Raw genomic sequence first — 72,089 nt, forward strand, 5'->3', positions numbered from 1 at the left:
AGGAAAAATTCATGACTAGGTTTTTAGGGGGGTTTGGTGCTTCTAGTGGTGCTATTTCCCGTTGTACCCCCACTTCTCCCTGTCCCTGAGTTGGACTCCCGGGATCTGTGCCCCTAAAAAAGGGGATGGAAACGATGTAGTGGTCAGGTGAGGTATAATGGATGTCTGTGTATTGTGTGATGGTAGTTGTGTCAGGGGTAAGGTTGTGACTGTTGACATATTTTTGGATTGTGCAACTAGTGTACCTCCAGTGAAACAACGTGGAACCGGCACAGCAACGAAACACTCCACAGGGGTAATATGCCAAATTCTTCTTCTTTATTGAATAAAATTCAAACAACATGAGGAGACAACAACGGTTGACGCGTTTCGACGGTTACCCGTCTTAATCTTAACCTGTCTGCTGTATGGAAATACGCTCACCTTTATAGTACTCTGTTGGGTGAGTGAGAGAGGGGAAACGCCCTACTTCCTGTGTGGTTGCTCGGAAACCAGGCCGCGTCTTGCGGTCACATGACCCAGCCACATGACCGAAGAGGTGCCGCCTCCACGGTCACATGACCAGGCCACCCGACCGGAAACGTAGTGGAGGTGAATCCTATTTTTATTTGTGCTTATACATAGCCAGGAGCCGTAGTCTCCCCGTAAATCCTAGACCCTATATCGAAAACCCCTTTTTTACAAGATGTCACAACGAGAGGAGTCAGACATAGAGTCCGGAAGCACTAATATCTCCGAAAATGATAGCAGGAGAAATCGAGCAGCTGCAATTTTTAATATTGGCTCCGCAAACTTTGACTCTATGTCTAATGATTTTGTACTATGGGACAAATTACTGAAACTGTGTGAGAAAGAGGCTCGTATTTGGTGGGATTCTGAAACTTTAAGCTCTTATGTAGAGAAGAACATGATACCCAGAGGGTTGAGAATAAAAAAGATACCCACCACCGAGTACTCAAAAACCTTTCTAGAGAATTGGCATGAAGCCTTAAGTGAATGCTCGATGAAATTGATGCGCTTGATAATAGAACAAGAACAAATGCTGTTAACGGATATTAAAACAGAAATCAATGGCATTAGAGATTCACTACACAAAGAGGTACCTGAGCCAACGTACACGCAACAAATATCTACTGTAGCTGAGAAAGTTAAAGCAATGGAAGATAACATTACCGCAATTAAAAGAAAGAAATTTGAGCGTGATGTCATCGATTACCAGAACGACGAGGTCTATGTCTGGAAACGACGAGAACAAGGTGCATATGCCAGTACGAGTACACCTAAATCCATTTTGAAAAAACGTAACAAAAGGGGCAACAAAAGATACTACAACTCCAGAGTCAGCTTTTCGGACACAGAGGACTCTAGGGATAGTGTCACGTCGAATCAGCTGTCTCTACAAGTGGAAGAAGAACGCATGGGGGCTAAGCGCAAAAATAAAGACTCTATGCATAAACCAAAACCAGGTGAAAACCAGAGACCACCGAATAAACCGTCAAAAAACGGGTTAGACGGGCAGGACGCAAACACAAAAGATCCAGGAGTGAAAACCCGGGCCAAGAAGATTACCTAATGGAACCTGTCATCAATCTCTCCAGTAGAATATTGTCCGATAATCAAATTAGAATATTAACGAAAGGTCTAAAATTTTCTCCTACAGTGGACTTTAATTTGTTTGATACACTTTTGGATGTTAATAAATTAGCTCGTAATATCACGGTGAAAAAACATTTTCATGGTGTAAATTCAGCAGACAGTCTTGTAGCAGAAGAGGGGGAGAGTTCCATGTCCACTTCCAACAGCCATAATGAATATATAGCAGATCTTATGAGAACAGATGTCATTATAGACAAATTTCAAGAACAAAACAGTTTATTAACATTACGGCTATTGGAGTGTGAACAGGGAGAGAGCAATGATTGTGTCAATAATGAATTTTGTACTAAAAATAAGGATTTTTACCCCATTAACTCACAAGTGCCTGTTTTAGATCACTTCCAGGATATAGTTGAGAAAGAATTGGTGGCTTTACATAAAGAATTACAGGATAATCGTTCACATCATACACGTCAGAATTTATCAAAAGGGGAAAGGGAGGCTCTAAAACAATTAAAGGAAGATCCAGACCTAATTATTAGGTCTGCAGACAAAGGGGGGGCTGTAGTAGTGATGGATGCAGCCCTCTATAAGATCCTTAATGAAAATATGTTAAAAGATAACAACACGTATAGAGCTTTAGATTTCAATCCCACTAATAAAGTTCAAAAACAATTACTAAAAATATTGGAGGAAGGAGTAGCACTGGGTGTCATCACACAGAGGGAAAAGGACTATTTATATGTCACAGACCCCATCACTCCGGTCTTTCATTCACTCCCCAAAGTTCACAAGAACTTGTTTCCGCCACCTTTAAGACCCATAGTGGCGGGAATAGGGGGGGTGGGTGAGAGACTGGGTGAATGGCTGGACCATTTCCTCCAGCCTATTACCAGAGTCACCCCCTCTTTTATACGAGACACAAAACATTTGCTAAGAATCATGAAAAGTTTTGAATGGCAGGAGGATTTTAATTGGGCGTCCTGCGATGTAACTGCCTTATATTCTTCTATCCCGCACGAATTAGGTCTTTCCCTTTTGCGGAGGCACTTGGATAGGTATAGTACATACAGTACAACCTTAAAAGAATACTTAATTCTTACCACCGGATTTTTACTCCAAAACAACTTCTTCTTTTTTGATGGTACTTATTATTTGCAAGTGGAGGGGGCCCCAATGGGAGCGAAATTTTCCCCCTCCCTTGCCAATATTTATATGTCGCAATGGGAGGAGACATACATTTTTTCACCCTCCAACCCACACCGGGAGTCTGTGATCTGGTTTGGTCGATATATAGACGACCTGGTGTGGGTGTGGAGGGGTACAGAATCTGTGTTCGCAGAGTTTGTTAATTATATTAATAATAATTCAATGAACCTCAAATTTACATTTATGTTTGGAGGGAACAGAATCCCGTTCCTGGACGTTACCCTAATTGGAGAACAAAATAGGGTCAGAGTTGTGCCCTATAGAAAAGAAATGTCTAGGAACACTACCCTGCTAGCGTCCTCATGCCATCCTCCCCATGTAACACGTAACATACCCTATGGAGAATTAATACGCCTTAGGAGAAATTGCTCCGACGATGTTGATTATGAGAAGGAGATGGAAAGCATCAAAGGCAGACTTAATCAGAGAGGATATTGCAATGTTACAGTAGAAAAAGCCATAAATAGAATACACAATTTGAAACAGGAGGATTTACTAACGGACAAATTGGAACAGAGAGGACTAAATGACAGTAACGTTGTAAGAGATAAAAGGAAAAAAAAGAGAGAGAGTAAGTCCCCTATCATCTTCTCCACAACATATAGCAAGCAATATAGGGACATAACCAGAATAGTTCAGAAATATGTCCCGATTTTATTTCAGGATCCGACTCTCCATGATCTACTGAATGATGGTATCAAATGTGTGGCCAAGAGAGCTCCCACGATAGGCAGTGTTCTTTCACCAAGTCTATTTAAAAGCCAAAAAATCAATACGACATGGTTAAGCACCAAGGGCTGCCATAAATGTGGACACACACTATGTAAGGCCTGTAGATATATAACAAGTGACACCAGCATAACTTCCTGCAGCACGGGTAAGAGCTACCCTATTCGGTCATACCTTAATTGCAATACCAATAATGCCATTTATTCTATCAAATGTAATATGTGTGAGACACAATACATAGGACACACCACGGGTCCTCTAAAAACTAGGATCCTCAGACATCTGTCAGACATCACTAATGACTCAGTTGGTATCTCAGCAGCGTCGAGACATTTTAGAGAAATACATGGCAAATCTACCCGGCACTTTACATGGACGGGTTTTGAAAAGGTTACACTTCCAATTAGGGGTGGCAATATGAAGAGAAAATTATTAAACAGGGAGAGCTATTGGATTTTTGTTTTGGAGAGCAGGATACCACATGGTATGAATAAGAGACAGGACATTATACTAACATACTAAGAGTCATTTGAATGTATTGTGTGAGTAAGAGACAGGACATCATACTGTCATATTAAGAATCATTATAACCCTGTTTTGTATTTTCTACTGCAATATCTGCATGTTTCGCATATTTGATCTTATATTTCCTCTACCCTGTTACTTCGTTGGCAGTTTGTGTACAATTTGTTTACAATTTGAGATTATACGATTTGTTTACAATTTGTTTACAATTTGTTTACAATTTGAGATTATATATGTTAATACAGCTTAACTCGCTTTGGCAATTTAGTGATCATCCTCAGTGTACTGGTGCTTGTAATAGTAGACACAATATCTAGATGTTCAGTAAGAATGTATCTTTCTAGTTCCGTAGTACTTTGAATTTTATGTCTAGCTAACATGTGTATTTCCTGTATTAGACAGTAGCTATTTTTATAGATGTTCCCTTCTTTTAGAATCATTTACTTACCTATGAACCTTGATCCCGGGTAGTGCTCCCGATTGCGCAGACCCATTGATAGTGATTCGCTATTAATTGGAGGCACGGCCCGTTTGTCTGATCTTTACACAATAGTTTGGTTGTCCCGTTGCTAGGCTACGTTTCCGGTCGGGTGGCCTGGTCATGTGACCGTGGAGGCGGCACCTCTTCGGTCATGTGGCTGGGTCATGTGACCGCAAGACGCGGCCTGGTTTCCGAGCAACCACACAGGAAGTAGGGCGTTTCCCCTCTCTCACTCACCCAACAGAGTACTATAAAGGTGAGCGTATTTCCATACAGCAGACAGGTTAAGATTAAGACGGGTAACCGTCGAAACGCGTCAACCGTTGTTGTCTCCTCATGTTGTTTGAATTTTATTCAATAAAGAAGAAGAATTTGGCATATTACCCCAGTGGAGTGTTTCGTTGCTGTGCCGGTTCCGCGTTGTTTCACTTATGCTACATGGCTATGGTTCGCCTTTTCCGAGCACCAGGACATCGCCACAGTGAGAGTACGGCCAAGACGGTCTGAAGGTTGGGTGAGCCGGCTTTATTTTTGTTACCTTTTACTATTTATAGTGGAGGTGAATCCTATTTTTATTAGTGTACTTCCAGGGTACTGTTGATTGGTGAGGGGTGTTGTGGAAGTAGAGGTCGCAGAGTAGGAACCAGAGGACGTGAGACCATTTAATTCCGTGCATGGTGTAGTTACTGTAGTTTGGGGGGTATTACTGTATTTCCCTGCAGTTCTCTTATGCTGGGGTGATTTACGATTTCTGAAATTCTTCCGTTTAGTGCCCCCTTGTGAGGTCGGTTTAAAAGATGTTGAATCTTCTGTGCTAGAAAAATCTGATTCTGAAATGTCAGTATAGAGAGATTTGGGATTGTAATTCCTTTTACGTTGCTGATTGTTTTTACGGAAATAAACTTGTCCCGTCTCAAAATCTTTCCTGTCCCTCAAATATTTCTGATGTTTCTTTTCCTTAATCTCTTTACCGAGAGTGTCGATATGTTTTTGTAGTTTAGTTTCCAATATTGTGAATTCAGGGTGCTGATTAAACAGCTGTATCGCCTGAATGTCTTTTTGGAGTTTGTCTTGTAATCTACGTAAATTATTTCTCTCGTATGTGCAAAGATATTCAATCATACGAAGCGAATTCTCGGTAAGGATATTTTGCCAGCCTTTTATGAACTCAAGGTCTTCCTGGTGTGAGTTAGGAGTGATTTGTATCCTTAGTCCCCTGTACACTAATTTTTGGCTCAGGTACGTTTCAAAACTGACCACTTCCCAGCTGGCTCGTATAAATTGTTTATAGGTCTTGCCTAGATCATTAAAGGCGAGGTGGATATCACTCCGGTCTAAAGGTAAGTCTTCGGTCGAGAAGACTTGTGTGGCCTGTTGTGCGATGCTTTCCAAGTTAATTACTTGTGATAGAAATCCAGCCATATCTGGCTATAGGGGAAGTTGTTGCAGTCAGGCAATAGGGCGATAGTAATATCAGCAAAGGAATGTTTTGCGAGTATATCCAGTGCTCTTGGTAGGCTAAGGAGCAAAGGAAAAATTGGGGACATGTGTCCCAAGGTCCTAATTGGAGAGATTAAACTCCTAAGTTAGCTAAATTTACATAAGAAATGGACCAATTGTCACGGCAGGGAGTTTAACTCAGAAAGAACTTAAACTGCCATTGGCAGCAAAAAATACCCATATCCGGACAAATCAGTAAATGGTGTTCATGTGAATAAAACTTAACATTTATTAATCACAGAGTTAAGAAGGTTGGGTAGTAGCTATGCTACAAGAAATGCTCAAGGGAAAAATGTGTATTAAAAACACAGTAGGTAGGCTCAAGGAGTCAGAAGTATATTGCCCCTATAGGGTGGGCTAAATAGTCATGTACAGTGTTTATGCACTAAATGACCTAAGGGACAAAGAACTATATCGCTATAGAATACATGATAGAATACATTTAGCCATTGTAGTAGGCGGGGAATCAGTCATTCTCGAGGGGCTCAGTAGGGAATGCTGTATTAGCAAATATATATCGATTGACAGTGGGATAATGTCCGATTCCCACTGGCCGTTTAGCATAATCAGCTGACATAGTCAGCTGACGCGCATGGTCACATGACCACAAGGGCCGCTCGTGACGTCGATGTCGAGCCCGGTAATACCTTCCTACATTGGGCGTTCTCCTCTGATATTAGAGCCAATCAGTATCCACCAATGGGAGGCTCACCCACAGTGTCGCCCCCATTGGTTTAAAGAATGGTAAGTGGGAGGGGTTATCCCCTTTATAAGTTCGGCGTTTCCGCACCGCACACACTAATAGCCCTACCCCTGATGAAGCCAGCGTAGCTGGTGAAACATGTCGGGGGGCTAAAAGTGCGATCTCTGTTTTAACTAGCAGTTAGGTCAGGCTCGGCATCAGTGTTATGTTATATTTATGGACAGAGCACATTGATCCCTCAGGGACAGTTCAGAGAGGATAGCTCAGAGAGGACAGCTAACTACTCGGCATTTGATACACCACTGACAGTGGGAATCGGACATTATCCCACTGTCAATCGATATATATTTGCTAATACAGCATTCCCTACTGAGCCCCTCGAGAATGACTGATTCCCCGCCTACTACAATGGCTAAATGTATTCTATCATGTATTCTATAGCGATATAGTTCTTTGTCCCTTAGGTCATTTAGTGCATAAACACTGTACATGACTATTTAGCCCACCCTATAGGGGCAATATACTTCTGACTCCTTGAGCCTACCTACTGTGTTTTTAATACACATTTTTCCCTTGAGCATTTCTTGTAGCATAGCTACTACCCAACCTTCTTAACTCTGTGATTAATAAATGTTAAGTTTTATTCACATGAACACCATTTACTGATTTGTCCGGATATGGGTATTTTTTGCTGCCAATGGCAGTTTAAAAACGAAAAAACACACAAAAAAAAAAAAAACACAAAAAAAAGTTAAAAAAAAAAATTAAAGTTATAACTCTCATTTTCAAAATGTTTAACCCGAGGGCTAGGGGTAGAGGACGAGGGCGGGGATGTGGGCGTCCAACTACTGCAGGGGTCAGAGGCCGTGGTCCTGGGCGGGGTGAGACACCACCTGCTTATGAGGGAGCAGGGGAACGCCGCAGAGCTACACTCCCTAGGTTCATGTCTGAAGTTACAGGGACTCGTGGTAGAGCACTGTTGAGGCCAGAACAGTGCGAACAGGTGATGTCGTGGATTGCCGACAATGCTTCGAGCAATTTGTCCACCAGTCAGTCTTCCACGCAGTCCACCCATGTCACCGAAATCGGCACTCCTCCAGCTCCTGCACCTCAGCCTCCTCCCCCCCAGTCTGCCCCCTCCCAGCAAAATTTGCCATTTGAACCGGCATACTCTGAGGAACTGTTTTCTGGACCCTTCCCACAGTCACAAACCACTTGTCCGGTTGCTGATGAGCAATTTTCCGATGCCCAGGTTTTCCACCAGTCGCAGTCTGTGGGTGATGATGACCTTGTTGACGTACTGGAAGAAGTGTGTAAAGAGGTGTCCGACGATGAGTAGACACGGTTGTCAGACAGTGGGGAAGTTGTTGTCAGGGCAGGAAGTCCGAGGGGGGAGCAGACTGAGGGATCGGAGGATGATGAGGTGACAGACCCAAGCTGGGTTGAGAGGCCGGGTGAACACAGTGCTTCTGAGACGGAGGAGAGTCCTCGACCAGAACAGGTTGGAAGAGGCAGTGGTCGGGCCAGACGGAGAGGCAGGGCCAGAGCTGGTGCATCAGCGCCAAATGTGTCAACTAGTGAAGCTCCCGTGGCGAGGGCTCCTGCGGCGAGGGCTAGATTTTCAGAAGTCTGGAGGTTCTTTAAGGAAACACCGGATGACCGACGGACTGTGTTGTGCCACATTTGCCAAACCAGGATCAGCAGGGGTTCCACCACTACTAGCTTAACTACCACCAGTATGCGCAGGCATATGAATGCTAAACACCCCACTCAGTGGCAACAAGCGCGTTCACCTCCGGCCGTGCACACCACTGCTCCTTCCCCTGTGTCAGCTGATAGTCAGCCCCCTGCCCAGGACCCTGCCACAAAAAACCCCATCGTCGCCTCCACGATCCTCCACAGCATCCACCAGCGTTCAGCTCTCCATACCCCAGACGCTGGAGCGGAAACGCAAATATAGTGCAACCCACCCGCACGCCCAAGCCCTTAATGTGCACATCTCCAGATTGCTAGGCCTGGAGATGCTGCCCTATAGGCTAGTAGAGACCGAGGCCTTTCGCAGCCTCATGGCGGCGGCCGCCCCTCGGTATTCGGTCCCCAGCCGCCACTACTTTTCCCGATGTGCCGTCCCAGCCCTGCACCAGCACGTGTCAGACAACATAATCCGTGCCCTGACCAACGCCGTTTCTGACAAGGTCCACCTGACCACGGACACGTGGACGAGTGCTGCCGGGCAGGGCCACTATATATCGCTGACGGCACATTGGGTTAACTTGGTGGAGGCTGGGACCGAGTCTGACCCTGCGGCTGGTCATATACTGCCGACGCCGAGGATTGCGGGGCCTACCTCGGTCCAGGTGTTTCAGGCCTACTATGCCTCCTCCTCCTCCCACCCTTCCTCCACCTCCTCCTCCGAACGACCATCCGTGGGCATGGCGCCATCAGTTGGTAGCTCTAGGCACAGCAGCAGTGCCGTCGCTAAGCGACAGCAGGCGGTGCTGAAACTGCTGAGCCTAGGCGATAAAAGGCACACCGCCCAAGAACTATTACAGGGCATCACGGCGCAGACTGATCTGTGGCTGGCACCGCTGAACCTGGAGCCAGGCATGGTTGTGTGTGACAACGGCCGTAACCTGGTGGCGGCTCTGCAACTCGGCAGACTGACACATATGCCATGCCTGGCCCATGTGTTAAATCTGATAGTTCAGCGTTTCCTCAAGACATACCCCAATCTGTCTGATTTGCTCACGAAGGTGCGCCGCATCTGTGTGCATTTCAGGAAGTCCAGCACAGATGCTGCCACTCTCAGGGCAGCGCAGCGCCGCCTCCAACTGCCCGCTCACCGACTGTTGTGCAACGTGCCCACGAGGTGGAATTCAACACTGACCATGTTATCCAGAGTTTACCAGCAGCGCAGAGCGATTGTAGACTGCCAGATGTCAACTTCCACCAGAACTGGTAGTCAGGTCAGTCAGCTTCCTCAAGTCTACAATGAGGAGTGGACGTGGATGTCTGATATCTGTCAGGTGCTGAGTAACTTTGAGGAGTCAACGCAGATGGTCAGTGGCGATGCCGCCATCATCAGCCTCACCATCCCGCTGCTTGGCCTGTTGAAAAACTCTCTGGTCAGCATGAAGTCGGAAGCTTTGCGCTCCTCACAAGAGACGGGGGAAGAAGATTCCCTTGTTGATAGCCAAAGCACCCTGAGGTCTGTTTCTCAGCGCATATCGGAGGAGGTGGAGGAGGATGAGGAGGAAGAGGAGGAGAATGTTGGCGAGACACAAGAGGGGACCATTGTTGAGTCCTTCACTGTTCAGCGTGTATGGGCAGAAGAAGAGGAGTTGGAGGAGTTGGAGGAGGAGGAAATGGACAGTCAGGCCAGTGAGGGGAGTGAATTCTTACGCGTTGGTACTCTGGCGCATATGGCAGATTTCATGCTAGGCTGCCTATCCCGTGACCCTCGCGTTCAAAGAATTTATTCCAGCACCGATTACTGGGTGTTCACTCTCCTGGACCCACGGTACAAGCAAAATCTTTCCACTCTCATCCCTGGAGAGGAAAGGAGTGTGAGAATGCATGAATACCAGCAGGCCCTGGTGCACAAGCTGAAACAGTATTTCCCTTCTGACAGCGCTAGCGGCAGAGTGCGTAGTTCTGCGGGACAAGTAGCGAGGGAGAGTAGGTGAGCAGGCAGCTTGTCCAGCACTGGCAAGGGTACGCTTTACAAGGCTTTTGCCAGCTTTATGTCACCCCAGCAAGACACTGTCACCTGTCCCCAGTCTCGGCAGAGTAGGGCTGATCTTTACAGAAAGATGGTGAGGGAGTACGTAGCTGACCATACCATCGTCCTAAATGATCACACAGCTCCCTACAACTACTGGGTTTCAAAGCTGGACATGTGGCACGAACTGGCGCTGTACGCCTTGGAGGTTCTTGCCTGCCCTGCCGCTAGCGTCTTGTCCGAGCGGGTTTTCAGTGCAGCTGGTGGCATCATCACCGATAAGCGTACACGCCTGTCGACTGACAGCGCTGACAGGCTGACGCTTATCAAGATGAATAAAGCCTGGATTTCTCCTAATTTCCAATCTCCACCAGGTGAAGGAAGCTCAACCTGAATAATTTATCCACTCCTCCTCCTCCTCATTTTCCTCCTCTTTGTACAGTAAAGCAGAGGAAACTGGCTATTTTTTGACAGGGCCCACTGGCTCTAGCTATAGTACTTTATGCATTTAATTTTTATGGAGGGCCACCGACCCGGTCCTCTGTTTTAAACAATTTTTGCGACTGCCACATACAGGCACTCAATCTATTCCATTTTTATGGAGGGCCACCTACCTGCTCCTCTGGTTTGAAAACTTTTTTGGACTGTCACATACAGGCACTCAATCTATTCCATTTTCTGGAGGGCCACCTACCTGCTCCTCTGGTTTGAAAACTTTTTTGGACTGCCACATACAGGCACTCAATCTATTCCATTTTTCTGGAGGGCCACCTACCTGCTCCTCTGGTTTGAAAACTTTTTTGGACTGCCACATACAGGCACTCAATCTATTCCATTTTTCTGGAGGGCCACCTACCTCCTCCTCTGGTTTGAAAACTTTTTTGGACTGCCACATACAGGCACTATCCAAATTGAATTGTCTCCATAGCAGCCTCCACACGTTGTCTCCATTGCTACCTCCAAAAGTCGTCCATATAGCTGCCTCCATACATCGTCCCTTTATCAAACGAGGTGTGTCAGGCCGAAATTTGGGTTGTTTTCATGGATTCCACATCAAAGTTGTTAACTTTGTTGCCACCCTGCTGTGTAAGCCACAAAATATACTGGCAAACTTTTTTCATTTACGGATATTATTTCAGCGCTTCTTGCACATCTGTTTACATTCCCCTCACCCGCCATATCCCAAACTTATAAGAACGCTACTACACTTGATCTTATACAAAAGGTTCTTAGAAGTGCTGTTTGGGGAGTAGCCTAGAGACAGGGGCTTGGATTGGCGAAAGCTCGCCTGGCAGCGGAGCGCCAGCTCCATGCCAAGATCCAACTAACATAGTTTTAACTGCATCACCTTTAATCTACTACTAGTTCACTGCCTCCATACATGGTCCCCTTATCAAACAAGCTGTGTCAGGCAGAATTTTGGGTTGTTTTCATGGCTTCCACATCAATCTTGTTAACTTTGTCGCCACCCTGCTGTGTAATCCACAAAATATACTGGCAAACTTTTATCATGTACCGATATTATTTGAGCGCTTCTTGCTCACCTCCTTTGGTTCCTCTCTGCCACCCATTGGTTGGAAGCCTGAGTCCATTTAGGGTATGTCGCCATGCCACTCTCTAGCCTTCCGCTGCTGCCGCTGCCTCTGCATGCCGTCCCCTATAGTGTCAGGGTCAATTATTGGATGTTTTAGATGCTATCTAGCTTCATTCTGTCACTCTGTCATGGCTATGCTGTTGCCCATAATTTTGGCATAATGGTGCGATTAAGCAGCCTCAGAGGCATCCGTGCATGCTGCCCCTGCTGTTTCCTGTCCATTTCCGTGGTGTTTCCATCCTTTTCTGAGGTTCCCAGGTGTTTGGCCAAGCTTCCCTGTGCAGAGCCTTGGTCCCCTTGAAAAATGCTCGAGTCTCCCATTGACTTCAATGGGGCTCGTTACTCGAAACGAGCACTCGAGCATCGGGAAAAGTTTGTCTCGAATAACGAGTACCCGAGCATTTTAGTGCTCGCTCATCTCTAACTGTAATTATTTGTACATATACCGTCTATGTATGTTATGTTTGCGTACATTATGTATATATACTGTATATGTGAATATATGATGTCTATCAACTGCATGTGTGTGTTAATGATGTATATATACTGTGCTTGTATATGATGTATTTTTATGCTTAAGGGCCCATCCTCCCCTATATATGCCACTGCTCTGATTGGTATGGAGCCGCACTAACGATTCTCACTAACTGAATGAAACGGCAGGTCAAGCATGTACTCTACTGTCTATCAATGTAATGGGAGTTCCTGAAATTGATGAGCAAAGCGCTTGGTTATTCCTAGTATTCCGTGTATATAAGAGTGGCGGATATAGCCGAGCCAAAGGTTGGTGAATGGGTATCGTAATAGTGTTTCTTTGTCGCTTTGGGCCCCAATAAAAGATTTTTACTGGCGGGTCCCAGGCCTCCCAGTAGGACACTGTGTAAACAGATTTGTACGAAGACACAACAGATTAATAATATTCAGGGTATGGATCCATTGTGTAACCGATCACAAATGCTAATCAGTACTCCGAGCTATAGATTAAAGTATTTCATTCAGACTAATCCTTCTAATCCAAGCACATCGAGATCCTGGACTGCAAAACAATAAGAATTCTGCAGAAAATATGCTTCAGTGGCAATTTCAAGACTATTTCAAGGGAAATCCATGACATATGAGAGCCCTGCCCAGCACAGATGTTCAGTGTCTTCTTGCGCTCAGCCCTTCACTGCTGTCTCCTATGTACAATTCCTTTGTAAAGGGTGTGAGATCTCTCTAGGACTGAGATCCGGGCCTATTTATACTTCCAGATCTCGGGAAGCTCCTTAGCTCTTTCCTATAACCTCTAGATTTCACACTTCATCACAGAGTGTATTAGACATGCACACTGTGTAATATAAAAGAAGGGGAGGAGGAGGAGTTACTGGAAACCAGGGAAAGGGTTAATCAAGTAGAACACTCGGTGTACAAACAAGCAGAAGAGATTAAAGGTGTTCATTAGCAGGACCAGCGTCACAACCGCATTTACATAATTAACAAAAGAACATGATGTATTGTACTTGCACAGCCCTTATAATTTCTGTAATTTCCAGATGAGGATGTTTGACATTTATTTTTTTGCCGTTTTTCTTGAAAGTTTCGAGTGTGTGCTTACACATGTTTGTGCATTCTACACATACCAGCCATAAAGTTTAAATTAGTCTCATTATGTCCCACAGATATCTTAAAGTGAACTGGTCACCAGAAATTTTTAGCTGGTGACAGGTTCCATTAGCCTATGTTATGCTAATTGTAAAATTGCATTTGTCAGTATTCTAAATCATTTCAGTACTTTATATAAGTTTCATTCACATTACCTATCTTCCAACCACCAGTGTGTGGTGAATCCCAGGGAGGGGGCAGCTGCTGCCTGTTTGTGTCGGTGTCTCAGTCTCCTCATGTATTATTTCTCTCCTCCTCACTATTTGCCTCCCTCTCCTGCCTGCTCAATGCACATGATGTGCCACTCTGGACCAGAGGTAAGAACCTCTGGAAATATAAGATCTTTACTAATTTTACAGTGTCTTACAGTGTAAGACACTGTCATACACGTTTGATGATTCACCAGGCCAGTCGTACATTCATAGCCACCTTGTGTTTGAGAAGGAAAATAAAGAATGTGTCATGGAAACCCAAGCTTCAGCCTTTCTGCTGTGGATTCAGGACAGCTTTTTGGATTGAAAAATCTCTTCTAAAAAGTGTGAACATACCCAAAATATGATAATTGGACTCACATAGAGCCATTTGCATAGATGGCGAGTCAACTTTACAAATAGACTGTGCTACTTTTTAGGCATGAGGAGGAACAATATAGGGATAGTTGTAATGCTGTCTAATAGCAATTTTCACAGATGTGCTTAGTTAGTAAACTTATGTCCTCACAGGCAGCATATAATCACTGCAGCAGCAAGATATCTGACAGATAGTGGGAGTGGGGAGTGCCAGGAAGGCGGGTTACAAGTGTTATAGAAATAAATCATAAAAAACATACCCTAAAATTGTGTTCACTCCACAAGTCACTTACCCTATGCGACACCTAGTTATCCTATTAAAACCAGACAAGATTACATCTGACTAGAGATGAGCCGATCTGATGTTTGGGTTTGTGTCTGGCTGCGTGAGACGAATATATTGCATGATTGGCGGCTGAACAGTCAATCTGGCAAATTGATGGCTTCTACCTATGACTACGATTGTCCAGGGGACATCATAGCTAATACGTGTGGGTTGGTCGGCTGGACCCCAAACCCGTACACATACATAGGGTCTGCTTATCTCTACATCTGACATCTTCGTCAGGTCCAGCTTGGGGAATATTAATTTCCGCATGCCAGAAATATGTAGATATTGGAGCCTCAATTCTCTGTGTGCGGTAAGACAGATGCCTCTTTGTATTTATGTCATGCAGTGCATGGGGCGGTGAGGACTGCTGTTGAATATCCCGGTCTTAAAGGAAACCTACCATTTGATTTGATGCAGTATGAAGCAAACATACCTTGAGAATGCTGTAGCTACACTGATGCAGGATCATATCTAGTTTAATCCCTGTGCTGAATGGTTTTGCTGATTAAACAGATATAACATTATGATAATGAAGCTCTGTCACGTCTATGGCTCCTTCAGCTCTTGGTTCAGGCTTGTCCTAGCTTATGAGTTTTTATCTGCAGGAGATGATGATGCAAACACTCTTCTCCCTGCCAGACAGAATAATCAATTGCTGCACCATACCCCAGCTACTGTGTATGAGTGATCCAGCTCAGGTTGATTAGTCATGTCTTGACTAACCTCCATTTGTAATTAATTAATTGATGGCACGTTGTAATCTGTCTCTGAGATGTCTGAGAGAGTAATTTCTTCTTTTTTAATGGTTCTCAAATTTAAGAGCCTGAGCTGTCACAAATGTAGGAAGGAACCTTACCAATGGTAATGATTGAACCAGGGATGGCCACTTCCATGGGAATATACATTGTTCTTAAATTCTGTTACTGACAAGCTACAAATTTTAGCATTTAAAAACATAAAAATCAGGACACAACCATAGATGATATGATGATGTCATCAGTATTTACCATAATTTCTGCAAGCATGCATTTTGAATTGTTGTTTGAATGGTACATGGGAAGATTCATTAAACGGACTCCAGATTTTATTTCTTTAAACTACCGGCCTCATCAGCTAGAATATGAAATATTCTCTCCAGCATTTCCTCTTTTATGTGAATTCTCACGTGTTTACCTTAAGAAAATCACATCCAAAGTCATAAAAATGAGCAGAGAAGAGTCATTTTTTGCCTGTGATGAGTCACTTTTAGAGGCTGAATGGGGAGTGTCACTTCAGATACCCCTATTTTTGGTTCTACAGCACTTAGTGCAGTAGTGTCATAATAAAGTTAATTGCCCACATTTATCAAAACTATTGCAAACTGCACTATTTAATATTGGCTGTGGAGTGTGCAGAGTGCGTCAGAATGATCAAAACTGGCACGTGGTCTTCATGAATCTGTCGCCCCCTGCTCTGCTTGGGAAGTGTGCACCAGTTTTTTGGCGCACTTTGTTCATGCTGCAGAATTGTGGCAAAGACAGAATTGTGGCACACGTCAAACTGCGAAAAAACTGGCGCAGACACTTTATAAATACATGTGCCAGCAGTTTGTACGTTCTTTTCAGTGCAAAGTCAGATAGAAAACTGGCGCAAATCTCCCCAACAGTTTTTTTTATTTTTTAACTGCCCCTTTCTCTGATTCTGTAGCTCACGGGAGGGGTAGGAAAGGGATGGAGAGAGTAAAGGAAAGAAGTTAAAAAATTAGGATGGAAGGAAAAGAAGGAGAGGCAGGGAGGAAGAAAGGGAGGGATGGAAAAAGGACCAAGAGAGGAAAAAGGAAGGAGAAAGAAATGCTTTGAATTGCAGTAAATTTCTAAGTTCTCAATTGGTGTTCCACAATCCCTCCTGTGAGCATATTCTCTAGTTTACTATTTTACTTAAAAAAATATATAAATCACAAAAAAGAGAAGATAATTTGATGTTTTGAAATGTTATCTGATCCAACACCAGGAAATGCAATCTAAGTCAATGATGAACTATTTCTGCAGATCTCTCTGGCATATCCAGCATAGTGCAGAGAATAATCTTTTTTCCTAGCAGAGGTGATGAATGAGTCTCAGGAGACTGAGTACACACAGGAGCAGTGAGCACAGAACAGGCAAATAGTATCCGGGTGTAAATGTTCCAGCAAAGAATGTTGTTTGGAAATTAGTGAAATAAAAAAAAGCACATTGGAGCGACTATAAAGCCGACCTCTGCCGCACTTAAATCATCTCATGTTTTCTGAATAAACAATTCTTAATAGGAACTTTAGTCTCATTATTACATTCATATAAAAAAAATAACACCTGCAAATAGGATTTTCATGAGACTGGTATTCGAGGGCTTACAGTACTATACAGCCTCATGTAGTTCATGCTCAAAGATGGGATATAAGTAGGAAATCAGATTAAACATACTTTTTTTATAACTTTATTTTTTATTGCTGTTTAAAATATTAAAAAATAAAATAAAATGTCAAATACAACATATGTTCTTGATACAGGCAGTCCCCGGGTTACGTACAAGGTTCTGGAGGTTTGTTCTTAAGTTGAGTTTGTATGCAAGTCGGAACTGTATATTTTATTATTGCAACCCCAGCCAAATTTTTTTTTTCGTCTCTGTGACAATTGGATTTTAAAAATGTTGGATTCTCATAAGGACCAGGATTAACAATAAAGCTTAATTACAGACACCTGTGATAACTGTTATAGCTGTTGATTGTAGCCTAGGGCTAAAGTACAGTAAATTACCAACATCCAGAGGTCCGTTTGTAACTAGGGGTCATCTGTTAGTCAGGTGTTCTTAAGTAGGGGACCTCTTGTATGTTTTTCTATACTGGGTGTGTTGGCAGAGCCATGAGTGGGAGATTCTGCTCTAGAAAGAGCATCTAGGAATGACAAGCTTCCTATATTGGTGGTTGGGAGCTGTAATACAGTCATATGCTTAGGTTAGAACGGCATCTTTGGCCTGTAGGTGTCCTTTGCTGACCCAGTTCCCCACTTCTTCTACCCCTGGTTTCTATTTGATCAACAATCAGAGAGGGAATATTGTACCACTTTCTAACACTTCAAATCTTCGTAACACAGTTGGATTAAGGTCTCTGGCCACTACTGTTCCCATTAGTTTTGACACTGAATAAGTTAAATAAACTTTCAATTGGCAGTAGGTTGGACCTAAGCTGTCAAATCTGGCCAGGAATACCCACCTGAAAGCATAAACTAATGATGCTGATTGCTCAGGATTTACGAAGGCTCAAGAAGAAAATCTTAAGGTGTCAGAATCAGTGAAGCAACAACTTATAAAGGATGCAAAAACAGTACATTAAAAGAAAACAATTAGAACCTAAAGACACCAAAGTCTAATAAACAAACCCTCAGGGGGTAGGTATGAAGCAAAGAAGAGCACGTGATCAATAGGTAACGCTAACAATGTCCACGATGGACGTGTCCGGTCTTCCTTTCTCTGCAAATTATCTATAGCGTTTCCTATTGGGTTTTCTAGGATATGAGGAATATAAGAACCATGAGGTGTATAATACAAAAACAGGGCTGGGTTGAAGAAATTGACACATACATAGTAACCACTACCTCACGACGACAGGTCAATTATTAGAGATATGACATCTTCAGAAAGGAGACTATGATCCTGTGGAGAAACTGCTCACAGAAAAGTAGTACAAGTAACCAAACAAGAGGAGTACAAGGAGAAGGAAGCCAAGAAGGGAAAGAGGCTAGGTCAAGGGTCTGGGACGGGGCGAAGGTCATATCAGCCAAGGATACAGGGCTAAGTACCATCCCCATAAGGTTGTGAATCTTTGTAGGTTGTGAATGTTTGTAGATGTTTCCCCATTAAAAAATGCATTTTCAGTTTTAACCACTTTGTTACGATTGTGTTTACCCCCCTCCTTCCTTATGCAGCTTTTTTTTTCTAGTTTTGGGCCTATCCCCATGAAGACAAGATTCTTATGTATACTCAGGTTAACAAAATTACACATTCTCTAATTCACTGTTACTAACAAAGATACAGCAATTCACAGATATCAGTCCTAGTGTACAATTTCAGTTGCCCTGGGATCCGACCCTAAATCAGAAGTCTAGGGTTGACAAGACATATTGTTCTCCTGTCTGACACTGCACTGGGCTGATCTCTGCACTTCTGACGGCAAACAACATTGTCAGGAGAGTAAAGCTACAAGCTACAGACAGTTAAGGTCTTTATCCAGGGGAAGGGGAGAGAGGCACTGCAGATCTGTATGTTCTGGCTGAAATGTAGCAGAGCTGAGAATGTATTTGCATGTTATATGCATCACATGGGTCTCATTATCTCATCTGATCTGTCCCATCTCTCTTTCTATGTGTCAGACCTAGCAAAATGTACATAAGGTAAATTAAAGTGTAGATAAACCCTGTACCCTGATAATCTAAGCACATTGGGGCTCATTTACTAAGAGTCCGCGGACCGCACAAACGTCAGTTACCATTTTGCATGAAAGCTCCGGCTTTAATGCGACACAAATCAGGGGGGCGGATCGAGACTGAGCTCGGGATTTAACATTTGAATTTGTGTCACAAGCCATGCACTTACATGCACCGGGAAGAAGAAGGTGAACTCCAGGGGACCTGAGCGGGGAAGCGACATATGCTGGATATCGGACGCACAATCTTAGTGAATCATGCCGGAGTGCATGATCATCAGACAACACACAGCGGGGATTGCGTAAGGGTCAGGTAAGTAGATGTGCCCCATTGTCAGCACACAGCATCTCACAGCACTACAGGGATCATAATAGGGCACATTTACTAAAGGTTTTGCACAAGTTTTCTGACGGACTTTACACATTCTTTTAGGTGAAAAAGGCTTGCAGAGGTATTTAAGAAGTGTCTGCACCACTATTGTGTCGCACGCAACCCTTATGTTGCGCAGCTGCGCTAACCTCCATGAAACACAAATTCGTCGGACCAAGCGCCGTATTTAACATGCAAAGTCTGTTGCACGCCCTATGTTAAAGTTGCACCACAAAAAAGTTGGTGAACTCTGTCGGCCAGTGCAGGGAAGCGACAGATTCATGATTTCTGGCGCACATTCTTAATGAATCTGTCGCACCCAGCACAAGACATGAAACAACTGGAACAGATTATGGATTTTGGGCTTCTTTTTCTCTATTGGTCAGCTATCACATGGTTAATTAGCCCAGGGAACGCTTTGATGGTCTTCAGCGTGTGCAGTGCAATCCTAGATCTAGAAGCATTGCCATTGCACTGCAGTTCTGCTCCTTTTGGCCAGAACACTGGACTCAATGTGCCTCCAACTATATACTGACCTTTACAGTTATCAGCATCTCACTGATCAGTATATAGTCGTACTGACTAAATATAAAACAAAATACTTTTGTTTTATGCATTGTATCGTTTTTACAATTTGAAAAGTTATGCATGATAAAAAAAAATAATCCCCTCATATTATACTCCTGTGACTAACTGGGATGTTTGTAGAGTGAAGGATCAGAAAGTTGTGAATCATGTTTAGGTAATAAGTGAAGCCAGAAGAGAGACCGTTAAGTCAAGTAAACAATGTGTCACGAGAGGGCAAAGAATCTGATATTTATGATGTAGTCAAGAAAAATCCCATTTGAGAAGTAGCTGTATTTCTAGCTATTAGCTAGAGGCAGTCCTCGGGTTACATACAAGATAGATTCCGTAGGTTTGTTCTTAAGTTGAATTTGTATGTAAGTCGGAACTGTATATTTTATAATTGTAACCCCAGACAAAGTTTTTTTGGTCTCTGTGACAATTGGATTTTAAAAATGTTGGGTTGTCATAAGAACCAGGATTAACAATAAAACTTCATTGCAGACACCTGTGATAACTGTTACAACTATTTATTGCAGCCTTAGACTAAAGTACAGTAAATTACCAACATCCAGAGGTCCGTTTGTAACTAGGGGTCGTCTGTAAGTCGGGTGTTCTTAAGTAGGGGACCGTGTGTATTTCCAAACTGGAATGCAGGGTAGAAAGCTTTAAAATGCAGAGATGGGGCTCTTTACATGCCTATTTCACCAGAAAACTGGTGGTGAAGGCATATGGAATCTCCCTCATTGTGCCATGAAATAATCCCAAAATTTGATGGATATGATAAGGCGTTCAAAAATTATCACATGTTGGATCACATGTTGAAAAATAGGGTTTGGTCGGCGACGGGTTAAAATACATCCTGCAAAATCTAATCCCTGATATCGATATGTTGCAATAAAATCCAATAAGTTCTAGCTGTTGTAAAGACATGATGGAAACGGCAAAATAATGAATTGGAAAGTTCGATTGAGAATCTGTAAATGTAGAAGGGGATAAAATCCCTGAAATAGCAATTTCTTAGAGCAGTGAGTTACAGCAGTGTAAGATTGTAGCTACTACTTGTCAACTCAGGGTCTTTCTCTGGCCTAGACAGTATTCCCTGATGTCCTGTTCTAGAATATTTAACATCTACAATTATAATCTGACAATTTCCAGTGGGTCAGCAAAGTGCTGGCATATCATGAATCTAAACATCCCATGACTGACTACTGTCTGTGTGGTGTTTACCTTACACAACCCTATGATAGAACTTCCAGATATCCATCACCACACATTTCACATGTATAAAGATCTCGAAATATTCTGCTATTCTTTAATCTAAACACAAGAACATTTTCGAGTGACTGTTTGGCCCTAAGATGTTTTTCCTCCTTGGATTTATGGAGACTTCCTAGAAATGAAACTCTATTTAAAGATAACTAAATAACACAAATAAACATCCGACAGACTTGAAAAATCAGCTTTGATTATGCATGAAAACCTACAATGTCATTGTGTATTCTTGTGTCGTATTCTGATTGCCTGTTTATTTTCATAGGACTGCTGGCGAGCCTATGGAAGAAGAGTCCGCTTTGTAAAGTGCCAAGTTCTCCCTGATATATCCTGTGTGTGACTTCATTGTGTATTCCCCAAAGGCACCCTCATTCATGTCTTGTCTGCTCCCTGGGTGGCACAGATCACATGGAACATAAACAATGGGCATAACACTCTAGGCAGCGGCTCGGCACAGTCACTAGATGAGTGGAAAAAATAACTTTTAGCAGCTCTGTGGAACAGTAGAATCATGGTAAGCAGCGCTGGGAAAAGTGGTGAAGGATACAAAGCTTTAAAGTCTCCACAGAACGCACTGCAGCTGTATAACGAATGGGGTTATGGGAGTAATTGATTAAAAATGTAAATAAAATGTTAAATATTTCTGTAAAAACTTATTTCTATCAGCACTTTAAACTGTATTGTATTCTATTTTAAAAATGTAAACAATTGACCATCTAATCTTGCTGTTGTAAAGCGGTTTTGTACACATCAAGTGATGGAGACATCGGTGGAAACAATCAACCAGCATATGATGAAAACCCAGTCCCTCCGCCATGCTAGAAATATCAGTAGGCTCTGACCTTCTGAGGTGCACGGTGATCAGATGTACTAGCATACAATTCTGCGAGGTGTATTGGATGGCACTCCCCATGGCACTGACAGAGGCCAGATGAAGCACAAGTGAAGTGTGAAGCGGCCGTCGCCTCGATGAGCTACCAGAGTTCCTAGCTCCCTTATGTAAGAGTTTTACACATGTATGTGAGTATTTCATGAAATAAAGTTGAAGATTTTAGGAGAGTGGTGAGTGCCATCCATCATTTATTCTATGATATATATGGACTATATTCTATGATATATATGGACTATCTGTACATGAAGGATAGGGCAGCGCCGATTCAGAAAAATCTCATGTTGTTACCACGCTGAAAATGTCCGGTGGATCCATATACACGAGTGTGAATATATATATTATTATATGTTCTGTGAGGTGCCTTTTAGCCTGCACCCGTTCAGGCCTAGGGCCTGCAACCACGGCCACTTGGAGTGGATATGGCTTAAGATGGGAAATAACCCAAATTCCTGGCCAGATCTTACTCGGTGTACAACTTTTACACATTTTATATGAGATGAGGCACATGTGCAAGTCCAGCAAATCATAAGAGCAGTACTCCTAAAGTTCAGGGGGGGAGGGGGATACCGCGGTTTAAAACACTAACTAAAATAAGCTCCGGCACCAGCTCACCCTGAGCTGGTGCTCGGTATTTTCATCGGAAACCTGCCACTACAAGTGGTAGGTTTCCTTTAAGAAGGCTTTTACCATGTAGGCTCGGAAACACAAAATTCTCAATCACGGTAGGTCTCAATATTTAAGTGGGGTTTCCCAATAAATAAAAAGGGGGCCGATAGTGACATAATAAACCTCCCCATTTCTCGCCTCTGCAGTAACATCACTGAACCACTTTCTGTGAACTAAGGGAGGCTGCTCAGCTAATAATTGACTCAAGCAAGTTACCGTTCCAGTCAAATTCAGGCAATTGGGCCTCATGTAGAATTTCACAAGAAGTGAAGGGCAGCAGGGAGCTGCGAAAGCAATGCTACTGGTGCAGTAGTGGGATGGTAAATAGTATTATTTATATTACTAGCCCCCGACAGATCTCTTAAAGCCAAGCTTCTTCTTCACTGCAAACCATTGATCACACATAATTTCCAATGTCGAAGTATCCTGAGTACACAATGGATGGTTTTGTGTCATAAATGCACCGTACATAAAATTGTTACAAGGTCATTGTCTAGTGTTCTTATAAGGTCGCTTGGGTTGGTTTGCAAATGTGAACTCTATAGTTTTTTTTTTATGAGAGGGAAGTGTATGAAGTAGCTACAATGCTACAGTGACAGGTTGTATTAGTTAGGAACTGACTGTCAATGTTTGGTGCTTATGTGAGTAAAGGTTTGTGAACCCATCTTACTGTGTAAACTACAGCTGCAAGTCATTATCATATATCATGAATCTATTGTGTCATATCTTTGTTAAAGGCAACAATATACACTACTAACATAAGCAATTATGACATAAACCATTTAGGCTTGTAAGAGAAAATTGTAGCTAGCCATTACGGAAAAATGCATTACCTAGAAAAACTGAAGACAGATTGGGGCTCATTTACTTAGGGTCGCAGATTGCACTTTCGTCGGACTTTGCACTTTTTTCCGGGGATTGCACGGCGCGGACAAGTATTTAACAGGTGTCTGCACTGGGATTGTGTCGCACGCGGTAGTGCTGCTCTGGCTTCCATGCATGCCGTTGGACAATCCGACTGATTCGGACTGAGTAAATCAACCCCATTTTTGACTGGCCACTTCCATGGGACAAGAAACACAACTCTTCATACAGAAAGTTAAACTTTGACCTAACTTTTTTGGAAAAAGACAGTTTAACTATAATAACTCTTTGGCAATATATTCACTATTCTCTATAGGGACATGTGGTAACCCGAAAAATGACAGATTCCATTTATATGGAACCATTTCCAATTGTAGGTAGCTGATTCCAGTTAAATGTCTGCTTTAGGCCCTACAAATCCTATGCAATCAATGCCAATTACCCCACCCCCACCCCTCAATATGGCTCCTCCCTGTCCAGTGGGTGGTCCTGAACCAGAACAGAAAGCCAATGATGCAAAGTCGTAAAGGATGAAAAGAGTTGGAGTTAGCAGAGGTGGTTAAATAATTGCATTGAAATGGTGGACTCTAAAATATATCCAACTGCACCAAAATCAGTATAAAGAGAGTTAGAGTTGGAGGCGGTCAATAGTGTTATATACTTTGCTATGCCCTATTATAAGTTGTGCCTAGAATAAAACTCTAGGGCAGGATATGAAGTTGTGAGACTGACTGTTATTTGCATGTAAGAGGCCTTTAATGCCAAAGGTTACATAAGAAAAATGGTACATGTAAAATTTCCACCCAATCTGTAAGCTATGTCAGCCCCTGTTGTATTTAGACTTTTTGTATAGTACCAAAAGTAGTGTTGAGTGGACCTGAACCACATAATTGGGTCTGTACCGAACTTTACAGGTTTGGGCCCCACTTCAGTCACTTCATGTCCAGGTACAGCTCAACATCCCAGCAAAGATCCTCCCCAAAAGTGCCCTGCACTGCTGGCACATTACTTCCGGTAATCATTCATTTTAAATGTCTCCGGTGGCTTTTTTACAGGGAGCATTTAAATAGACGCCAGTGGTACCAGCATCAATTGCTGGTGTTGACTTTAAAAGCCATTTCTAAATTCAGGTAAGGCCGAAATTATTCAGATCCACTCATCACTAACCAAGAGTTGTAAAGTTAAGTGGTCCTGAGTTTGGAGACATCATTAATATGTAAGTTGATTTTTCATAGGATTCTGTCAATGGCCTATTTAAGACCTTGTCTTATGAGTCAATACAGCAAAAATGTGAGCAAGTGTTTACGTAAGAGATAATCCTAACCAAAGGCACGGTTGTCTGCACATTGGTCCATTCCTTCCAGCACTTTTTACAATAATTATGCAAATTTGTGTAGTTCATCATCAAAGAAACATTTACTGGAATTGTGCAGGCCCCGAGCTAAAGTCTACTTCCCTTCTGGTAACCATCATCAGTTCTCTGCACAAAGCGGATCATACTTTGGGTTGTTAACCATATTTTAACGAAAATTACCCAATTTCCATCTACCTATTGAGAAAAAAATCATTGCTCAAGGGAAGTAATACCCTGTATATTTCCTTTTGTCTGTTGTTTCACTAGGCCCCATCCTATTGCCCCATCAATCTATATAATAAGCCACAATCGGGATATATGATGACCTCATTGCTTATGAATTAGCCATGTTATTTACATTACCATGAAAAAGGGTGAAATCTTGGCATTTCCTCTTCGGAACTGCTTGGTATCCTGGCACTGTTACACATGTAATGAGAAAAAGCAGGAATGATGTATTCTCTTGCAATATTCTAGCCACAGCACTTGATAGTGGCTGGACTTCTAAGGCATTATTCTTTCGCTCATATTATTCTAACTGTAAGGAGATATATTAAAGCCATAAGTGAAGATTGTCATGCTTTCGAGTCAGAAATATGAAAGAAACCTTAATTAAAACAAGATTTGGAGGAAACCAATGATATGAAAGATAGGGAACAATATGGTTTCGTTTACTGCAGACTCAAACCTGTAAATCAAAGATGAAAGATTTCACTCAGCTAGGATTATATAATTCCCTTTTGTTGTACTCTTGGACTGTTTGGTGCTTACGTTTTTGGGTTTGTTTAGGATTAGCATTCAATATAAAAAAGACTTTTATTACATACATACAAAGAAGTGCAGATACGTACTTGGAGATTGTCGAAACGCGATAGCTTTATTGTATGCATGCTCTAAGTGAAAAAGATCGAGAATCTGATTAAGGCCGGTGTCATGGGATGGATGGGGAAAATACACAAATACCGAAAACATTGAGAAATCAATGTAAGGAATTGAGATTCGGTCCTGATACAAGTTACGAGATACAACTGTTATGAAATTGGTTCACCTATGGTCATTGGCTTTGGCTGCTATAAAATATAGAACTGTTAAAACTAGGACTAATGTTGAGTGAGACCAAATTTTACTAAAATAAAACAGAGAAAAATCTTAATGTGTTTCACTATTTTGCAAAATAAAAAAATTCCATCTATAAATATATCAATAAAGCATTATTATAGCTGCTTGACATGAATAATTTTGAAATTGTGAGTAAACATGACTACAACCATATTGTAAATCATTAGGTTTGACAAAAAGAAAAACATTTTATGTATTGGCTGATCCTTTTGATGATACCCTATTTTTCTTTTATTGATAATATGTAAGTTTGTTAATCTACATCTCTATAAAAAAAAATATCAGAGTGAAATTATACGTATTATCTGCAGCAAGAATAGTTAATATTAATCATAATAACGTTTTGTCGGGGAGAATTAGGAACCCAATAGATACAATACTTTGTCATTTACATTTTTTGACATTTTTATTCTGACCTTTACACCTGTTGACACTAAAAATTTAATTTTGAAATGATTGTCCTTTTTACTTTTTATTCTATGTTTTCTAATGTATCTATTTTATTTTTTTTCTTCTATTCTTCTATTTAATTTTCCAACTGTCTGTTTTATTGAATAGAATTAGGCTTTTACTTTACTGTTTAACTGTTTCTTTTACAAAAATGTATTTTGGCGTTTCATGTTACTGATTGTAATTTTGCAAATAATTTTACATCTTCAGGCATTTTAATAATTACATATTTGATCTGAAAATTTGATATTTCTCAGGTACTGTTTTCTCCCTCACCTAATAGTTTATTTATCTTGGATGAGGATGTAAATTAGCAAATAAATCACTTTGAAACGTATTAAATTACATGTATAATAAATATCACTAAACCGTATAAGCATAGTCTTATATGACATTTTTATGTTGTTAATCTTATAGGTTGGATTTGATGGACCTGCATCTTTATTCACCATTATCTGCTATCATACTACTATGATAATAATAATAATAATATTTATTTATATAGCACCATTAAATTCCATAGCCTTTTACACTATGATTATATATTGATATAATGAAAACAGTTTTAGCATTTCTATATTTCACCAGCATCAATGATTTTGCAAAATTGTATTTAACACTTTGTGTTGAAAAATCTTCAATAAAAAAAACAAAAAAGAAATTCTGGAATAAGTAAAATGTCTGCTATTGCTAACAAACACTAAAATTCTATTTTAACTTTCCATATACTATTATATTTTTGCTATACCTGTTTCTCCAGTTGCACTGGGTCGCATGGATTTGATAAACTGTGATTCGCTATTATAGTATTACAGGCACTTTATAAAACACAAATATGGTGCTGCCATGATATTTCTTTACATGACAGCAGAGGTTTATCATATACACTATATATTGACTTCTAATTTTCTTTCTAAAAGTCAAATTCTGCAAAATAACGATATGTTTTTATAAGATGTTGATCATCTAATCATTTAATATATTATATTAATATCTGTGTCAATTTTGTGGACACAACATATATATTAGGGCTGTTGCAAAAATTGAAAGAATTTGAATTTTTTTTTTGAGAGTGTTATGAAAATTGTATAAAATGTAGCAAATTATCATGCCTCATCTAAAACATTTAATGCAGCCATTTAAAAATGTATACAGGCAGTCCCCGGGTTACGTACAAGATAGGGTCTGGAGGTTTGTTCTTAAGTTGAATTTGTATGTAAGTCGAAACTGTATATTTTATAATTGTAGATCAAGATAAAAAAAAAATTGGCCCCAGTGACAATTGGAGTTTAAACCTTTTTTGCTGTAATGGGACCAATGATTATCAATAAAGCTTCATTACATACACCTTACAGCTGATTATTGCAGCCTGGGGCTATAGTAACATCCAGAGAGCTTCACCAGAGGTCAGGGGGGTCTGTCTGTAACTATGGGTTGTCTGTAAGTCGGGTGTCCTTAAGTAGGGGACCGCCTGTATATGACTTTTATATTGTATCTATATATTATCTAATATTGTTTGTTCTTAGTTTATATATATCTATCATTCTTAATACAAGGTTTGAATCCCTGACATGCACAATTCATCACTATTTAGTATAAATGTTATACATTTCTACAATACAGAGTGACAACTATTTAGAGGGCTCGTTTGGGATCTATACAGTTGTACAGTGTGAAGAGATTTTTTTGTGCAGTCTTTCCCAAATTGTATCCAAAAACATAGGTGAAGATTTCTTTGCTATGTTTTAGGTTTTAAATTCTAACAAGTGTCTATTAAAAGTGGACATTTTCCATTTAAAACTTGATAGATGTTTTGTTACTGGATAGAAAGAGAATTTGGAAGAGATTTCAGATCTATTTCCATTTTCCCCTAAAAAAGAAGAAGTGCCGGTCCCAATCAGTTCAATGTTTCTCTGTTAGGACTTAAAGGGGTATTCCCACTTTGGTAAATTAATGTTATTGTTTGTATTATGAAAAATAATACAACTTTCCAATATACATTCTGTATCAATTCCTAATGGTTTTCTAGATCTCTGCTTGCTGTCCTTCTATACAAAGCTTCTATGTCTATATCCAGTGGACAGAAATCTGACCATGGTCACACAAGTGCACGGCTCGTTATATCACAGAGAGTAATCAGAGCTGTGTGATATAACGAGCCATGCACCTGTGTGACCATGGTCAGATCTCTGTCCTCTGGAGGAAAGCAATGAAGCTTTCTATAGAATGACAGCAAGCAGAGATGTAGAAAACAGTGAATAATTAAAACAGAAAGTATATTGGAAATTTGTATAACTTTTCATTCTTTAAACAATATCAATTACTTGCTGAAATGGGAACACCTCTTTAATTAAACACATTATATTATTATAAAGGGTTACTTTCAGCAAATAATTGCTATTGTTTGTGTAATAAAAAGTTATACAGTTTCTAATGAACACTCACTGTTTCCTAGATCTCTGCTTTCTGTCTATAGGAAGCTTCACTGTTTACTGTGGATAAAAACCAGTCCATGGTCATGTGATGTCACACAGGTGCACGGCTTATTATATCAAATAGAGTAAGCAGAGCTGTGTGGTATAACGAGCTGAGCACCTGGGTCATTTCTGCAGCAATTGGTCAAGTAAGTATTTTCTGTAACTCAATATTGAAACACCAGTCTTAATAAGGGAAGGGGGAGGGCATGTAAGGCATGTATTAATTTATTTTAACTCAATCAACAAATTAATTAATATCATGACCCTTTAAGGGATTTTTTATGCAAAAAGAAGAATTAAAAATTTGGGGGGGGGGGGGGTTCACTATATGTTGGTCATGAATTTATAATAGGCCATTTTGGTTAACACTCTATTAAATCATTTTTTAAAAAAAAGTGAAAAAAGGGCATATCACAAAGAAAGTATGCCTGGAAATATGAAGTGCCCTACATAATTCTGGTTTTACTTCTGGTAGAGATGGGAGAATCTATTTGTTGATTTTGCAAATTTCGTACAAATCTGGCACAGAATTGAATCCGAATATTTTCTGATTCAGATAAATCTTTCAAAATGTCAGCTAGTTATTACTGTAATTCATCCCAGAGTTTAGGAAAGGGGGGTGGTGGAGTGACAATGAAAAAAATGTGTACAAAATTTTAATGAAGCAAGTGTAGAGGTGGACCTGAACAGCAAAGGGAGCGGCTAAAACACTCCGCCGTGCTGAACCTCATAACATTTGTTAAAGGGGTTGTCCGAGTTTAAAAAAAAAATATATATATATGTGGCCGGGAGCAGGCTGCCTAAAATAATAAAGCTGTACTTACCTTCCAGTGCCCTCCGGTATCCAGCGCTGCTGTCGCTCCGGTCCGGGCGCCATGTAAACAAACATGGGCGCCGGAGCAGCGCTGGACTCAGCTTCCGGCCGGCCGTGGCTGGGTACGCCTATCCGTCCCTATACACAGCATTGTGTATGGGGGCCGGAAGGTTGTCGGGTCCGGCCGGAACTGAGTTGGATACGGGAGGGCACCGGGAGGTAAGTACATCTTTATTGTTTTAGTCAGCTCGCTCCCGGCCAGATATAGTTTTTTTTGAAAACTCGGACAAGCCCTTTAACTGTTTAAATGTGGTGGCACAGTCAACATATAAATTGAACTACACGCTGGCAATGCTGCGTGCCACCATTTTGGAGAGGATTGCCGCTCCCCAGTGACATCATGGGCAGCGCTGATTCTCCCTAAAATAGCACATTAGTTACTGGGGGCACAGTTCTGGTTCAAGTGTGGGTTCGGAAACCAACACAAGCCTGACACATAATTGTGTGGGCCGCTCATCCCTACTAAGGAGATAGTATACCAATTTCAAACACAATTGGATCAAAACCGGTTCAAACATAAAAGATTTAAACGCAAACCAAATCTTTTGAAAAATTTTAAGGAGCTTCTAAGGCTTAAAACATGGACGTTTGACTCATTTCTACCTATGGGAGTTTGTAGACTACATTTCAATTGTACCCCTTTTTAGGGCTAATCCTTTATTTGTCCAAATCTTTTATAATTGTTAATTCCCCTAATGCTACTGCTACTGGGACAGGCAGTAGCTAGAGCTGTGGCTACTCCACGCCGCAGTAGCCTCTTCTGTTCCGCCTACCAATCCAGGTTTAGTGCGCAGCTATGAGGAGCTGTGTGCACTCGTCCACGAAGCCAAGTTCTGCGCATGTGCAGAACCCAGCTTTATGGTCTTGTGCATGCAGCTTCTCGTAGCTGCTTGCTGAAGCTGGAATGGTAGGTGCAATGCAAGAGGCTACTGGGGCGTCGAGTAGCCATACTGTGTAGCCTCAGCTCTGGCTACTCCACACCCAAGTAGCCTTTTTAGTAAATTTGCATATTAAGGGCATTAAACTGATAAAAGATTTGGGCAACTAAAGGATTAGCCCCAAAAAGGGCTATACTACTATAGATTAGCGGAAGCATAGGTAGATCCGTTGTAGTAGGTTTGCTTTAAAATGGATAAAGGCTTGTGTTTTCACTTCTATTGCTGGTTGCATCAGACTGGAAAGCAATAGGGTGTGGAATTTATTTAATGGAAAAGTTCTCCATCTTATGAGAAGTTTCCCATTTAAACCAATACATAGTAAGAAATTCCCTTTAAAATAATCCTAAATGGCTGAAAATGTTTATTTGCTCTTTTATTGTATATTTAAGCTAATGTGTCCCACAAGATTAATTGGCCTTTTCCACTGCAGCTATCCTGAGTTGTCAGCTAGAGGATATCATAGTTTTCCCATAATGTATGTAACGTTCTCTTCCTCTGGGAAAGAAACTATTACCCTTGTGGTATATGCAGTTATCACATAAATTGCTTTTATGTAGGGATGAATTGTCTTTCATTGCTAGTAAATAAAGAAACATGAATCTTTGGGGTTTTCATGGTCGCTGTTATAACCAAAAATACTTGGTAAATGAGACAGTAAACTAAATAAAGAGAGTGGGAATGTATTTGGAGGAAATGCGTTTGTATCCAATATTATTTATGTTCTAATAGACAAGAGAGTGTGGAAGAAAAGGATACATAAACTTGCCATTATAGAAATAAATGTTTTCCACAAAATTTCCATAAATAGAGCAAGTGAACAGTAAAAGATTCATGATACAGTTTATCTAATTCGGGGCTTTTTTTCATACTTTTCTAAATTTTTCTAAATTTCTAAAATTCCACAGAATTCCATCTTGCTATCAATATGGACAGAAACTCACCTAGATGTTATTACATGGGATCTTTTAGCTCAGGGAGAAGTGAAATCACTTACAAAACTTCTAGAATAAGGAAATAATAAGTCATGTAATGAACAGAAATATTGTGACTCCTTACGTTTACAAAATGGACTCCCATTTCTGCAAAAAAAATTGGAAAACGGTTGATCTCTTCTAAAAACGGATTATGGTACGTGCTGTTATTGCAGCTCAGCTGAATAAAAAGAAATTGAGCTGTTTTTGAAAGTAAAAGAACCCAAACCCTTTAAATGGTTTGGTATTTTATCCTTCAGTTTCTTAAAGCTTCTCCTTACTCCACCCAACAAAGAGGTCAAATTCCAAACCAGTGCTGTAAGAAGCAACTTCCTAAAATGGAATAATATTCTGATCATTATGGATTCTGGGTCTTCCAAGTGCCATCAAATCGGGGGAATTGCAGAAACAGCGTGTTGTTGCTGTCCTTTGCTTTTGTTTGGCACACTGTTTCCATTACACTAGAGATGAGCGAACACTAAAATGCTCGGGTACTCGTTATTCGAGACGAACTTTTCCCGATGCTCGAGTGCTCGTCTCGAATAACGAACCCCATTGAAGTCAATGGGAGACTCGAGCATTTTTCAAGGGGACCAAGGCTCTGCACAGGGAAGCTTGGCCAAACACCTGGGAACCTCAGAAAAGGATGGAAACACCACGGAAATGGACAGGAAACAGCAGGGGCAGCATGCATGGATGCCTCTGAGGCTGCATAATCGCACCATTATGCCAAAATTATGGCCAACAGCATGGCCATGACAGAGTGACAGAATGAAGCTAGATAGCATCTAAAACATCCAATAATTGACCCTGACACTATAGGGGACGGCATGCAGAGGCAGCGGCAGCAGCGGCAGGCTAGAGAGTGGCATGGCGACATACCCTAAATGGACTCAGGCTTCAAACCAATGGGTGGCAGAGAGGAACCAAAGGAGGTGAGCAAGAAGCGCTCAAATAATATCGGTACATGATAAAAGTTTGCCAGTATATTTTGTGGATTACACAGCAGGGTGGCGACAAAGTTAACATGGAAGCCATGAAAACAACCCAAAATTCTGCCTGACACAGCTCGTTTGATAAGGGGACCATGTATGGAGGCAGTGAACTAGTAGTAGATTAAAGGTGCTGCAGTTAAAACTATGTTAGTTGGATCTTGGCATGGAGCTGGCGCTCCGCTGCCAGGCGAGCTTTCGCCAATCCAAGCCCCTGTCTATAGGCTACTCCCCAAACAGCACTTCTAAGAACCTTTTGTATAAGATCAAGTGTAGTAGCGTTCTTATAAGTTTAGGATATGGCGGGTGAGGGGAATGTAAACAGATGCGCAAGAAGCGCTGAAATAATATCCCTAAATGGTAAAAGTTTGCAAGTATATTTTGGGGATTACACAGCAGGGTGGCGACAAAGTTAACAACTTTGATGTGGAATGCCCTGTAATAGCTCTTGGGCGGTGTGCCTTTTATCGCCTAGGCTCAGCAGTTTCAGCACCGCCTGCTGTCGCTTAGCGACGGCACTGCTGCTGTGCCTAGAGCTACCGACTGATGGCGCCATGCCCACGGATGGTAATTCGGAGGAGGAGGAGGTGGAGGAGGGGTGGGAGGAGGTATAGTAGGCCTTTGAGACCTGGACCGAGGTAGGCCCCGCAATTCTCTGCGTCGGCAGTATATGACCAGCCCCAGGGTCAGACTCGGTCCCAGCCTGCACCAAGTTAAGTGTAGTAGCGTTCTTATAAGTTTGGGATATGGCGGGTGAGGGGAATGTAAACAGATGCGCAAGAAGCGCATGATGCGCATGGAGCTGGCGTTCCGCTGCCAGGCGAGCTTTCGCCAATCCAAGCCCCTGTCTCTAGGCTACTCCCCAAACAGCACTTCTAAGAACCTTTTGTATAAGATCAAGTGTAGTAGCGTTCTTATAAGTTTAGGATATGCCGGGTGAGGGGAATGTAATCAGATGCGCAAGAAGCGCTGAAATAATATCCCTAAATGGTAAAAGTTTGCCAGTATATTTTGTGGATAACACAGCAGGGTGGCGACAAAGTTAACAACTTTGATGTGGAATCCATGAAAACAACCCAAATTTCTGCCTGACACACCTCGTTTGATAAAGGGACGATGTATGGAGGCAGCTATATGGACGACTTTTGGAGGTAGCAATGGAGACAACGTGTGGAGGCTGCTATGGAGACAATTTAATTTGAATAGTGCCTGTATGTGGCAGTCCCAAACATTTTTCAAACCAGAGGAGCAGGTAGGTGGCCCTCCAGTAAAATGGGATAGATTGAGTGCCTGTATGTGGCAGTCCCAAAAATGTTTCAAACCAGAGGAGCAGGTAGGTGGCCCTCCAGTAAAATGGAATAGATTGAGTGCCTGTATGTGGCAGTCCCAAAAATTGTTCAAACCAGAGGAGCAGGTAGGTGGCCCTGCAGTAAAATGGAATAGATTGAGTGCCTGTATGTGGCAGTCCCAAAAATTGTTCAAACCAGAGGAGCAGGTAGGTGGCCCTGCAGTAAAATGGAATAGATTGAGTGCCTGTATGTGGCAGTCCCAAAAATGTTTCAAACCAGAGGAGCAGGTAGGTGGCCCTCCAGTAAAATGGAATAGATTGAGTGCCTGTATGTGGCAGTCCCAAAAATTGTTCAAACCAGAGGAGCAGGTAGGTGGCCCTGCAGTAAAATGGAATAGATTGAGTGCCTGTATGTGGCAGTCCCAAAAATGTTTCAAACCAGAGGAGCAGGTAGGTGGCCCTCCAGTAAAATGGAATAGATTGAGTGCCTGTATGTGGCAGTCCCAAAAATTTTTTAAAACAGAGGACCGGGTAGGTGGCCCTCCAGAAAAATGGAATAGATTGAGTGCCTGTATGTGGCACTCACAAAAATTGTTTCAAACAGAGGACCGGGTAGGTGGCCCTCCAGAAAAATTAAATGCATGAAGTACTATAGCAAGAGCCAGTGGGCCCTGTCAAAAAATAGCCATTTTCCTCTGCTTTACTGTACAAAGAGGAGGAGAAGGAGGAAAATGAGGAGGAGGAGGAGGAGTGGATCAATTATTCAGGTTGAGCTTCCTTCACCTGGTGGAGATTGGAAATTCTGAGAAATCCAGCCTTTATTCATTTTAATAAGCGTCAGCCTGTCAGCGCTGTCAGTCGACAGGCGTGTACGCTTATCGGTGATGATGCCACCAGCTGCACTGAAAACCCGCTCGGACAAGACGCTAGCGGCAGGGCAGGCAAGAACCTCCAAGGCGTACAGCGCCAGTTCGTGCCACATGTCCAGCTTTGAAACCCAGTAGTTGTAGGGAGCTGTGTGATCATTTAGGACGATGTTATGGTCAGCTACGTACTCCCTCACCATCTTTCTGTAAAGATCAGCCCTACTCTGCCGAGACTGGGGACAGGTGACAGTGTCTTGCTGGGGTGACATAAAGCTGGCAAAAGCCTTGTAAAGCGTACCCTTGCCAGTGCTGGACAAGCTGCCTGCTCGCCTACTCTCCCTCGCTACTTGTCCCGCAGAACTACGCACTCTGCCGCTAGCGCTGTCAGAAGGGAAATACTGTTTCAGCTTGTGCACCAGGGCCTGCTGGTATTCATGCATTCTCACACTCCTTTCCTCTCCAGGGATGAGAGTGGGAAGATTTTGCTTGTACCGTGGGTCCAGGAGAGTGAACACCCAGTAATCGGTGCTGGAATAAATTCTTTGAACGCGAGGGTCACGGGATAGGCAGCCTAGCATGAAATCTGCCATATGCGCCAGAGTACCAACGCGTAAGAATTCACTCCCCTCACTGGCCTGACTGTCCATTTCCTCCTCCTCCAACTCCTCCAACTCCTCTTCTTCTGCCCATACACGCTGAACAGTGAAGGACTCAACAATGGTCCCCTCTTGTGTCTCGCCAACATTCTCCTCCTCTTCCTCCTCATCCTCCTCCACCTCCACCTCCTCCGATATGCGCTGAGAAACAGACCTCAGGGTGCTTTGGCTATCAACAAGGGAATATTCTTCCCCCGTCTCTTGTGACGAGCGCAAAGCTTCCGACTTCATGCTGACCAGAGAGTTTTTCAACAGGCCAAGCAGCGGGATGGTGAGGCTGATGATGGCGGCATCGCCACTGACCATCTGTGTTGACTCCTCAAAGTTACTCAGCACCTGACAGATATCAGACATCCACGTCCACTCCTCATTGTAGACTTGAGGAAGCTGACTGACCTGACTACCAGTTCTGGTGGAAGTTGACATCTGGCAGTCTACAATCGCTCTGCGCTGCTGGTAAACTCTGGATAACATGGTCAGTGTTGAATTCCACCTCGTGGGCACGTCGCACAACAGTCGGTGAGCGGGCAGTTGGAGGCGGCGCTGCGCTGCCCTGAGAGTGGCAGCATCTGGGCTGGACTTCCTGAAATGCGCACAGATGCGGCGCACCTTCGTGAGCAAATCAGACAGATTGGGGTATGTCTTGAGGAAACGCTGCACTATCAGATTTAACACATGGGCCAGGCATGGCACATGTGTCAGTCTGCCGAGTTGCAGAGCCGCCACCAGGTTACGGCCGTTGTCACACACAACCATTCCCGGCTTGAGGTTCAGCGGTGCCAGCCACAGATCAGTCTGCGCCGTGATGCCCTGTAATAGCTCTTGGGCGGTGTGCCTTTTGTCGCCTAGGCTCAGCAGTTTGAGCACCGCCTGCTGTCGCTTAGCGACGGCACTGCTGCTGTGCCTAGAGCTACCGACTGATGGCGCCGTGCCCACGGATGGTAGTTCGGAGGAGGAGGTGGAGGAGGGGTGGGAGGAGGAGGAGGCATAGTAGGCCTGAAACACCTGGACCGAGGTAGGCCCCGCAATCCTCGGCGTCGGCAGTATATGAGCAGCCCCAGGGTCAGACTCGGTCCCAGCCTCCACCAAGTTAACCCAATGTGCCGTCAGCGATATATAGTGGCCCTGCCCGGCAGCACTCGTCCACGTGTCCGTGGTCAGGTGGACCTTGTCAGAAACGGCGTTGGTCAGGGCACGGATGATGTTGTCTGACACGTGCTGGTGCAGGGCTGGGACGGCACATCGGGAAAAGTAGTGGCGGCTGGGGACCGAATACCGAGGGGCGGCCGCCGCCATGAGGTTGCGAAAGGCCTCGGTCTCTACTAGCCTATAGGGCAGCATCTCCAGGCTAAGCAATCTGGAGATGTGCACATTAAGGGCTTGGGCGTGCGGGTGGGTTGCACTATATTTGCGTTTCCGCTCCAGCGTCTGGGGTATGGAGAGCTGAACGCTGGTGGATGCTGTGGAGGATCGTGGAGGCGACGATGGGGTTTTTGTGCCAGGGTCCTGGGCAGGGGGCTGACTAGCAGCTGACACAGGGGAAGGAGCAGTGGTGTGCACGGCCGGAGGTGAACGGGCTTGTTGCCACTGAGTGGGGTGCTTAGCATTCATATGCCTGCGCATACTGGTGGTAGTTAAGCTAGTAGTGGTGGAACCCCTGCTGAGCCTGGTTTGGCAAATGTTGCACACCACAGTCCGTCGGTCATCCGGTGTTTCCTTAAAGAACCTCCACACTTCTGAAGATCTAGCCCTCGCCGCAAGAGCCCTCACCACGGGAGCTTCACTAGTTGACAGTGGCGCTGATGCACCAGCTCTGGCCCTGCCTCTCCGTCTGGCCCCACCACTGCCTCTTCCAACCTGTTCAGGTCGAGGACTCTCCTCCGTCTCAGAAGCACTGTGTTCACCCGGCCTCTCAACCCAGCTTGGGTCTGTCACCTCATCATCCTCCGATCCCTCAGTCTGCTCCCCCCTCGGACTTCCTGCCCTGACAACAACTTCCCCACTGTCTGACAACCGTGTCTCCTCATCGTCGGACACCTCTTTACACACTTCCACTACGTCAAGAAGGTCATCATCACCCACAGACTGTGACTGGTGGAAAACCTGGGCATCGGAAAATTGCTCAGCAGCAACCAGACAAGTGGTTTGTGACTGTGGGAAGGGTCCAGAAAACAGTTCCTCAGAGTATGCCGGTTCAAATGCCAAATTTTCCTGGGAGGGGGCAGACTGGGGGGGAGGAGGCTGAGGTGCAGGAGCTGGAGGAGTGGGGATTTCGGTGACATGGGTGGACTGCGTGGAAGACTGACTGGTGGTGGACAAATTGCTCGAAGCATTGTCAGCAATCCACGACATCACCTGTTCGCACTGTTCTGGCCTCAACAGTGCTCTACCACGAGTCCCAGTAACTTCAGACATGAACCTAGGGAGTGTAGCTCTGCGGCGTTCCCCTGCTCCCTCATCAGCAGGTGGTGTCTCACCCCGCCCAGGACCACGGCCTCTGACCCCTGCAGTAGTTGGACGCCCACGTCCCCGCCCTCGTCCTCTACCCCTAGCCCTCGGGTTAAACATTTTTAAAATGAGAGTTATAACTTTTTTTTTTTTTTTACTTCTTTTTGTTTTTTTTGGTGTTTTTTTGTGTGTTTTTTTTTTTTGTGTTTTTTGTTTTTTTTTGAGTTTTTAAAACCAAACAATCCTATCCTATTGCTATGGCTATTTTCTAGCCAAGTATCAAAGGAAGCACACTACTATGCCAGATGAGATGACACTGAGTTATTGCCTAATAGAAATCCAACCCCTACTGAATTTTGCCACTTCGGCCTTTGCTATGGATATGTGCGCCACTAAGCGCAGAACACAGCGGTCGCAAGTCTCACTACAAATTGCTCAGAATTGGCAAGTACATGCACTGCAGAAACTACAGCCACCAGCAGATCAACCAGAAATCAAATATATAGAACGCTACTGTAGGCTTCAAGAAGCTGTTTGTATTCTCCTATGGCTATTTTCTAGCCAAGTATCAAAGGAAGCACACTACTATGCCAGATGAGATGACACTGAGTTATTGCCTAATAGAAATCCAACCCCTACTGAATTTTGCCACTTCGGCCTTTGCTATGGATATGTGCGCCACTAAGCGCAGAACACAGCGGTCGCAAGTCTCACTACAAATTGCTCAGAATTGGCAAGTACATGCACTGCAGAAACTACAGCCACCAGCAGATCAACCAGAAATCAAATATATAGAACGCTACTGTAGGCTTCAAGAAGCTGTTTGTATTCTCCTATGGCTATTTTCTAGCCAAGTATCAAAGGAAGCACACTACTATGCCAGATGAGATGACACTGAGTTATTGCCTAATAGAAATCCAACCCCTACTGAATTTTGCCACTTCGGCCTTTGCTATGGATATGTGCGCCACTAAGCGCAGAACACAGCGGTCGCAAGTCTCACTACAAATTGCTCAGAATTGGCAAGTACATGCACTGCAGAAACTACAGCCACCAGCAGATCAACCAGAAATCAAATATATAGAACGCTACTGTAGGCTTCAAGAAGCTGTTTGTATTCTCCTATGGCTATTTTCTAGCCAAGTATCAAAGGAAGCACACTACTATGCCAGATGAGATGACACTGAGTTATTGCCTAATAGAAATCCAACCCCTACTGAATTTTGCCACTTCGGCCTTTGCTATGGATATGTGCGCCACTAAGCGCAGAACACAGCGGTCGCAAGTCTCACTACAAATTGCTCAGAATTGGCAAGTACATGCACTGCAGAAACTACAGCCACCAGCAGATCAACCAGAAATCAAATATATAGAACGCTACTGTAGGCTTCAAGAAGCTGTTTGTATTCTCCTATGGCTATTTTCTAGCCAAGTATCAAAGGAAGCACACTACTATGCCAGATGAGATGACACTGAGTTATTGCCTAATAGAAATCCAACCCCTACTGAATTTTGCCACTTCGGCCTTTGCTATGGATATGTGCGCCACTAAGCGCAGAACACAGCGGTCGCAAGTCTCACTACAAATTGCTCAGAATTGGCAAGTACATGCACTGCAGAAACTACAGCCACCAGCAGATCAACCAGAAATCAAATATATAGAACGCTACTGTAGGCTTCAAGAAGCTGTTTGTATTCTCCTATGGCTATTTTCTAGCCAAGTATCAAAGGAAGCACACTACTATGCCAGATGAGATGACACTGAGTTATTGCCTAATAGAAATCCAACCCCTACTGAATTTTGCCACTTCGGCCTTTGCTATGGATATGTGCGCCACTAAGCGCAGAACACAGCGGTCGCAAGTCTCACTACAAATTGCTCAGAATTGGCAAGTACATGCACTGCAGAAACTACAGCCACCAGCAGATCAACCAGAAATCAAATATATAGAACGCTACTGTAGGCTTCAAGAAGCTGTTTGTATTCTCCTATGGCTATTTTCTAGCCAAGTATCAAAGGAAGCACACTACTATGCCAGATGAGATGACACTGAGTTATTGCCTAATAGAAATCCAACCCCTACTGAATTTTGCCACTTCGGCCTTTGCTATGGATATGTGCGCCACTAAGCGCAGAACACAGCGGTCGCAAGTCTCACTACAAATTGCTCAGAATTGGCAAGTACATGCACTGCAGAAACTACAGCCACCAGCAGATCAACCAGAAATCAAATATATAGAACGCTACTGTAGGCTTCAAGAAGCTGTTTGTATTCTCCTATGGCTATTTTCTAGCCAAGTATCAAAGGAAGCACACTACTATGCCAGATGAGATGACACTGAGTTATTGCCTAATAGAAATCCAACCCCTACTGAATTTTGCCACTTCGGCCTTTGCTATGGATATGTGCGCCACTAAGCGCAGAACACAGCGGTCGCAAGTCTCACTACAAATTGCTCAGAATTGGCAAGTACATGCACTGCAGAAACTACAGCCACCAGCAGATCAACCAGAAATCAAATATATAGAACGCTACTGTAGGCTTCAAGAAGCTGTTTGTATTCTCCTATGGCTATTTTCTAGCCAAGTATCAAAGGAAGCACACTACTATGCCAGATGAGATGACACTGAGTTATTGCCTAATAGAAATCCAACCCCTACTGAATTTTGCCACTTCGGCCTTTGCTATGGATATGTGCGCCACTAAGCGCAGAACACAGCGGTCGCAAGTCTCACTACAAATTGCTCAGAATTGGCAAGTACATGCACTGCAGAAACTACAGCCACCAGCAGATCAACCAGAAATCAAATATATAGAACGCTACTGTAGGCTTCAAGAAGCTGTTTGTATTCTCCTATGGCTATTTTCTAGCCAAGTATCAAAGGAAGCACACTACTATGCCAGATGAGATGACACTGAGTTATTGCCTAATAGAAATCCAACCCCTACTGAATTTTCCCACTTCGGTCTTTGCTATGGATATGTGTGCCACTAAGAGCTAAACACAACGGTAGCAAGTCCCCCTGCTAATTCCTCACAAAATGGTAAAAGATGCAAATTAAAATAAAAAAAGTAGAACGTTATTGTAGCCCTAAGAAGGGCTGTTGGGTTCTTTGAGAATCACTCCTGCCTAACAGTAAGCTAATAGAACACCCTAACGCTTTCCCTGACCAGCAGCAGCTCTCTCCCTAGCGGCATCCAGAGACAGAATGATCCGAGCAGCGCGGCCAGCGGCTAGTCTATCCCAGGGTCACCTGATCTGGCCAGCCAACCACTGCTATCGACGTGTAAGGGTACCACGTCATGCTGGGTGGAGTGCAGAGTCTCCTGGCTTGTGATTGGCTCTGTTTCTGGCCGCCAAAAAGCAAAACGGCGGGAGCTGCCATTTTCTCGAGCGGGCGAAGTATTCGTCCGAGTAACGAGCAGTTTCGAGTACCCTAATGCTCGACCGAGCATCAAGCTCGGACGAGCATGTTCGCTCATCTCTACATTACACCTATTTACCTTTATGGGAGTTAAAGTGGTTCCCCGGTAACATCAAATCCTGTAGATAGTGCCTAACTTGCTGATTGTGGGGGACTCAGTGATGAGACCCCCATGGATCACAAGAACAGGAGTCCATTGTACTGGGGGCACCGGCTGCTCAGATTCTGCAGATTCACAGGCTATTACACTGTCACACACCCCCCCTGCTTACTCAGCACTTCCCCCTTCCTCCGTCTGATGTAATCTCAATAGTGTAGGTACCAGTAAATGTGACTGGAACAGCACCTAGGAATGGTTGGGAAACGTGTTATAGTGAAATAAACTAACATAACCTAAAAATTTATATTGTGTGGATTCCATTAACATTCCCAAACATCCCTTGCAGTCACACCTACAGGTACCCAGGCTACTGATGAAACTGAGAGTTTTTCGGATGACTGTTGGGCAGCCCTCACATATACTTATAAGGTTACTTTACAAGATTTTTAAGGTAAACCTCCACTCAGGGTGTGTTGATCGTGTAGCCTAAATATACATTGATCTACCTCAGAGGGTGCTGTCTAGCTTTATCTTTTCCTACTAATGTAATCTTACACAGTGGGAGGGGGGGGGAGTAACAATCGGTGAAGCTGCTGCATGGATAATGGCAAGGAGGCCATGGATAACAAATATAAGTGCCTGGATCTATGAGTAAGTGTCCCTGGTTTATAATGCTTGATTTGAAGGTAAATTTACTTTAAAGGAATTGGCCACTTTACCTCATGTTTTTTGTAATGTGTGTGTAAGTGTAGGGGCAGGGTATTAGATAATTTAGGTTTTAAAGTTCTGCATCACTTTCTTGATATGTAAATTGAAGCTGCCCTGCAAGGACCTTAATCTTTTATTCATGAATAATATCATAAGATCCTGGCAAGGAGATTTTTCATGGACAGATAGAGATCACATGACCCTCCATCTGCAGCCATTTTATGGTCAGGTCTGGCTGATGAGGTAACAGACAGGAGGCTTAACTCTACATATCAAGATAGTGGTGCAGAACTATTCATAGATGTATATTGGTAAATCTTAAATATCCTGCCTCCTACACTTAGGCCTCATTCACACAAATGCCTATTGCACCCGATGCAGCACGGAAACCAGACACTTGTGTCACCGTATGGACCACAGTAAAAAGAGCATGCTCTATATCTTCCTGTGTTCAAGGCTGGGCGCCATGTCTCACTATGGAGTGGGGAGGAGTGAACAGCGCTCATCTCTGCTATTCCTGAATCCTGAAAGAAGGCCTTCACTCGTATTACAAAAAAACATCAGGTAAAATGGTCATAAGGATTGATTTGAACTAGGGCCCAAAGAGTTATCCATAAATCATGGAGAATTTTTCATGAATAGACAAGTACTGTTCTGTATCTTAAACTATGACGCCTTTTAATGCAATTATTATTACACATTTTATTATATATTGTATAGTTATAATATTCTGTTAAGCAACATGATAAATTGTGCAACATTACTTGCCCGGTCAGATAACCTTTAATGCTTAGAATAGAGAAAAAAAACCTATTCGGGCGGGCACAGAAAATAAGAAAACTCTTTGGTAAATAGCTTCAGGAAAAGTAATAGTCATGCCCCATGAAATAACATAGGAAGCGGATTGGTTTCACTACTTGCAGAATGTTTCCCATTGTAAACATCTGAGCCCATTTTCTTTGTAGACATCCAAATATTTTACATATGTGGAGTACAGGGCTCCTTTGATCCTCGCTCTGCCTATTAAATATACAATATTCATCTTTTCTTCTCCGAATTACATTGTAATGTAACTGTTATTAGAAGATATCAAGACCAGTTCATGTCTACAATACATGTTTAGTTTATTGTGGAAACGACCTGTGTCCAACTTGTATGAAGTTGTTGATTATTCTAGTTAAAGGGAAGGTTTAAACATATTGTAAATGTCTGGAGCAGAGGGATAATTCAATTGGAGATCCGGTATGCTTAAAAATGTGGAGCGAAGACCTCAAGGATAAATGTGATGCAAACTTGTAAGTGAAGTCCAGGTTTCGGAGACCCACACCTGCAATGTTTGGCATGGATCGGAGCACTGCAGGTTCAAGTACTGCTCATCAATATTTGCTATTTAAGATCCAATTTATGTACAGCTCCTCCCTCTCCCACTGATGTCAGCTCCTCATGCTGTGAGCTCTGTGATGGAGTAGGAGGGAGGAGCTGTACAAGAGCACAAAAGTGGGGACTGACAGCTGAGGAGTCTGCAGCATAGAAAAGTCACATGTTGTGTTTTTGAAATGCATCCAAACCAAAGCCCAACCCCTGAGACTAAACAGAGGATTCTGTCAGGGTGCAAGATAAGTTATAACACACAATTATATTGTAATGCAAATGCTTAGAAAAAGCAAAAAAGGCATATTAACAAAACAGCTGTAATGGGCTTCTGCAACCTGTCTTTAGTAAAAGTAAGGTTCCTGGTGACAGGTTTGATATAATAAATCTGGGCTATTGTGTTTGGATTGTATATATAATATAGATGTATATTTTTTGAATGGTACGGGATAAATATTTAGAGGTACTGCATGTATACTATTTTGAAGCATTGCATATGTTCTATGATATTTAGGGGCACTGTATACAATAAATGTAATTTTAAGATATTGCATGTCTTTTATTTGGAAGCATTAGATGCATTATATTTGAAGGTACTGCATGTATTTTATTTGGAGTCACTGCATATATATTATTTGGAAGTGCAACATATATTATTTGGAGGCACAGATTACGTCATTTGGAGGAACCCAAAGCTAGAGGATGCCAGGTTCCAATATAAAATCGGAGGCAAATTTTTGATGTTACGTTTGGTTATACTATATCTCTAGCAGAGAGTCCTATATTTCCTATGTGCCATTTATAATTCTGATGTCTTATATGGCCAATGAGCTCTATCCGCTCCGGCATACAGTCTCTCACAGTCAGTACTGCAGGCTTGTTCGGACACATCATACCAAGCTCTAGGGGGACAATGTTACCCTTAGTAGGTAGAGGTCTTGGTTTGGGAACAGAGGATGTTTCTGTATGCTATGTTACTGACTAGCCCTCATGTTCCTTTCTGCCTGCATTCCCAAGGTTCTGTCTATTTCTGTTGGACCGGACACCATGATTCCAGACAGCCATTATTCTGAGTGCAGCTCTGGCAGGGTGCGGAGGGTAAGGGCAGTTCATAATTCCATTTATTTTTCTATGTCGGGCTGACAGGCTCACATCCAGATTACACTATGGCCATGTATCTGTAGCCTCATAAGACTGCTCTACTCTGTAAGAGCTATTTCAGTCATACAAAGTCCTTTTGAGTAGAATAGTCACATTTTTGGATTGGTAACAATACACATTAGATGTCAGAGCTGTAAATCACGGACTGTTCACCTCATTTTATTACTTCTGAGAAGGAGTGTCTGAAATCAAACAAATGTTTCTAGCAAATATTTCTGCCGTCAAGTCTGAGAAATGTGAATTTCATTTTAGTAAGTCCATATAATAATTCCTGTAACAATGGATAATATTCAGTGGTCTTGCTCAATCATACAAAAACTACATGTATCTGTAAATGTCCTTTTCTAGAATTATGTGAAATGTCACGATTTACCTAAAAAAACTCCCCATAAGTCAGGCAAATATGGCTCTTCTCACTTCATTTTCACATGAGATGAGTCATGTTTAGAGGTTGCAGGGGTAGTGTTACCTCTATCTTTAGTACGATACTACCTAGAAAAATGCTTTATGTGTCATGTTAAACATAAGAATCTTAGATCACATAAGGCTTATGGCTTTGTCAGCTACAAAACAAGAGACAGAGACATCTAAAACATAGTTGGAAATGCAAGTTGCAGATAATGGGGCTCATTTACTTACCCGGTCCTGTCGCGATCCAGCGGCGCTTTCTCTGATGAGGATTCTGGTCTTCCTGCAATTCACTAAGGTCGTGCACCCGATGTCCACCAGGTGTTGCTGCTGCGCCGAGGTCCATCGGAGTTCACCATCCTATTCCTGGTGCATGTAAGTGTGTGTCAAGCAACACTTTTTTTAAAAAAAAATAGCGCAATTTTTTCCAAATCCGTTGGGTTTTCCGACGGCCAAGCCCCCTGTTTTTTGTCGCATGAAAGCCAGCGCCAATGCGACACAATCTGATCGAGTGCGCAAAAACCTGGAGCAATTCATCGCAAAACGGTAACATTCAGAAAACCTGGTGGAAAAACGCGATTCGGACTCTTAGTAAATGTTACCCAATGATTCAGTTCACGACTTTTTTTTACCTGTCTATATCTCCAATTCTGTAGCTCACAAAACCACAATCTAGATGTGATCTGAAAGATGAAATCCTAATCTGTAATATGACACAAATCTTGTTTCTAGGTCCTATAGAACACAAAATTGGGACTTCTGAAGAGACCCTCCCCCTGCAACCACTAAACTTGACTTTGGAGGAAACTTTTTATAACTAAACGGGATTTCACATGAAAGAAAGAATTCTAGAAAGGACATTTCATGTTTTACCTGAGGAGGCTGGAATAAATGGCTTGGGGAACTTTGAGCAATGCACCTCTTAATCTTTCCTCTCTCCCTGCTCCCATTTAACCAAGGACCGACCATCACTGCCGGCCTCTGTTTGTATACAGCGGCCGGCAGATCCATCTCGACCAGAGCCGCGCCTGTGCCTGGTGTTTCAGACTGTTGTAAATGTGCGACCAAAATCAGGGAATATTATTATTAAGGAAACCTACCATCAGGTAACTAATATGCAAATTTTTGGTAGAGGCTACTAGAAATAATAAGATACTAGAGTAATAAGATTACTCCATGCCCTTGTGGCTGAAACACGTTTCCCGGGTCTTCCCTTCTTGTACTGTGTGTGAAACTGCTGGCTCCTCCTCCTGCTGATGGGTCATCTCCTGTGTCTGCAGCCAAACTGATCTTGAGATGTAAACTGCACACAAAAGACATTAGGGGGGCAGTGAGGACTTTGAGTGCTCAGGGAGACATTTCTAGGTGGGCTGTGGGGGACATTACTGGGGAAGTGTTGGGGACATCTCTAGGGGGGCTGTGGAGGACATTACTAGGGGGCTGTGAAGGACATTACTAGGGGGGCTGTGGAGAACATTACTAGGGGGCTGTGGAGGACATTACTAGGTGGCTGTAAGGACTTTTAGGGGCTGAGGGGATATTTCTCGAAGACATTGCTGGAGGGGGGGCTGTGGGGACATTACTGGGTGGGCTGTGAGGATATTACTGGGAAGCTGTGTGGACATCACTGGTGGGATTGTGGAGGACATTACTGGGGGGGCTGTGGGGACATTACTGGGATTCTGTGGGGACTTCACTGGGGGATATGTGGGGGGAAATTACTGGGGGCTGTAAAGAAATTACTGGGGGCTGTGGGGGACAATCTATCATCTATCTAACATCTATCTATCTGTCATCTATCTAACATCTATCTATTATCTATCCATCTACAGTATCTGTCTCTCTCCTAGCAAATTCTCCTACAGTCCCATAATACAGAGTACCTCACCGTATTACTGTTTGGAAACTGCACACGGCTAAAGGAAGCCTCTGTCTGAATGATGATATAAAATGATGATATGATTATATAATATAGTTTTATTTTGGGCCCTCACTTTTAGTTTTGCCCAGGGCCCCACTATATATATAACCAGCCTTGTATATACGCCTCCTCATGCCTCCTGAGGAAGCAGCTAGCAAAATGTGCGTCAGGGCGAGGTGACAGTGGAAGCTGAGTGTCCTCTTGCGACAGTCTGGTCCACACCTCAAAATGTGGGACCATGTTTACGGAGTATATAATATAATGTCTAAATTCTTTTAAAAAATATAAAATAAATATTTAGAATTTTTATTAAGTGGCTCAGTTCCTTATATTGTGGTGAACTGTATACAGACAATGTAGACCTGGAAAGCTTGTACACTAACTCTACCACATTTGTTTAGGTTCCTCTTAGATACAAGGCTTCATGGTCAACATTAGGTACAAGAAATTAAAATCTCTCACCAATGCGGAGAACAGCTGGAAACTTCTATGTAAACCAGAGGTGTAAGATTAGATGTTGTAGACAATGCGCAGTATCAGAGAATTCTGGCACTTGGGAATCTATCCTTGGATATGCACTCATACTTGGATGATATGTCTGAAGATTTTACACACACCTGCCTTAAATTACATTTCAGCAGTAGACCGTTTACATAAGAATTATAAAGTCATTCTGTGTGTGAACGCCAGATTTTTGACAGAAGAGAAATGACACATTTTTTTATTAAATACCCAAATTGCAAAGATCCCCTTATACAATGTGGAGCAATTCAGGTCACTTCATCAGGTTCAGGGCAACATGATGAAACATTACAATTTATTTTATAAATATATTGTGTGGATGTGTGGGAACTCAGATACTTTAGATATGGGATTCAGCTTTTAGTAGGAAACAAGGCCAAGCATGTAACTTACGAATCACAAGTGTAATTTAATATTAGCAAAAGTACAATATTTAATCATATAAAAAAAATTAAAAAATAAATAATAATTACAAAAAAGACACAAAAATAATTAAAGGGATTGTACAGTTCAGCAAATAAATGTTATTGGTTGGATGGTATAAAGTTATACAATTTTCAAATATAAATTCTCTATCAATTCCACACAGTTTTCAGAAGGAAGTGTCATTGTTTACTTCCTGTGAATGAGAACCAGTCCATGGTCATGTGATGTCGCACAGATGCACGGCTTATAATAACACACAGCTCTGGTTACACTCTGTGATACACACAAGCCGTGCACCTGTGTGACATCACATGACTGGTGACAGATTTCTATCCATTTCAAGTAAACATGGAAGTTTTCTACGGAATAATAGCAACTAGAGATCTAGAAAACTATGAGGAATTGGTACAGAATATATATTGGAAAATTGTATAACTTTTCATTATTCAAACAATAACATTAATTTCCTCTAATGGGAACACCCTTTTAATATTTTCATTTTAAGATTTCATCTTATCTGACGTTGGATTCTCACTTTAAAGCAGGTTTCTACAAAAAAAAAAAATGTTTTAATTTACAAAAATACAGAATAGCAAAAATGTTAATTACAGTATGTACTTGAGTATAAGACACAAGTATAAGCCAAAGTAACAAATTTTACCCCAAAAAACTAATGAAAACTAATGTATAAGCCTAAGGTGGGCAATGCAGCCGCTACTCTTTAATCAAATGTCCAGCAGCAAGGCCACCCCATTAATGAAATGTCAAGCAGCAGCAGCCCCCATTAATGAAATGTCCACACGATAGGGCCTTACTTGCTAATCGGTGGGTTCCCAGTGATGAGACCTCCACAGATCACGAAAACGAGGAGTCCATTGCACGCCGCGCTTGGCGATCTCGGTCGGCTTCAAAGAGATGAATGGAGCAGAACAGTCATGCGTGGCCATCTGCTCCATTACTCTCATAGAGTGACGAGGGGTCCGACTGGTGTACGTGGGACATGGAAGCATGGAGGGACGTGAAAGGGGGTGCAGTCGGCAATGGAGTGGGCCAGAGCAGGGCGTTCCTGCCCTGTGTCACTCACTATTGACTGCAACCATTCATGAGTGATAGTTCACAAGCAGAAGTGCAATGATAAATGTTCCCCGTTGGCAATTATGGAATACTGTATTCTACATGTACAAAACACTGAATGTTGAAATTTTATTTCTCAATGACATACAATCTGAATGTCTGAATAAACACATAGAAAATGATGGCTCATTTAGCCAAGATTGATATTTAAAGGACCCTTGCATATTTCACAAAGGGTTTTTATTTCTGCAGGATATAACATTCATTTAACATATCTAGTCTTATGAAACCTACTAAGTTAATGATATATAAATAGCTACAGGATCTGAGAGTCATTAGTGGCATCTAGTACCTTATAGATGACAATCTCTTCCATCAGGAGGACTTTATTCCAGGTTCTCCAATCCATGACGTATCAAAGGTGAATTCACTACCAGATATCTTCAGCTCCGTGCAGCACATCTCCACCCGGCGTCCCTAAAAATACCACAGTCACTTACAGTATGAAGGCCCCATATAAAATGAACAGCCCCCCCCCCCCCCCAGATAAAAGGATTAGGGGCACATATAAAATGCACAGCACCCCCACCAGATTTATGGGCACATAAAAAATGCACAGCACCCCCCCCCCAGATAAAAGGATTATGGGCACATATAAAATGCACAGCCCCCCCCTCCCCCCCAGATTTATGGGCACATATAAGCATCCCCCCCCCAGATAAAACGATTATGGGCACATATAAATATATAGAGCAACCTCCCCACCCCTACACAGTTATATTAACTATATAATCCTATATCCCCCCCTTATTGCCCACATTTAATTAGTAAGGGGACATCAAAAATAATAAAACTTATACTTACCTCCGGGCAGGGTGCTCCCACGGCGCGCCGCTCCCGTCTTCTCGCGGCTCTCCTGTCAGCCGCGGCTCTGATCAGAGACACAGGCGGCGTGACGTCATCATCCGCCGCCTGTGTCTCTGCTTAGAACAGAGCAACGCCACCAGCAAGATAGGCACTGCGTCGCTCCGCTAATAAATCGCGTCTGTCTCTTAAAGAGACAGGCTTGATTTATTTATCTGGTGGGCAATTTGGGCGGCAACGGGCGCCCGAATCACCCACATTAGAGCGGCGAATATCGCCGCCCTTTACAGCGACCCGCATTCTGCCGCCTGAAGCGAGATTTTCAATAATAATAAATCTTTATTTATATGCACAATCATATTCTGGAGTGCATTAGAGATCATGAAATACATATACAAACAAAATATTCCATTGGTTTCAAGTACCCTAGATGACTAAATCTGAAGTAAAAAAAAATTTAGAGAAAATTTCTTTCTCTAGGCCACATATAAAAATAAATAATCCTGTCATCTGAAAATGAGCACTCTTAAGAACGCAACCCTTTTTCATTTTTGAGCTTCCTTCTTTGTTCTCTGTCTTCAAAAATCCATAACTTTTACATTTTTCTGTATGCAGAGTTTGTTTTCTATATAAAAATTCAACTTCCTAGTAATGGTATTTAATATCCCCTGCCAAATTTTGGGAATCTGGAAAAAATTCCAAATGCAGGGAAATTGCTGAAAAAATTTTCAGAAATTTTCAGCATTTTCTTCTGTGCTCCGTTTTTTACCGCTTTCACTGTTTTCACAAATAGCATCTCCCCTTTATTCTTTGCAACAGTAGCATCACAGAAATACCATATTTATAGGTTTTGTTACGTTTTAATAGATGTTTAAAAATGAAAACCTAGTCTACAAAAAAATAATTTCTTTGTTTCTAAATATTCCTCCCCTAATAACTTTTTCATACATCAGTGTATAGACCTGTGTAAGGTGTCATTTTTTTGTGGGGCGAGATGTTGTTTTCATCGTTACAGTTATGGGGACTGTACGACCTTTTGATTCAAAATGGTAATTTGTTGCAAAATGTGAAAAAAAAATGTAGTTTCAGACATTTGGGAGCTATTTTAGTAGACCCCCTAGGGTACTTTAACCCTAGGGGCTCTGATCGTTGTTACCATTTACTTCCCCTTGAGCCCTTTTCATACATCCTTAATGACCAAACAGGTATAGAGCTTAAAGGAGTTAAATGTATGATTTGTAAAGTGCTTCAGAACTTGATGGTGCTTTATAAATAAAGATTATTATCATTACATTAAATAATAATTAAAAATAATCATCCCCATCCACAGAATATACACAAAATGTATTTTCAGGAATCATCCCAACCCCCTTTCCCGCTCCATATGGGGCTAGTGACACCTGCCTTTTGCACCTTCCTCTGGATAAATCCTGCAGCACATATCCCAGAATCTGAAAAAACATATCATACTAGAAACCATTATAATCCGTTTACTGAGCGCTCTGTCGAGTAGCAATTGTCTGCAAACATAATATTCTGGCGTCATCATTTGCAGTTCCATGAATACACATATTGTAACCTTAAATGTGTACATTATTATTATGCAAATTGCTTACACAACTTCTTTTTACTCAATCCAAAAATGGTAAAAAAGAGGATTTTTTTTCCACAAGGCACATTAGGGATACCAAATGGGAATTGGAAGTTGATGGATTAATTGAGGAAACTTATGGACAGTCTTGAACTCTGGCCAATAATGTAGCTGATGGATACAAGTACATGAAACAGATGTGGAGTTGGAATCTTACAAAGAATGTACTGCTTGCATGGACAGTTTTTGGACTCACTCGAAGTTACAATCTAGCAGCGCTACAGTGAGAAAGTGTTAACTGATTGTGAACTAAGAAATATTTTATTTGTCAAGATATCTGAGAAGTTTCTTAAAAGGAACAGCTTGAGGAATGTAAACAATGCAATGAGAAAAATGGTCATTTGTGTAAGTGCCCAACTTTCACCTCTGCACGGTAAAAATTTACATTTTACAATGAAAAAGAATGGATTATGGATACTTTATTTAATTAATAGTGATGTAGGTTTATAGTAGTGGAGAAAACATTCCAGAAACTGTCATGTTTAAGAAAATGACTGTAGAAAAACAATAGGGGATTCATTAAGAATGGTGTACATATAACGTCAGTCTCAAACCCCCAACCCCGCTGACGGTTCGGTGCCCATATACACTAAGAGGCTCTGGCCTCCTACAGAATATGGGTACAAACTCCACCAGTTCCGATGTTAATGGCAAATCGGAACTGGTGGAGTTTGTTGCTCTCTGACGGTCTCAGATGCATTTACCGAGCCACAAGAGGGCTTGTTGTCTGGGGAACAATTTGTACTTCCTATTGCACCATTTTGAAGGGAACCTGTCAGGCACATCTAGCCCTCCCAAAACCAAGGTCCTACTTAATTTACTGTAGTGAGTTGTTCTGCATGATGATATTGAAATGAGTCAGTGGCCCCTGTGAATTGTAAAATCCCCCCCCCCCCTTGCAATGTAATCTGCTAAATTGAGTCAGCCGATTGTTCCTGAGCTGATCTGAGTCAGGCTGCCGCTCCCCCTACCTCCTTTGTCCTTTGGTAAGCTCACCCCCTGCACACACCCGATACATATCACTCACACCCCTTTCTGTGCTGCGGCTCAGCAGGAGGTGTGTGCAGGGGGTAGGTTTACAAGAGCACAAAGGAGGAAGGGGGAGCTGCAGCCTGACTCAGGTTAACTCAGGAACACCCGGATGACTCAATTCACAGGATTACAGTGTATAGTGGGGGTGGGGGTCATTTTATAATTCACAGGAGCCACTGACTAATTTTATTATGCAGAGTAACACACTATAGTAAGTGAGGTAGAAACTTCCATATGTGCCTGACAGGTTCCCTATAATATTTCATACAATGTACTGGGAGTCCAAATAATACTTCCCCATTATTTTGTGTGTCAGTTTGATCACATAGATATCAAATGTATACATTTTTAGTTATGTTTAATTCTTTAAATTAGAAAACTTTAACTTTTAAAAATAAACTCTCTTGGAAAAAAAATGTAATTTGTACTGGCAGATTCTGAGACCCATAACTTTTTTATATTTTGGTGTACAGAGTAGTATAACGTGTCAGTTTTTGATCCAAATATTTTTGCCACATAAAATAGGTCTATGTTGACATTTTGATGTCCTTTTATTCTAATGCTTTTTCTCTATGGAATAATTCTGACAATATTTTGTGTGTGTGGAGGATACTTAACATGTATTTTTACCGCCTACTGTATTTTTTGAACTATAAATTGATAGAAAAGAAAAAATTGTGCTAAAAAGTGCCTGAGCCTTATAGTCCAGAGGTCAGGAGGATCTTTAATAGAGATTTAATAGAGATTGGGGGAAGCCCTGACACAGCGCTTCACCGAATCTCCCAGAGAGCAGAGCCTTCACACTGCACTCTCTCTCCTATTCAGGTCCCGACTGTAACACATAGGACCTGGAGTGATGTCAGAAGCATGTGACTAATGATCACATGCCTCCTACATCACTCAAGCTCATGCTGCCAGGATGGAGCAGAGAAGAAGCTAAGGGTTGGGACAGGGTAAGAAGAAGAGGTGTTTGTCTTTCTGTGAATAGCAGTGCCCAGTTAGTTTTCCTATGTGTGTGTGTGTGTGAGTGCATAGCAGGGCCCAATGTGTGTAGCAGTGCCCAGTCAGTGTGTGTGTTTGTGAGTACATAGCAATGCCCAGAACATATACCAGCTCCCACTGCATAAAGAAGTACCCAGTGTGTAGTGACATGCCCATGGTATATAGCAGTGCCCAGTGTGTCCATGTGTGTGTGTGTGTGTGTGTGTATGTATAACAAATATTGAACGTGGATGTTGTGTGACTGGGTCCATACACGAGCATTAATTATTCACAAAAAAGGTCCCTGGGGACCTCACTGAGACCCATTGGTCTAAAACTTAACTTTTAATGTGTTTAAACAATAAGAATAGTCTTGGTTGGTTTATTACAACCTATTTGGAAACACACAATTAAAATTTCTACAGATCCATGGTGTGGGATTTATTATTGTTTTTAAATGAGTCCAGTTAGAGTGAACTTGTCTATCGTCCGAAACAGTATAGGGAAGACCACTAGGTGTCGCCAGGGAGTAGATTTTCCTGAATCAATGATATTATCGTTAATTTTGCAACTTAGTTGCTATGAATATAGTCACTAATGTAGCAGGATGCTACTATTGGCTGACATCCAAGTCATCGTTAGTTAGTATATCCACTAGATCTTTCCCTATCTGTATATTTTATATCTCACTACCTAACAATTATAGGACAATTTCAACTGATCCCAACACACCATTTCAATGCTATCTAAAAAGAGTACAATAGCCCCCCCGACATGTTTCGCCAAAACGATGGCGTCCTCAGGGGTGCCGGGGCTATATACGTGTGTATGTATAAGCAGTGCCCAGTGTGTATAGCAGTGCCCAGTGTGCTCCTCTGTGTATGTGTAGCATTAATGAGTGTGTGTATGAGAGTTGTATGTGTGAATGGATGGATGTAGCAGAGCAGTGTGTGCTGTACGGTTGCAGTATGCAACCACAAGCATGTGACAAGTTTTTCAACAAGAAGATCTTACAGTACAGCAGTGTATGGACACCCAACTGTGCTCCAGCTACAATCCTGGAATATAAGTGCCTTTTCACAGTCCTGCTGCTAGTAGCAACACACATGGTATGCTTACACAGATCTCCAGGGCTGCTCCATTACACTGTCTTAAGATTTGCATGGTCAAAACTACTGGAAGACCCCCTTTATATTAATTTCATGCAATTCATCCCAGCATTTTCCCATTTTTTGATTCATTAAATATTTATGAACCAGTCTTCAATTTTAGTAGTATTATTTGAATATATTTTAAAACCTTCTTGAATTTTGTAAAAAAAATTGTCATAATATTCTCCTTTACGGATCAGAATCCTTAAAACCTGCTCCAAAACAACCATTTTCAGGCTCATATTTGGCTGTAAAACGTTCTTCTTGTGGGGCCAGATGAACGGATGAGCAGTGTTGTGTTAAACTTGTAAATTATATCCACAGTGAATTGTACTTAAATCTTCCTATTGCGTGAATTTCTTCCCATGTGTTATATCGTATGAAAAAAAAAAAACGACTAAAAAGTTGCACAAGCCTTCTGGGAAACTGGAGCCATTTCATCAAGTTAGTGCTCTGAGTCAACTATTAACCATTTACAAGGATCTACTAAAGTGGCTGTCATCTATACGAGTTATACTTATAGGTATTTCCTAGCAGCTCAATGAATGTAAAAATACGTGGAAGGGTTTGGCTCGGTGACAATGCTGAGCTCATAGAAAAGCCAATTTTCCGATTTCCAAACTAGCATAACGCAAGACAAAGTGCAGTAAATCACAAGTGTTTTATAGAAACCTGTAAAGAAGATTAAGAGGGTCAAAATAAGGAGGAGGTTAGAAGGAAAGAGTAATGGTAATCGTGAGACGCGATGAGGAAAAAAATGGAAATGATACAAACGGTTCATATGATCCTTTGTCCTCTCCGTGGTCTTACATTTAGGCACGTCTCATAGAAGATAATTATATGTGATAATTGTGGAGAATTCTTATAGTTACAATGTTCCCCAGACATTTGATCACATGACGACCTCATGAGTACGGATCAGAACAATCAGCTGTAATATGAGAGTTTAGCCTGGAAGATAGAGTACAAGTTCTCTATAGCGCCTCCATAGGATATAGTGAGCATTACACACTTTGTAATAATATCAGTGTGTTGTCTGTGCTGTACATGGGTGTGTTACATAGTAGTTACATAGGGTTTAAGCAAAGACAAGTTCAAGGAAGGGATGTGATTGGATGATGTTGGGATGTAAGGGAAACAATTGAGTTCCCTTTGTTTGTTGTTTGTTTCATCAGAAACGTTCTAATATTTCACTAGGGTCTTTGGTAACAAACAAGAAATTAGTTTTACATCATTACAGTCATTTCCACCCACGAGTTTGTGTAAATGGGAAAATTCTTGTAATTGTGAATTGTTTCATGGCTACAATTTCTTATAACCCCTTTCATACAGTCACGGCATGGGCAGAAATACAAGGGTAGTAGGGTAGTTGTAGGGATAGTGGTCATCAGCCAAGGGGACCCATATCAGCGCACACACAGCGAGCAGTTACTGTGATGTGTATTATTTCTATGCTGTGACTGTTATTACTGGAGCATTACTGAGTAGATTATCATTGTACAGTGATACCATTGAGTAACTTATTACTGTACTCTGATATCATTGTTTGTTACTTCTATACTGTAACATCCATGTGTAAATGAATCCCTGAAGTGCAACATCACTGTGTGTATTCCCCCTGTACTGGGATATAACTGTATGCATTATCCCTGTACTTTGACATCGCTGTTTATTATACATGTACTGCAACATCAAGTTGTGTATTATCTCTGTATTGTGACATCACTGTGTGTATTATCTCTGTACTGTGACATCAAGTTGTGCATTATCTCTGTACTGTGACATCACTGTGTGTATTATCTCTGTACTGTGACATCACTGTGTGTATTATCCCTGCACTGTGACATCAAGTTGTGCATTATCTCTCTGTACTGTGACACTGCTGTTTTTTTTATCCCTGTACTGTGACATCACTGTGGACATTATCTATGTACTTTGGCATCACTGTGTTTATTATTCCTGTACTGTGACATCACTGTTTTTTATTATCTTTGCACTGTATGTATTATCTCTGTACTGTGACATCACTAGTTTTTTCTATTATCTCTGTACTGTGTGTATTAATTTGGTACTGTGACATCACTGTGGGCATTATCTCTGTACTGTGACATCACTAGTTTTTTATTATCTCTGTACTGTATGTATTATCTCTGTACTGTGACATCATTGTGTGTATTATCTCTGTACTGTAACATCACAGTTTTTTTATTATCTCTGTACAGTGACATCACTCGTTTTTTATTATCTCTGTACTGTATGTATTATCTCTGTACTGTGACATCATTGTGTGTATTATCTCTTTACTGTGACATCACAGTTTTTTTTATTATCTCTGTACTGTGACGTCACTAGTTCTTTTTATTATCTCTGTACTGTGACATCACTGTTGGCATTTATTTTATTATCTCTGTACTGTGGCATCACTGTTTTTTTTATTATCTCTGTACTGTATGTATTATCTCTGTACTGTGACATCATTGTGTGTATTATCTCTTTACTGTGACATCACAGTTTTTTTTATTATCTCTGTACTGTATGTATTATCTCTGTACTGTGACATCATTGTGTGTATTATCTCTGTACTGTGACATCACAGTTTTTTTTATTATCTCTGTACTGTGACGTCACTAGTTCTTTTTATTATCTCTGTATTGTGACATCACTGTTGGCATTTATTTTATTATCTCTGTACTGTGACATCACTGTTTTTTTATTATCTTTGTACAGTGACATAAAGTGTATATAAATTAATTGTGTTCACTAACATTGTGGCGGCAGATTAGTCTTATGACTGATCACCTGAGAATATTCTGTTCTTAGCTGTGACTTACTGTATAGAGGGGTTCCTAAGCAGAAGACCCCTCTAAATGAAACCCATATGTTTCCAATTGTTTTCTCCTTTATTTCACTCCTCATCTCCCTTTTCTTCTTCTTCACTTTTCCAATACCAAATGATTATTCAGTTATGTTTCAGGCGATTTTGCTCCCAGTTGAAGTCGGCCGCGTTTGACTTCTCTTGCTGCCCTTGATTGTTCTTTTGCAGATGATCAAAAGACTTTTTGTGGAAGTTCATGATTGTTCCTCTTTTTGTACTAAGTGGTAATTTTCTATAATGTGATCCTGTGCAGGAGAACACTTTCAAAGTTAGGGACATGAAGGAGTTTATCGTTTCCATTCATGGTAGATTGGGTTACTGTATCCTGAGAAGGCTCAGATGATAATACCAGAACCTGGGGAATAAAAAGCACAAGTGGATATGAATAAATGAGTTAAGGGAGGGGGCTCCATACATCAATGAAAGGTAATTGAAATAATGATTTACAGACAATTACATAGTAGGACATGATTAGAGCCAGTGTCTTCTCTACAGCCAGGAATATCAGTAGATGTTCCAAAAGGGAACTAATCATTTGTTTTCATTAGACTACAAATCTTCCTGCTAGTGTTTCTTCGTATCTCAATTATTACCTTATAGAATTTCTTTTTGGCAGATTTTACACAAATCATAACTTCAATGGGGCTTATTTACTAAGGGTCCTGAGGCCGCATTTTCATCGGGTTTCCCGACTTTTCGGGGATCGGGCTGGGGACAAATGGGGGGGCTGGACTAATTTGGACTAATCGCGGGATTTAACATTCAAATTTGTGTTGCAAGCCAAGCATTTACATGCACCGGGAAGAAGTAGGTGAACTCTGGAGTACCTGAGCAGGGAGTGACACATACAGGATATCGTGCGCACGATCTTCGTGGATCGCGGCACAGTGCATTATCGTCAGGGAATGTACCTCAGGGATCGCAACTCGGACAGGTAAGTAAATGTGCCCGAATGTGTCCTTTCTCGGTTCTGAAAAAGCGGCTTGGCCCCATAACATGTGACATGCAAGCAGGACCCTCATTCCTACTTCTATGTTATTGCTCTGTAATGTCTTCTTTTCTTTGTTCACCATGACCTGTAAAGTGCTGCAGATATGATGGCGCTATATTAATAGATATTTATTGTTATTATAAAATTACTCAAGGGCATTTATAACAGTGCAGCAATTTAGTTTTTTCCCCAGCTTCAGTACAATCCAATCCTTTTAGGAAACAAGAAGCTCCATCTTCTTTCTCCATGTAGCCCACAGCATCTAGCTATTCCACAGCATTTACTTATATCCCAAGATGAATGTATATCATTGTCTTATATCATTCCAACTCTGTCCCTCAATCAGACTCCGATCCGATCTTGACCTTATATTTAGATTTTACTGCCGTGTTGTTCTACAGTATCACTTCCTGTTTCCTGTGGGGTTTTTTTTTGGTTGTTGCCTATTGGACTGTTTACATCTCATTTGCTAACTATGAAAAAGTTATGGATTTTTGAAGGTGTAGAGTAAAAAATGATTTAAAAAAACACTGCGACCTTAAGGGCTTAGACAACCATTCGCTATAACCTTAACTTTGCTATGAGTTCTTTACTGCTAGGATGGTGTATTCCAATGATGGCAAACCATTTAAATTGTCCAAATTACAACCAAAATCGGCTTAATTATTGCAAAGTGCCCACACAAATTTTTGAGCAGTAACTCATTGCTACCTGCACTTCCACCTTTTTCAATGGAATCAACATCCTGAGGACACCAATAACATTGAAAAAAATACAAAAATATTGATTATACCTGTATCTCCCTCCCAGGGTTCTCCTGGAGAGAAAGAATTGTGTGGGCGGAGTTCCAACAATAATCCATTCCTGCCCCCTTCACCTCTCTCCTGCTGTAGTCCCAGCAGCTCAGAATGTGATGCTATAAAGGAGAATGATGTCTTAGGCCCCGCCTGGTGTAGAAATAAACGGCTGCGCAGGTGTGGGGACAATAACGCCAGCACCGGTCCACTTCCGGACGGCAATGCCCTCTACTCGTCTTGCCGCACCCCCCCCCCCTTCACACCCCTTCACACACTGTTGTGATGGTGGCAGATTGGGGAAAATAATCGCAAGTGCTAGCAATAAGCTAGCATTTGCGATTATTATCCCCCTAAATGTCTTGCTCAAGTCACCCAGCTCTTGGACACTGGTGGGAATCCACTGCACACTTGGAAATGTTGCTCCTCGGTAGGCATAACAGGATCATTGTTCATGATTATGGACTTTAACATACACAGCTATCTTGTAGGCCTACTAATGTTCCATTGCGATAACAATGCACTATACCTGTACATGTAAAGTCAATTCAAGTTTTTCTGTTAAAAACATAATTTTCTACAAAATAAAAGGATCACTTAGCTGAAGCTTCCATTTAAATCTTCCAAAACATAGTTTTTAATAAAAAAAAAAAGATTCTGCCTTGTTTTGTTACATGTTGTGAATTTTTTTTAATTGGCAGTTAAAGATCAATTATGGAAGCCTTAGGGACATGGTAAAATTGACCATTAAGAATCCATTGAAATCAACAGACATTTTAACAGATCCTTTAGACTTTTAGACTGTCATTATTAGAGATAATAATATAAAAAAAAAATCTGTAAAAAGTGATCAAAAGTTAGTACAGACTTTAAAATGATATCAATGAAAATGTCATCAAAAGTCGCAAAAAATTACACCATACTACCGCCGTACTACCATACTATCGCCATACATTGAGGAACACTACCGCCATACTGGGAGGAATACTACCCCATACAGTGAGGAACACTACGGCTATACAGAGTGGAACACTACCCCCATACAGTGAGGAACACTACCCCCATACAGTGAGGAACACTATCGCCATACAGTGAGGAACACTACCTCCATACAGTGAGGAACACTACCGCCATACAGTGAGGAATACTACCCCCATACAGTGAGAAACACTACCCCCATACAGTGAGGAACACTACGGCTATACAGAGAGGAACACTACCTCCATACAGTGAGGAACACTACCGCCATACAGTGAGGAACACTACCCCCATACAGTGAGGAACACTACCCCTATACATTGAGGAACACTACGGCTATACAGAGAGGAACACTACCGCCATACAGTGAGGAATACTACCCCTATACAGTGAGGAATACCACCGACATACAGTGAGGAGCACTACCGCCATACAGTGAGGAACACTACCTCCATACAGTGAGGAATACTACCCCCATACAGTGAGGAACACTACCCCTGTACAGTGAGGAACACTACGGCTATACAGAGAGGAACACTACCGCCATACAGTGAGGAATACTACCCCTATACAGTGAGGAATACCACCGACATACAGTGAGGAGCACTACCGCCATACAGTGAGGAACACTACCTCCATACAGTGAGGAACACTACCTCCATACAGTGAGAAACACTACGGCTATACAGAGAGGAACACTACAGCTATACAGAGAGGAACACTACCGCCATACAGTGAGGAACACTACCTCCATACAGTGAGGAATACTACCCCCATACAGTGAGGAACACTACCTCCATACAGTGAGGAACACTACCCCCATACAGTGAGGAACACTACTGCCATACAGTGAGGTACACTACGGCTATACAGAGAGGAATACTACGGCTATACAGAGAGGAACACTACCGCCATACAGTGAGGAACACTACAGCCATACAGTGAGGAATACTACCTCCATACAGTGAGGAGCACTACCGCCATACAGTGAGGAACACTACCTCCATACAGTGAGGAACACTACCGTCATATAGTGAGGAACACTACCGCCATACAGTGAGGAAAACTACCCCCATACAGTGAGGAACACTACCCCCATACAGTGAGGAACACTACCGCCATACAGTGAGGAACACTACCCCCATACAGTGATGAACACTACCCCCATACAGTGAGGAACACTACCTCCATACAGTGGGGAACACTACCCCCATACAGTGAGGAATACTACTGCCATACAGTGAGGAATACTACCCCCATACAGTGAGGAACACTACCCCCATACAGTGAGGCACACTACCCCCATACAGTGAGGAACACTACCGCCATACAGTGAGGAACACTACCCCCATACAGTGATGAACACTACCCCCATACAGTGAGGAACACTACCTCCATACAGTGGGGAACACTACCCCCATACAGTGAGGAATACTACTGCCATACAGTGAGGAATACTACCCCCATACAGTGAGGAACACTACGGCTATACAGAGAGGAACACTACCGCCATACAGTGAGGGACACTACTGCCATACAGTGAGGAACATTACCGCCAAACAGTGAGGAGCACTACCCCCATACAGTGGGGAATACTACCCCCATACAGTGAGGAACATTACCGCCATACAGTGAGGAACACTACCCCCATACAGTGAGGAACACTACCCCCATACAGTGAGGAACACTACCCCCATACAGTGAGGAATACTACCCCCATACAGTAAGGAACACTACCCCCATACAGTGAGGGACACTACCGCCATACACTGAGGAACACTACCCCCATACAGTAGGGAACACTACCCCCATACAGTGAGGGACACTACCGCCATACACTGAGGAACACTACCCCCATACAGTAAGGAACACTACCCCCATACAGTGAGGGACACTACCCCCATAAAGTGAGGAACACTACTGCCATATAGTGAGGAATACTATGGCCATACAGTGAGGGACACTACCCCCATACGGTGAGGAACACTACCGCCATACACTGAGGAACACTACCCCCATACAGTAAGGAACACTACCCCCATACAGTGAGGGACACTACCGCCATACACTGAGGAACACTACCCCCATACAGTAAGGAACACTACCCCCATACAGTGAGGGACACTACCCCCATAAAGTGAGGAACACTACTGCCATATAGTGAGGAATACTATGGCCATACAGGGAGGAACACTACCGCCATACAGTGAGGAACACTACCGCCATACAGTGAGGAACACTACCCCCATACGGTGAGGAACACTACCGCCATACGGTGAGGAACACAACCCCCATACAGTGAGGAACACTACGGCTATACAGAGAGGAACACTACCGCCATACAGTGAGGAACACTACAGCCATACAGTGAGGAATACTACCCCCATACAGTGAGGAACACTACGGCTATACAGAGAGGAACACTACCGCCATACAGTGAGGGACACTACTGCCATACAGTGAGGAACATTACCGCCAAACAGTGAGGAGCACTACCCCCATACAGTGGGGAATACTACCCCCATACAGTGAGGAACATTACCGCCATACAGTGAGGAACACTACCCCCATACAGTGAGGAACACTACCCCCATACAGTGAGGAACACTACCCCCATACAGTGAGGAATACTACCCCCATACAGTAAGGAACACTACCCCCATACAGTGAGGGACACTACCGCCATACACTGAGGAACACTACCCCCATACAGTAGGGAACACTACCCCCATACAGTGAGGGACACTACCGCCATACACTGAGGAACACTACCCCCATACAGTAAGGAACACTACCCCCATACAGTGAGGGACACTACCCCCATAAAGTGAGGAACACTACTGCCATATAGTGAGGAATACTATGGCCATACAGTGAGGGACACTACCCCCATACGGTGAGGAACACTACCGCCATACACTGAGGAACACTACCCCCATACAGTAAGGAACACTACCCCCATACAGTGAGGGACACTACCGCCATACACTGAGGAACACTACCCCCATACAGTAAGGAACACTACCCCCATACAGTGAGGGACACTACCCCCATAAAGTGAGGAACACTACTGCCATATAGTGAGGAATACTATGGCCATACAGGGAGGAACACTACCGCCATACAGTGAGGAACACTACCGCCATACAGTGAGGAACACTACCCCCATACGGTGAGGAACACTACCGCCATACGGTGAGGAACACAACCCCCATACAGTGAGGAACACTACGGCTATACAGAGAGGAACACTACCGCCATACAGTGAGGAACACTACAGCCATACAGTGAGGAATACTACCCCCATACAGTGAGGAACACTACGGCTATACAGAGAGGAACACTACCGCCATACAGTGAGGGACACTACTGCCATACAGTGAGGAACACTACCCCCATACAGTGAGGAACACTACCCCCATACAGTGGGGAATACTCCCCCTTACAGTGAGGAACACTACCCCCATACAGTGAGGAACACTATCGCCATACAGTGAGGAACACTACCTCCATACAGTGAGGAACACTACCGCCATACAGTGAGGAATACTACCCCCATACAGTGAGAAACACTACCCCCATACAGTGAGGAACACTACGGCTATACAGAGAGGAACACTACCTCCATACAGTGAGGAACACTACCGCCATACAGTGAGGAATACTACCCCCATACAGTGAGGAACACTACCCCCATACAGTGAGGAACACTACGGCTATACAGAGAGGAACACTACAGCCATACAGTGAGGAATACTACCTCCATACAGTGAGGAGCACTACCCCCATACAGTGAGGAACACTACCCCCATACAGTGAGGAACACTTCCCCCATACAGTGAGGAATACTACCCCCATACAGTAAGGAACACTACCCCCATACAGTGAAGGACACTACCGCCATACACTGAGGAACACTACCCCCATACAGTAAGGAACACTACCCCCATACAGGGAGGGACACTACCCCCATAAAGTTAGGAACACTACTGCCATATAGTGAGGAATACTATGGCCATACAGTGAGGGACACTACCCCCATACGGAGAGGAACACTACCACTATACAGTGAGGAACACTACCGCCATACAGTGAGGAACACTACCCCCATACAGTGAGGGACACTACCGCCATACACTGAGGAACACTACCCCCATACAGTAAGGAACACAACCCCGATACAGTGAGGAACACTACGGCCATACAGTGAGGAACACTACAGCCATACAGTGAGGAATACTACCTCCATACAGTGAGGAGCACTACCGCCATACAGTGAGGAACACTACCTCCATACAGTGAGGAACACTACCGTCATACAGTGAGGAACACTACCGCCATACATTGAGGAACACTACCCCCATACAGTGAGGCACACTACCCCCATACAGTGATGAACACTACCCCCATACAGTGAGGAACACTACCCCCATACAGTGAGGAATACTACTGCCATACAGTGAGGAATACTACCCCCATACAGTGAGGAACACTACGGCTATACAGAGAGGAACACTACCGCCATACAGTGAGGGACACTACTGCCATACAGTGAGGAACATTACCGCCAAACAGTGAGGAGCACTACCCCCATACAGTGGGGAATACTACCCCCATACAGTGAGGAACATTACCGCCATACAGTGAGGAACACTACCCCCATACAGTGAGGAACATTACCCCCATACAGTGAGGAATACTACCCCCATACAGTAAGGAACACTACCCCCATACAGTGAGGGACACTACCGCCATACACTGAGAAACACTACCCCCATACAGTAAGGAACACTACCCCCATACAGTGAGGGACACTACCACCATACACTGAGGAACACTACCCCCATACAGTAAGGAACACTACCCCCATACAGTAAGGAACACTACCTCCATACAGTGAGGAACACTACTGCCATACAGTGAGGAACACTACCTCCATACAGCGAGGAATACTACCGCCATACAGTGAGGAACACTACCTCCATACAGTGAGGAACACTACCTCCATACAGTGAGGAACACTACCGCCATACAGTGAGGAATACTACCCCCATACAGTGAGGAACACTACCTCCATACAGCAAGGAATACTACCGCCATACAGTGAGGAACACTACCTCCATACAGTGAGGAACACTACCTCCATACAGTGAGGAACACTACCGCCATACAGTGAGGAATACTACCCCCATACAGCGAGGAACACTACCTCCATACAGTGAGGAACACTACCTCCATACAGTGAGGAACACTACCGCCATACAGTGAGGAATACTACCCCCATACAGTGAGAAACACTACCGCCATACAGTGAGGAACACTACGGCTATACAGAGAGGAACACTACCTCCATACAGTGAGGAACACTACCGCCATACAGTGAGGAATACTACCCCCATACAGTGAGGAACACTACCCCCATACAGTGAGGAACACTACGGCTATACAGAGAGGAACACTACCTCCATACAGTGAGGAACACTACAGCCATACAGTGAGGAATACTACCTCCATACAGTGAGGAGCACTACCCCCATACAGTGAGGAACACTACCCCCATACAGTGAGGAACACTACCCCCATACAGTGAGGAATACTACCCCCATACAGTAAGGAACACTACCCCCATACAGTGAGGGACACTACCGCCATACACTGAGGAACACTACCCCCATACAGTAAGGAACACTACCCCCATACAGTGAGGGACACTACCGCCATACACTGAGGAACACTACCCCCATACAGTAAGGAACACTACCCCCATACAGTGAGGGACACTACCCCCATAAAGTGAGGAACACTACTGCCATATAGTGAGGAATACTATGGCCATACAGTGAGGGACACTACCCCCATACGGTGAGGAACACTACCCCCATACAGTAAGGAACACTACCCCCATACAGTGAGGGACACTACCGCCATACACTGAGGAACACTACCCCCATACAGTAAGGAACACTACCCCCATACAGTGAGGGACACTACCCCCATAAAGTGAGGAACACTACTGCCATATAGTGAGGAATACTATGGCCATACAGTGAGGGACACTACCCCCATACGGTGAGGAACACTACCACTATACAGTGAGGAACACTACCGCCATACAGTGAGGAACACTACCGCCATACAGTGAGGAACACAACCCCCATACAGTGAGGAACACTACGGCTATACAGAGAGGAACACTACCGCCATACAGTGAGGAACACTACAGCCATACAGTGAGGAATACTACCTCCATACAGTGAGGAGCACTACCCCCATACAGTGAGGAACACTACGGCTATACAGTGAGGTACACTACGGCTATACAGAGAGGAACACTACGGCTATACAGAGAGGAATACAACCGCCATACAGTGAGGAACACTACAGCCATACAGTGAGGAACACTACCTCCATACAGTGAGGAGCACTACCGCCATACAGTGAGGAACAATACGGCTATGCAGAGAGGAACACTACCGCCATACAGTGAGGAACACTACAGCCATACAGTGAGGAATACTACCTCCATACAGTGAGGAGCACTACCGCCATACAGTGAGGAATACTACCTCCATACAGTGAGGAACACTACGGCTATACAGAGAGGAACACTACCGTCATACATTGAGGAACACTACCCCCATACAGTGAGGAATACTTCCGCCATACAGTGAGGAACACTACGGCTATACAGAGAGGAACACTACCGCCATGCAGTGAGGAACAGTACCCCCATACAGTGAGGAACACTACCCCCATACAGTGAGGAACACTACCCCCATACAGTGAGGAATACTACTGCCATACAGTGAGGAATACTACCCCCATACAGTGAGGAACACTACGGCTATACAGAGAGGAACACTACCGCCATACAGTGAGGAACACTACCCCCATACAGTGAGGAACACTAACCCCATACAGTGAGGAATACTACTGCCATGCAGTGAGGAATACTACCCCCATACAGTGAGGAACACTACGGCTATACAGTGAGGAACACAACCCCCATACAGTGAGGAACACTTCCCCCATACAGTGAGGAATACTACCCCCATACGGTGAGGAACACTACCGCCGTACAGTGAGGAACACTACAGCCATACAGTGAGGAACACTACCCCCATACAGTGAGGAACACTACCCCCATACGGTGAGGAACACTACGCCATACGGTGAGGAACACTACGGCCATACAGTGAGGAACACTACGACTATACAGTGAGGAACACTACGGCCATACAGTGAGGGACACTACTGCCATACAGTGAGGGACACTACCCCCATACAGTGAGGAACACTACCCCCATACAGTGAAGAACACAACCCCCATACAGTGAGGAACACTACCACCATACAGCGAGGAACACTACCTCCATACAGTGAGGAACACTACCCCCATACAGTGAAGAACACAACCCCCATACAGTGAGGAATACTACAGCCATATGCAACACCCCTGCCAATGTGCATGGCAGAGGAGTGTTTGCGAATAAGCCCCCTGTACCATTCAGTACACCAAGAGGTAATATGCAGTGGTAGATACTGCCTGGATAGGCAAGGGTTAATCTTATTTAAGATTATTGCATACTGTTTTTGTCCAATTACATGCTTCATTGTGAACTGGAGTGTGATTGGAGAGTGAGCCGCCACCTGACCAGAGGGAGTAACAAAACCTCTGGACAGGAAATGACAGGCTTTCTTTAGGCCCAGCTCCTGACTGAGGAGCAGCTCTTAGCAACAGTCTCTTGGAACCCAGCTCTCCTAGAGAGCACATCTCTTGACCACCAGCTCCTGACATAGGAGCAACTCTTATTTTTTTGCACAACGTTGCATCCGTCCGGTCCCTGCTACGGCAGTCACCATCAAGGGCGCCCCCATCTATCCTCCAGGGACTTATACTACAGACACAAAGGGGTTGCCCCAAGGAGAACATCAGCCTCTCCCTCATCTAATTTCTTGCACACACTACCCGCTGGAGACCTGCCAGGCTGTAGGACAGCCCTCCGGTCCCCATACCAAGCACCATGATACTAGCGTGCCTAGGCCGCAACCGCCAGCCACTCCGGTATTCTGGGCCCCGGCTGCCTCCAGGCCCCAAGAAAAAGGCTAGGCCCCGGTGGGGGATGTTGCACATACAGTGAGGAACACTACCCCCATACAGTGAAGGACAGTGCCGCCATGTTCCCTTCTTCTTCCAAGAGTTCTCTACATCAGGAATTCACTATGTACTGCTCCAGATAAACCCATTTAGTGTTGGTCCTTCTTAAATTGAAAAGTTGCTCTCTAAGAAGCAATGAAAGAAGCACCCACCTTTGAGAACTGGATCCTCCATTTTCATTGTGTTTCACCGGCCTTCTCTATTTGCTGACTATTAATGCAAAGATATTTTCCAAAATGTTTTATTAATATATTTACTGTACTTTCATATTAGGGTCTTAATTAAGGTGGTCTTCCCACAGGATCTGGATAAAATCTAACTTGCTGATCGGTAGGCGTCTCATTGATGACACCCCAACAGATCATGTGAACAAGGGGTTTCATGGGGACCAATATACCACAGTTAGACCAAGTGTCACTCCCTGAGATGAGCGGAGCAGCCGGCCGGGCATGGGCGGACTGCCCCATTTATCTCAATGGAGCTGACGGAGATTGGCAAGTGCCACACTCAGCAATCTCTGTCAGCCCATAGAGATGAATGTGGGGAACAGCCCGGGCATGCTCGTCCTGCTGCTCCGCTCATCTCAGGGAGCGACAAGGGGTCCAATTGGGGTACATCAGACCCTATTGGGCCCCTTTTTCTCATGATCTGCAGGGATCCCATCACTGAGACCCCCACCAATCACCAAGTTAGGCCCTATCCTGTGGATAGGGCCTAACTTGATTTGTGAGAAAACCCATTTAACATTTTAATTAAACTGTTCAAGCCCAGCTTTCCTGACAAGGCATCTTCCTGCAGCCCGGATGCCAAGCACATGATACCCACTGAAATGCACAGTTACTACTGCAAACTGTGGCACAAGAGGGATAATGGTGTAGGATTGTTTTTCAGGGTTTTGTTAAGAATCTTTATTTCCAGTGAAGCAAAAATTTGTGACACAGCTTAAAATAATATTTAAGCAAAATTAAAGGGGTATTCCCATCTGGGCATTCACATTAAATTCAATTCATCTACCATGTATGTACATTTCTTCAATTTGATGTTGTTTAAAAAATTTACCTATATGAAGATAATTTCCCATAAATGTAGCCATGTTCTCCTTAGAAACAAGATAGATGTCCTTGGATACAGCAACACTGCACGCTGGCAGAGATGGCCATGCACCCATTCACCTAGATTCAGCATTCATCCCCACAAGAAGACGGTGGGACATGCAGTAACTCCTAGACAGTTCATATGCAAAAACTATTTGCTTCTTTGTGCAATCATATCTAAGGACAACAATCTCGTTTCTAAGGGACAACTTGCTTACATTTATGGGAAATTATCTTCACACAGTAAATTTGTTTTCATAACATCCAATTGAAGAAATGTATATACACTCACCGGCCACTTTATTAGGTACACCATGCTAGTAACGGGTTGGACCCCCTTTTGCCTTCAGAACTGCCTCAATTCTTCGTGGCATAGATTCAGCAAGGTGCTGGAAGCATTCCTCAGAGATTTTGGTCCATATTGACATGATGGCATCACACAGTTGCCGCAGATTTGTCGGCTGCACATCCATGATGCGAATCTCCCGTTCCACCACATCCCAAAGATGCTCTATTGGATTGGGATCTGGTGACTGTGGAGGCCATTTGAGTACAGTGAACTCATTGTCATGTTCAAGAAAGCAGTCTGAGATGATTCCAGCTTTATGACATGGCGCATTATCCTGCTGAAAGTAGCCATCAGATGTTGGGTACATTGTGGTCATAAAGGGATGGACATGGTCAGCAACAATACTCAGGTAGGCTGTGGCATTGCAATGATGCTCAATTGGTACCAAGGGGCCCAAAGAGTGCCAAGAAAATATTCCCCACACCATGACACCACCACCACCAGCCTGAACCGTTGATACAAGGCAGGATGGATCCATGCTTTCATGTTGTTGACGCCAAATTCTGACCCTACCATCCGAATGTCACAGCAGAAATCGGGACTCATCAGACCAGGCAACGTTTTTCCAATCTTCTACTGTCCAATTTCGATGAGCTTGTGCAAATTGTAGCCTCAGTTTCCTGTTCTTAGCTGAAAGGAGTGACACCCGGTGTGGTCTTCTGCTGCTGTAGCGCATCTGCCTTGAAGTTCGACGTACTGTGCATTCAGAGATGCTCTTCTGCCTACCTTGGTTGTAACGGGTGGCGATTTGAGTCACTGTTGCCTTTCTGCAGCTCGAACCAGTCTGCCCATTCTCCTATGACCTCTGGCATCAACAAGACATTTCCACCCACAGAACTGCCGCTCACTGGATGTTTTTTCTTTTTCGGACCATTCTCTGTAACCCCTAGAGATGGTTGTGCGTGAAAATCCCAGTAGATCAGCAGTTTCTGAAATACTCAGACCAGCCCTTCTGGCACCAACAACCATGCCACGTTCAAAGGCACTCAAATCACCTTTCTTCCCCATACTGATGCTCGGTTTGAACTGCAGGAGATTGTCTTGACCATGTCTACATGCCTAAATGCACTGAGTTGCCGCAATGTGATTGGCTGATTAGAAATTAAGTGTTAATAAAGTGGCTGGTGAGTGTATATGGCAGTGATGGGCAACCTTTTGAGCTAGGTGTGTCAAAATTCGCCAAAAAAACGAGCATAACTCGGGTGCTGTGTCACCTTTAGGAAAAACCTAATTTTGTAATGACATGTCCAGCAGCGGCCTCCCTTTACTACTAAAATACCCCTAGCGGCCTCCCTTTACTACTAAAATACCCCTAGCGGCCTCCCTTTACTACTAAAATACCCCTAGCGCCCTCCCTTTACTACTAAAATACCCCTAGCACCCTCCCTTTACTACTAAAATCTCCCTAGCGCCCTCCCTTTAAATATAATATAATAATAAACTTACATACTTACCCAGTGATGTCTTCTTCCCTGTAGCTGTACTGCAGGCGGCTCGGCTCCTCCAGGTTGCCCCGCGCGCCTCGGATCACGTGACTGACGTGACCTGACGTCAGGTCACCTCAGTCACGTGACGAGCAGCGCGCATTGCAGCCTGGAGGAGCCGGAGGAGTTGCAGAAGGTGGGCGGACCAACGCGGCGCCGGACAGGTAAGCAGGGGGCAGAAACACAGGGACGGGGGCGGGACATTAACATAGGGGCAGCACATTACACAGGGACATTAACACAGGGGGAGCACATTGCACAGGGACAGAAACACAAGGACGGGGGCGGGACATTAACATAGGGGCAGCACATTACACAGGGAGGGGGGCGGACAGCGGGCGCTGGGCGGCCGCGTGTCAGCAAAAATGACTACGCGTGTCAGTGCTGACACGCGTGTCATAGGTTCGCCATCACTGGTATATGGCAAGTGAATTACATTTAATATCAACACCCAGATGAGAAAACCCCTTT

The 72,089-nt window shown here is 43.1% G+C and overlaps 1 long non-coding RNA gene across 1 annotated transcript; it reads left to right on the top strand.

Annotated features, from left to right (window-relative positions):
- The first annotated feature begins 4,843 nt into the window (after positions 1-4,843).
- LOC140134241 (uncharacterized) lies at positions 4,844-22,174 on the top strand. The gene is made up of 3 exons (XR_011856149.1): positions 4,844-5,054; positions 21,509-21,757; positions 21,980-22,174. It is a non-coding gene; the product is annotated as an uncharacterized lncRNA (long non-coding RNA).
- Positions 22,175-72,089: the final 49,915 nt, after the last annotated feature.

This window comes from Engystomops pustulosus, chromosome 5 (genome assembly GCF_040894005.1).
Source record: "Engystomops pustulosus chromosome 5, aEngPut4.maternal, whole genome shotgun sequence".
NCBI lineage: Eukaryota > Metazoa > Chordata > Amphibia > Anura > Leptodactylidae > Engystomops > Engystomops pustulosus.